We start from the raw sequence: 72,089 nt of genomic DNA, 5'->3' as shown, positions 1-72,089 counted from the left end.
TGCCATTTGCATCAGTGAAGTGTGATAGGGATAGAGGGAGTTGGTCAGAGAGAGTGGAGCTCTCTCCTCTGGGTCAGCACCCCAGGGAATGCTGGGAAGGATATGCATACCTTTGTTTCTCTCTCAAATACTTTTTTCTCTCTCTCAATTACTTCTCTGATTATCATCCTGCATCATGTTTTTATAGTTTGTGTTCACTCGTTAACCATTTTTCTTTATTTCTTGTTTTCTTTCTCTCTCAAAAGCACGTCTCTCTACTCCATCTCCTCCATGCTTTAAATGTCTCCCATGTCTCATGTCTTTACGCTGAACCATCATGAAGGCCTGAGAGTGGTGATGGAGCAAGGTGGAAGACAAAATATGTTTGTATCCCCCTTGTAAAATTAACTCTCCAGAACAGTAATAAGTACTAAGGGGCCAGATGTAGGAGGACATTTACCGACGAGTAACGGGCGATTTCGGCCGTTACCGACCGGTAAATGGGTATTTGTGATGTAGGTGGCCAATTTTACCGATTCGGTAAATTTACAGAATCGTTAAAATACAGAATCGGTATTTTTACCGATTCGGTAACTGCCAGATGTAGGTGGGACTCTTCTGAGTCCCAAAGGCCTTACAGATTCGGTATTTTACCACCCAATCCAATTGGGTGGTAAAATACCGAATCCAGGTGTGCATGCACATGTGTGCATGCACACCTATGCCATGTGACAGACAGACATGCCCTTAGGGCATGTCTGTGTGCCACATGGCACACATGCCTGTATTTGGGGTGCTAGATGGTGTCAAAGTGACACCCCCTGCACCCTTGCAGGATTCTGTATTTACCGAATCGGTAAATACCGATTCGGTAATGCCCATTGATTCCTATGGGCTTCAAGGCCCATAGGAATCAATGGGCATTACCGAATCAGTATTTATAGATTCGGTAAATACCGATTTTTACAGATTCGGTAATTCAATTACCGAATTTACCTAAATCTCCCTCCTTCAATTTTACCAATTCGTAAATACCGAAACTGTAAAATTCGGTATTTATGAGTCGGTAAAATATACTTACCTACATCTGGCCCTAAATGTGTGATTTTGAAATTAACATAGAATAAAGTGCATACACAAATTTACGTGGGATACTAATTTACATGGTTTTGCAAAAGCATAATATACTAATTTGTAGTATATTGTGTCATAAAGCGTACACATATGTTATAGTCTCAAAAAGAAATGCAAGAAAGTGCTTTTGTCTGTTTACTTGTGGCATAAATCATGAAGATTGGTAAGTTAAATTACGCATATATGTCGCTTAAAGCTAGGTAAATACTAACCGGGTTATTATTAGAAAGGGGGAGGTAAAGAGAAAGGGCTTCATTTAGTAAATTTACATCTATGTGTGTTTGTTTCCGTGATAGTTCCTAAATTGAGGCCTATGCAAGCAAATGAAAATGGAGGCTGATTGAAATTCTGAGATGGCGGCAGAAGTGCGCAGGCGCCAGAACGGAGATGCAAGCTGCCTGTGACTGAGCAGTATGGGTCATTTTGTGGGGCCTAAGCCAAAAGACAGCAAAACCAATAGTTTGACCGTGGGAAAGAAATGACAACTAACAATTTTTTTTTTTTTTAATTCAGAAAACTTTTATTGAAAGAATATGACATAAGCTTACAAAGTAAGACAAAGAAAATAACAAGCAAAAGTATACATCAAGATAATTAAAGGTATTAATATAAGCTACAAAAAGAAACATCAAAAATTGAGAATAAATATAAGAAAAATTGGCAACTAAATATAAATACTAAATATACATTGTAATTACAAGAAAAGCGAAAATAATATTAATATGTTTAACAAAATACAGGAATTTCGCTTTTCTTGTAATTACAATGTATATTTAGTATATCTTTTATTACCTTATATCATACCAGTTGCCAATTTTTTTTTTTTAACATTGGTACTTTCGTAAAAGTAATGACATTTTATTGTTAATATGGCAATACCCATGAGCAACACCCAGGAATTACACCTCCTGCCAGACTGAGCTCTGCAGGTGAGATAAAGGACCAAAAACAACCAGTGTTGCTGCCTTTTTCTTTCCTTCCAGATAATGTACTGCTACTTCCAATGCATGGTCCATCACTTGTATCCTCAACATCCCTCTGACAAGCTCGGTCTTTCCTCTTTGTCCAGCTACGTTCACTCGCCGGATGCAGGAGAGATTAACACTTGTGGTTGTTGGCCCGCTCTCGCTAGTTATGCACATTTCTTTTGTCCATTTGTTACCTGTAATTCCCCACATTTTCGAAAGTTCTCTAAAACGTTGTGGCTCACAATTGTAACTATTTAATAATACTTTGACACCGTAACAATCACCTTGTGTGTTTCTCATTATAACCCTGTGATCAGAATAGACACAAGTTCTTTTTCAGTGCATGGGACTGTTCTTGCTCACTTAATAGCCAGCTCACACAGGTTTGGTTTACATGATCAGTGGCTTGGTCTACTCCTATTGTGTATGGTTAGAATTTCGTGCATCGACCTCCTTGATCGCACCAGACACAAAAGTGTCTGGTGCGACTTTTGCCACACAGCTAGGATAACTAAACCGAGAAATTCCGGGCAGGGCAATCAAATTCTCCCATTCCTTAGGTAGACATACACCAGAGTGGAAGTGTTTCTGTGTGAGGCCCAGAGCAAAGCTCCCAGCTAGAAGAATTTATAGGAACTTAACATGCTGCTCGGACCCTTACTAACAGTGCTTCATTAATTATAATTAAATCAAATACACTTTCTCAGGCACGGGTACGTAGGACAGTGTGTCTACTAATTTCTTAACAACACCAATTGAAAAGATGCGGTAAAGTAGAACATTGGTTGCAGACGTTTATCAGGAGCTAATATGGCAAATAAACTGCACATTACAGTGATGAAATGAAGGATGCATAACTGCTAGATAGAAAATCTGAACAAACATATTTAAAAAGAGTATGCATGATTTACTTGTATTTTATTCTCCTACAATGATATTAAATAATGCAAGACCCAGCATCCTCTCTTCATTTGGTTTGCTAGGAGTATGATTATTGAATATTGCTTTTCCCCATCAAAAAGGTCACAATAGTTTTATATAGAGCTATTAGAGAACCTCAGCAACATCTTTTAAGTGAAACGTGTGAAAGGGAACTGGATTGAGAGTGTTTCTGTTTACCTGTTTTCCACCAAGGTTAGTATTCTGGGGGAAGCCCTGTTGCTTTAACATCCTATGATAGAAGAGGGAGCTGTGCCTCTCCATCTGTGGAGAAGGGATGAGCCCTAACCAGGAGGACAAGTTCCCAGGCATTGTAGACTGAAGCCTACATATGTGGAAGAAAAATCAATAGTTTAGTTTAGTTTAGTTTATGACATTTGTTTAGCGCTTGGTTGCACAGAGAACAGTGCGTCCCCGCGCTGACGAACCTACCTACAACTCTTCAGCTTAGCTCACAGAGGGTGAGCACAGGGACACGGGTGAACTATGCTGAGTTTATCATGGGGAAAAGATGGGTTTTCAGCCTCTGTCTGAACCTGGTTTCAGACGGCTCCATCCTCAGTTCGATAGGCAGGTTATTCCATTAGTTGCTAGCATGGTGTCTGAATGAACGTCCTCCCATCCTTGCTCTATGGATCCGAGGCACCACTAATAGCATGCGACCCATCGACCTCAAAGGACGTGAAGGGCGATAGACTGGAAGCAAGTCCTGCAGATATGGAGGTGCTTTTTTGTGAGCTATACGGTGGGTGATGCACATAGTTTTAAATTTAATTCTCTCCCTTATTGGGAGCCAATGAAGGGAGCGTAATGCATGTTTCCCAGAGGCTCTCCTAGGGAGGTTAAGGACCAGCCTCGCAGCTGCGTTCTGGACGCGTTGTAGCTGTGTAAGGCCCTTTTTACTAAGTCCACATAGAAGGGAGTTCCCATAATCTAACTGGGAGGTGACCAAGGCGTGTACCATAGTTTTTCTGGAGCTGGGGGGCAATAGGTCCAGGATTTTCCTTAGGACCTTCAGAAGTCCATAGCATTTTCCCACGACCTTACCCACATGATTGGTATAGGCTAGATTAGAGTCCAGAAGAAAGCCAAGGTTCTTAACTGTGTCCACTGGGACGGGGACAGGGCCCAGTTCAGTGGGCCACCAGGCAGAGGTCCAGATGGAAGGACATGGACCTACAATGAGAACTTCCGTCTTATTGCCATTAAGGCGGAGACAGTTCTGTTTCATCCAGCCGTCCAGTGCCACAAGGCAAGCCGAGAAATTCTCAGCATCCACAACTGGATCACGGGCCAGATTGATCACCAGTTGTGTATCGTCTGCATAGGAGACTATTGCCACACCATATGACTCCACCAGTTTGGCAAGGGGTTCCATGTACAGATTGAATAATGTAGGGCTCAGAATCGAGCCCTGTGGAACCCCTTGCCTGAGACATCTTACACTGGATTTGCATGGTGGGCAATGCACTTGAAATCTCCTGTTCTTAAGAAAGGATGCCAGCCACTCATGAGCAGGTCCGGTTATTCCCTTTTCCCTCAGTCGGTCCAGTAGTACGGGATGTGATACGGTATCAAACGCCGCACTTAAGTCCAATAGGACCAGTGCGGCCGTGTGACCTTCATCCGCCTTGCTCCGCAGCAATTCTGTTGATAGGAGGAGGGCGGTCTCAGTCGAGTGTTTAGCTCTGAAACCCGATTGAGACGTGTGCAGTAGCAAGTTTTCCTCCATAAAGTTTACCAGCTGTCGGTTAGCCAGTTTTTCAACTACCTTCGCACAGTAGGGTAGAAGGGAGATAGGTCTTAGGTTGTCTAATTGTGCTATGCTTATGTGGGCTTTCTTTTTTATTGGGACGACTTGGGCCAGTTTCCAGCTCTCCGGAACTAGACATTCATGGAATGAAAGCGAGGCCATATTGCCTATATGCTTCGCCACCTGGGGAAGATGACTTCGAAGAATTCTCGCTGGTACCGCATCTAGGGGAGAGCCCGAGTGAATGTCCGATAGGATATTAATAAACTCCTCAGTTTGGGGAACCACAAATTTCCTAAGTTCTTTTCTGACCTTATTACCGTCGTTAGGGTCGGGCAGATTGGTAGCATTTGAATTAGTCTGAAATGAAGCATAGATCTTTTCTACCTTCCCTATAAAAAAGTCTGCGATCTCGTTGCATGACTCGGTCGTGGGTGGGACTTCCCCTGAACTCGCGGGCTGGGCGGAGAGTTCCTTCAGGATCATAAAGAGCTCTTTCGATGTATTCTCTGCACAGCCTATCCTGTTGTTATAGTACTCTCTTTTAGATTTCCTGATCTGGCTGTGGTAGACTCTAAGTTCGCTCTTATAGACTTCGCGTAGTGAGGGGGCGTAATCCACTCTCCATCTACGCTCCAAGGTTTTACACTTGGTTTTTGCGGCGCGTAGCTCAGCGGTGAACCACGGAGCGGATTTCGTGCTCCGTGCCATGGGTTTGTGAGTCCACGGGGCTACATTGTCCAGCGCACCTTGAACCCATTCTTCATACATCTTGTACGCCTCCACCAAATTGTCGCTAAGCTTTGGGGGGTCCTGTTCTAGGGCTTGACTGAAGGCATCGTGACTGAATTTCCTCCAGTCCCTGCGTCTAATAGCGGGAGGTTTCTGTAATGGCCCCCTGTTGGGCAGTTTTCTGAGTTGAAATGGTATCAGATAATGATCTGACCATAGGATCTTGATCGGAGCAGATGCTTAGTTAAAGACTAAAACTTGTGTTCGAGGCATATGAGGTGCAGATCGTACACTTTTAAACATTTTTTTATTTCTTTCTTGCATTTGATTGGAAAACATCAAGATATAATCACAATCCCATTCAAAGACCCCCCTCCCTCCAATCTGACATTGCGGACGGCCTCTGCGTTCACAGTCTCATTGCATCTTCATGAAAAAGGGTATACACAGCCATTTAGCCAACAACCCGTAATAGGGCAGGTGGCTCTTCACCACATCTGTTAATGGCATTACTATTAAAAGACACTCTGCTAGGCTCACGACCACAATACGCAGGTATCTCTTTGAGTTCTATCCCAGCCACTCCCGTCTGTGTACCATCCCATACCCTATTTTTGTACCGACACATCGGTGCCTTCTTTGTTCGCCAAGTATGTGTGGTACAAGCCCCAGAAATGTTTAGGCCTACTAGTGGGGGGTTGCAGTTCGCGATAATTTTCAGATTGAGTACAGCAGTAGAGCATTTCATGCGACCAGTGTTTTAGTGTTGGCAGCAGGCCTCTCATCCAGCAACAAGCCAGCACTCGGTGGGCCACAAGCAGGCCCATGTCTACCAGACGTCTAACCGCCCTCTGCAGTTTTTTTGTGTTCCCTAACAGAACTACCAGGGGGTCAGGCGTAATCACGACCTCCGTCAGCTCGCTGATATCAGCAAATATCTTTTCCCAAAAGTCCCAAACACCGGGGCACTGCCAGACAAGATGTAAAAAGTCAGCCTCTGGGGCGGTACATCTCTCGCAGCGAGCAGAGTCCCGTAAACCATACCTGCATACTCGAGCGGGGGTGTAGTACACTCGATTCAAGAATTTGAAGTGGACCAGCCGATGTCGGCCATTGAGTGATACTTTCTTAGTGATAGTGCAGCAGTATTGCCACATGTCATCGTCCAGTATAGTGTCCAAGTCAGTCTGCCACGATAATCGCGCCTTAGTGTATGGGTATCGCGTGCTCGTCTGTGTCAGCTTGTATAGACTAGACAGCAGCTTCCTGGGCGAAGCAGTTTTAATTACATGTGTAAGCTCAGGGACCTCAGGGGGCGCCGCCATGTCCCCACCCAGTAAGTCGCCCAAAGCACTGCGCACCCTATGGAATTGGAATCGTGTCAGTAGTGGGGGCGTGTCGCAGGTTCCCAGTGCCTGCTCCCATGTCTTTGCCACTCCTTCAGCGAACAAATCACCCGCCGTATTTATGTTCAGTTTATGCAAGGCATCAACTACTCCCTTTTCCGTGAGCGGGGGCAACCATCTGGCCCAGTCGACTGGCATCACCGGTGAATACAGCAACGCACCGTTTTGCATCTGTAGGAGGCTGTGCCATGCATGATTAGTTGCTGATAAAGAGTCCAGTACGCCCATTCTGCGATCTAGCGGTCGGAAGATCGTGTGTTGGAGCGTGTCCGGGTTTACAAAGAGAGTCTCCATGCGTACATGTGGTATGTTTCGGTCTCCATGCAGCCAAGTGTGCAGATGTGACGCCTGGGCTACTCTGTAGTATGCCTCCAGGTCCGGGGCTCCAAGCTCCCCCATCGAGTACGGCATAGTGAGTGTCGTCCATCGGACACGAGGTTGTCCACCTGCCCAAGCTAGCGTTGTCATCTGTTGTTGCAGTCGTGCAAAGAACGATTTGGGGAGGACCATTGGGAAGTTCATGAACAAAAACAAAAATCTGGGGAGAACAACCATTTTCATTATTGATATGCGTCCCATTAAGGACAGAGTGAGTTTGCTCCAGTTAATCACGTTGTCTTCTAGCTTGCTAACTGCTGTGCCATAGTTGGCTCTAGAGAGTATTTCCACATCCGTGTGTAGCTGTATCCCCAGATAGCGGACCGTATCTGTGGTCCATTAGAGGGGGTATTCCATTGGCGCTGGCTGCGTGATCGACGTGAGTGGAAAAGCCAGCGACTTGGTCCAGTTGACCCTTAAGCCAGAGAGCGCCCCAAATTGGAATACCTCCCTGAGCACTGATGATAGGTTGTTATCAGGGTCGCGTATATACAGCAGGGTGTCATCTGCGTACATTGACACTATGATCCTGTAGCCCGGGAATCCTATGCCCTCGTTTCCGTGGTATTCTCGCAGGGTGCATGCCAGCTGTTCCGCCACCTTCGCACATAGGAGGGGCGAGAGGGGGCATCCCTGCCTAGCTCCTCTGCTGATGGGGAAGGAGTCCGTGACCAGGTCTCCCATGTGGAGCTGTGCCCTCGGCTCGTGGTACAGCGCCCCCAGCATTTGTAGGAATGGCTGCCCCAGGCACATACGCTGCAGTACTATACGCATGAAGGGCCACTCTACGGAGTCAAAGGCTTTCTCCATATCTAGGAATACAGCCAGTGCCTTTCTATCCGGTCTCACATGTTGCATCACACCCAGGACCGTGCGTATATTGTAGACTCAGTTCCTGCCGGGGATAAACCCTGCCTGGTCCGGGGCAACCAGAGCACCAGCAAGGAGCGCCAACCGGGTGGCTAGAACCTTGGCCAACAGTTTGGTATCCACATTCAGCAGTGACAGGGGTCTATATGAGCTGCACTCGTCATGTGGCTTTCCCGGCTTCAATATGGTAACCAAAAGTGCCTCCCTCCTAGAATGTGGCATGCTGCCCTCTACACATATGTCATCAAAAAGGGTCGACAGGTGTGGGAGCAGTTGGTCCTTAAAGGTTTTGTAAAAGCCCGCCGTAAGTCCGTCGGCTCCCGGAGCGCTGCCCGATTTCATGCTAGCAAGCGCCTCTAGAATCTCATCCTTTTCAATAGGATGCATGAGGAATTCCCTGTCAGAGTCTGTCAATGCGGGGATGTCTATGTGGCCTAGGTAGTCATTCATTTCCTCTTCCATATCACCGCTTTTAGAGGAGTACAGGTCCGAGTAGTATCCTTTAAAGACCTCGGCTATTTCTCTTTTGTTTATAGTCCGTTCTCCTGCGGCGGAATTCACTACTGTGACATGTTGGCACCTTCGTGCTCCCTTCATGAGGTTGGCCAGCACAGCGCTCGGCCGCTCCCCCTCACCATACATCCTAGCTGTGGAGTATTTGCTCATATGTCTGACCTCCCTGACTGCTTCGTCATGATACTCCGCTAGCAGGGACTTAATCTCTGCACTCACAGTGTCATCTGCAAAACTACACTGTCTGCGCTCCAACCTCTCTAGTTGTTCCTCAAGGTCTGCCAACCTCCGCCGAATGGTCTTAAGTACGCCCGAGTGCTTCGATATCGCAACTCCTCGGATATAGACCTTGAAGGATTCCCAGACCACCTGGAAGCTCTCAACCGAGCCTATGTTTTGTTCGAAAAACGTGTCTATGGCCTCAGCCAGCTCTCCCTTAAACACTGGGTCCAGTAGAGAATTAGGCGGGAACCTCCGTGTAAATGGCGGTATACATTTGCCTGGAATGCGTAATTCCAGCAGCACTGGTGAGTGATCCGATAGTGTTCTGGGCAAAACCCTGCAGTCTCTTATTCGGTCCAAGTGGGAGGAGGAAGCAAGCCAGTAGTCTATCCTAGTGTGGACATTGTGATATGCGGAGTAGTGCGTGTACCCTCCCTGGGGAGAATTTCGTGATCGCCATATATCCCCCAAACCCAGGCAAGTTATTGCACTCTGCAGCTCCAGTGCAGCGGCTGCGGGTCTGCGAGGAGGACCGGTTGATCTGTCCAGGGTCGGGTTCATAGTGAGGTTGAAGTCCCCCCCATAATAGCAAGTTCCTCTGGTCAAATCACTTGACCTTGGCAGCAAGGGTCTTGTAGAATTCTGGCGAATCAAAGTTGGGGCCATAGGTATTGACAACGGTAAAATCTACGGCAGGGCCGTAACATCTAGATATAGCAAATCTGCTATCGGCATCTGTCTCCAGTGTTTGCATCTGCAATTTGGACTTAGTGTTCACCCATGTCAAAACCCCTCTAGAGCTAGAAGTAAACCCCGCTGCTGAGATGTTGCCCTCCATCCCTCTGCATCTAAGCATGTGACTGTGTGTAGGGAGATGCATCTCCTGAAGCAGGGCTTCGTCGATGTGCTGGCGCTGCAAGTAGCTGAGGACCTTCCTGACTTTGCGGTGGTCATTCAGGCCACAAACGTTAGCTTTTAGTCTAGGCGTGTGCATAGTCCCCCCATCTGTGGTGGTGTCAGCCATTGCTCAACACGGTTGGGCATGAATGAAGCAAGTTTCTATCAGTGTAAGCCATGGTCATAGAGTTCAAAGTCAGATTGAGCAATTTCCCAAAAGTTACGTAACAAACTCCTCCCAAACATGACAGTACTGTCTGTCGTTGCGTTGAACCCAGCTCGTCATTCCTAGCAGAGCAAGGTTTTCCCCTCCCCTTAGCCTCCCCTACACCCGCCCTCCGCTGACCAGCCCCAACACGGCCACTCACTCCCCCCAGAACCCCTCCAGCCCCCTCCCACAGCAGACCAACCCCGACTTGGCCTAGCATGTCAGTGTCCCCCTCCCAATACTCCCCAAGTAAACTCAGAAAATCCCCAAAGGGGACCAACATTGCATACAGCGCAAGGGCCGAGGTTGCCTGGTGCATTAGTCTTAACTTCAACTGGTTCCTGCGCAATCATCGCCCCCTCCGCCAACGCCAGAGATGGCCATCCCAGTGCGAGCTGTCAGGGTATTGTGTGACTACAATAACATATCCTCAGGTTGGAAATCAACTGATTCGGCTGTCTGTGTTGTAGTGCTGTCGTCACACGGGTCTTACACATAAATGTGTCATTATGTCTGTGAAGTCTCACAACATGGCCAACATGGAATGTACGGGGAATCACTGATGCTCCATTCATCCATAGTTCCACCCATAAAAGTTGGTGGACATTAAGCATTTCTGCAAATATGAATGTTTGTTGTATATTCAGTGTAGTGTTGTAGCTGTAGTAATACAGGGCTATGAAAGCTTTAGGTTGCAGTTTTTGGCACATGAAGGGCAGCTAACATATATATGTACGTATGTGGTCATTGGGGTATACTGTCGAACTTGATGCTGGAAATCAGTGTTCGAGCTTTGGAGTCGCGTTTACATCCTGTTATTGTAGACAAATGACGTAATCTACGCTTGCCTGAAAATGTACTGTAAATACAGTGCTCATGTAAATCGCTGATATAGTTTTGGGTCGACTTCACGCTATATAATTATGCTAAAAAAAAAAACTTGAGTTTGGTGTCGGAGGTGCATAATTAATACCTCTATCACATATTCGTCCTTAAATATGGGTGTGAGTTGGATGTGATTTACGCAGTACATAGTCGACCTCCTTACATGAGTTTAATGTTGATGTTAATTTGTTAGTGGTAAGTGGAACTATTGCCACTTTTTTTAGGTAGCATTGCAGATTTGGCTTGTTGAAAATATGGGGAAGTGGTGTTTTTTTGGTTTTTTTTCTACAGGAACGCCTAGTTTGTATAATATTAACGTTCATTGTGGTTCTGGTTTGTGGCGATTTTGTTGACGGAAGTGGTGTTTTTTTGTTTTTTTTCTATAGGAACGCCTAGTTTGTATAATATTAACGTTAATTGTGGTTCTGGTTTGTGGTGATTTTGTTGACGGAAGGTATCAATGGAAGAGTGGTGATATTTGCAGTTTTTACCAGGTTGAGAATGGGATGAAAATTAAAAAAGACAGAAAAAACAGATATGCTTAGTGAACATTATAATTAGAAATTAGTATTTAAAAAACCTTTGAAATGCACTGAAAAAACCATAGGTTTCAGGTGTGTTATAGTTAGGAATTATAATTTAAAAAATCAATACCTAATATAGACTTTCACATAGCTAGTAACCAACTTGTACAGCAGTGTACACAACAAGTGACAAAGTGATACAGATATTCACACAGTTTAGTCACTATCCAATATATTTAGTGAGCCACTATAATTTAGTCAAGTAAGCAGTCAATCACACTGCTACTAAATCCTTCATCCAGATATTGATATATCTACTCATTCTCCAATGCAGATTGCTATACATATAATACATATTTAAATAACGAACCAAACCGCATTCACTGGATGATGTCATCAGTGATGTCATTTGAGATGTCATCAGTGATGTCACTGACCATGTAATGAATGATGTAATATGTGACATCAGTGGATTGCGTGTGCGCTAGTTGCAGTTAGTACAACTAAATTTAACAGAGGAATTTCAATGGTTTTGTATGAATGAAATGTCCAGCTAACTATAACACCCCTGAAACCTCTGGTTTTTCCAGTGGAAAAAAAAAAAAAAAAAAAATATATATATATATATATATATATATATATATATATATATATATATATATATATATATATATATATATATATATATATATATATATATATATATATATATATATATATATATATATATGTATATACAATATATATTTCTTATTATATACACTGAAAAAACAAAGATCACATTATAGTCAGGCTGATATTTCACTTCTAGAAAACCAGAGAAATTCAGCAGTTATAGTTAGCTGAGCTAATTGTAACTTATGCCTCTGCAATTCACTGCTTATGATCTCAATTACTTCACTTTTGACATGGTCAGTAACCACACTGATGATATCTCAAATGATATCACTGATGACATTAACCATAGTACAATTCATACTTCCACTCCCACACCCACACAACCAATCAAACAGCTACTCATATACCGATAGAACCACTCACACATCCACTCACAAACACATAGAACCAATTACACATACGCACATACTCATGCAACCACTCACACACCCAGTCACACACTCACCCTACCACTCACACACCCACATGCATACCCATACAACCACTGAGACAGCCACTCACTTACTCATACAACCACTCATACAACCACTTTCACACCTACTCACAACAACACAGTTACTCAAACACCCAATCACATACAACTACTTACTTACCCACTCACACACTACTATACAACTCATACATGTGTTTACTTATCCATAAAATCACTCACACACCCATACAGCCACTCACAAATTCATTCACACACCCATACAAGGACTAACACAACCGAGCACTCACCCAAAACACCACTCAGTCACCCATTCACAGATGTATACAGCTACTCACAAGCCCACTGACATACCTATACAGCCACTCACACACCTACTGACAGATTATTCCAGCCACTCACATACCCACTCACACATCCATGCAGCCACTATGACACCCACTCATATAGATAGTGGCTCAGACACTCATATGACCTATGTTAGAAATAGTATTACTTATTAGTAATAGATAATATATAAGAATTTAACATATTCAGAACCTCAATATATATGTTTAAGTGTCATAAACATGTATGAAACACAAATTCACTTGATGATGTCATCCCTGTAATCTTTGTTTATTTCAGTGAATGTCACTGTTTTTTAGTAAGCATTGTACTGCAATTTCCCTCTATAAGTGTAATTTAGTGGTACTATTTTTACCACTCCATAAATACATTTTATTTTCACAAAGTGCATGAGTGAGTGGTTGTATGGGTCTATGAATGAGTGTATTTATTTATTTATTTATTTAGTTATTTTTGACATTTAAAAAGCACACAAATGCCCTTGGGCATCTCAGCACTGCGGACAGCAGGAGGATCTATGGAAAGGTTACTGATTAAACAGCCAAGTCTTTAGCTTCTTCCTAAAAAGAAGCAAGGGCTGGCACTCTCTCATCTCCAAAGGGAAAGAGTTCCAGAGTTTGGCTGCTGTGACAACAAAGCGTCTGTCACCCCAGGATACAGTTTTTGTGCATGGTTCAATGAGCTGATGTGCCGCGGAGGAGCGAAGCAATGTATTTGGACGGTAGGAGGTCAGCTGATTTAAAAGAAACTGAGGGCCTATTTTGCGCAAGGCTTTATAGGCGATGCATTATGTCTTGAATTTTATGCGATTCTTGACTGAGAGCCAGTGATACAATTTAATTATATGGGAGATTGGTTTAAACCTATTTATTCTGGACAGCAATCTGGCAGCCGCGTTTTGAACGGTCTGTAATTTGCTCTGCTTTGCCCATTGGCGAATAGCGCATTGCAGTATTCTAGAGATGACATTACTAGTGTGCTGACCAGAGTTTTTCCAGCTTCTTCAGGGAGAAATGGAAGAATCTTCTTAATTAGATGAAGTTTATAAGACGCTGTCTATGCCGTCTGATTTGCATGGGGTGCAAATGTAAATCGGTCATCGAACCGAACGCCTAAGTTTCTTACCTTTTGAACTGGGTTGGGTGGAGATCCTAGTGAAGGTGGCCACCAACAACTGGATCAGGCAGGGAATAGTTTGCCAAATATGATGACCTCTGTTTTATCGTGTATGAGTAGTTTTGTGGATCTGTGAGTGGGCATGTGAGTGGTTGTGTGGAGGTGTGAGTGGTTGTGTGGGTGTGTGAGTGAGTGGATGAGTGGCTATGTGAGTGAATGTGTGGGTGTGTGAGTATATGAGTAGGTGTGAGTAGTTATGTGGGCCTGTGATTGGGTGTATGATTGGTTGTGTGAGTGATTGTGTTGGTATGTGATTGGGTGTGTGAGTGGTTTAGTAGGTCTGTGACTGGGTGTGTAAGTAGTTGTATGGGTGCATGAGTGGGTATATGTGTAGGTGGGTGAGTGGTTGTGTGGTTCTATGAGTGGGTGTGCGAGCATCTTTGTGGGTCTGTGAGTGGGTGTATGAGTTTCTGGGTCTGTGAATGGGTATGGGTATGTGACTGGTATTATGGGTATGTGAGTGGATGTGTGAGTGCCTTTGTAGGTCTGTGTGTGTGTGTGTGTGTGTGTGTGTGTGGCACTATGGGTCTGTGTTTGGGTGTATAAGTCTGTGAGTGTGTGTGTGTGAGTAGTGCTACAAGTCTCTGTGTAGGTATGTGAGTGCCTCTGTAGGTCTGTGGGTGGGTGTGTGAGTGGCATTTTAGGTATGTGGATGGGTGTGTGAGTGCCAGTGTGAGTTTGTGACTGGTGTGTGAGATCCTTTGTAGGTCTGTGAATGAGTATGTAGGTACCTAAGTGAGTCTGTGAGTAGGTATCTCAGTCCTTGTGCGGGTTCCTGAGTGGGTGTGCTATTTCCTGTGTGGGTCTATCACTTGGTGAGTCAATGTCTGCATGTGTCTGCAAGTGGGTGTGTTAGTGTTTGAGTGTCTGCGTGGGTCTGTGAGCGAGTGTGTGAGCAGGACATTGGGCCTGTGGGAGGGAGTATGAGTGCTTGTGTGGGTCTGTGCGAGGCTGTGTGAGTGGTTTCCTTGGTGTGTGAGTTTCTGTGTGACTCTGTAAGTAGATTTGTTAGTGCCTGCATAGCTCTGTGAGCAGGTATGTGAATGCCTGTCTGAGCCAGTAAGTGGGTGTGGTAATGAATGCATGGATTTATAAGTAGATATGTGAGTACCTGCATGGGTATATGAGTGCCTTCATGAGTACATGCATATATCAGTGAGTAAATGAGTGGGTCTGTGAGTGTCTGTGAGTGAGTGCTGAGTATCTGCATGGGTCTTTGAATTGGTGTGTGACTGCCTTTGTGGGAGTGTGAATGGGTGTGAAAGTGCCAGCATAGAACTGTGAGTGGGTATGTGAGTGGGTGTGAGTAGTTGTGTGGGCCTGAGATTGGGTGTGTGAGTGGTTGAGAGGATTCGTGAGAGATTGTGTTGGCATGTGATTGGGTGTGTGAGTGGTTCTGTGGGTCTGTGACTGGGTGTGTAAGTAGTTGTGTTGATGAGTGAGTGGGTATATAAGTAGGTGGGTAAATGGTTGTTTGGTTTCTATGAGTGGGTGTGTGGGCATCTGTGTGAGTCTGTCAGTGGATGTATGAGTGTATGGGTCTGTGAATGGGTATGGGTATGTGACTGGTGTTATGGGTCTGTGAGAAGATTTGTGAGTGTCTTTTTAGGTCTATGAGTGTGTGTGTGTGTGTGTGTGTGTGTGTCTGTGTGTGTGTGTGGCACTATGGATCTGTGTTTGGATGTGTGAGTCTGTGAGTGTGTTTGTGAGAAGAACTGCAAGTCTTTGAGTTCATAGGCGAGTGCCTGTGTGGGTCTGTGGGTGGGTGTGTGAGTGGCATTTTATGTATGTGAGAGGGTGTGTGAGGGCCTGTGTGGGTATGTGACTGGTGTGTGAGATCCTATGAGGGTCTATGAATGAGTGTGTAGGTGCCTGTGTGGGTCAGTGGATGGGTGGGTAAGTGCCTGAGTGAGTCTGTGAGTAGGTATCTGAGTGCCCCTGTGGGTCTCTGAGTGGGTGTTCTAGTTCCTGTGTGGGTCTGCCACTGGGTGAGTCAATGCCTATATGTGTCTGCAAGTGGGTGTGTCAGTGTATGTTTAGGTTTGTGAGTGGGCCTGTGAGTAGCAGTATACATATGTGAGGGGGTGTGAGTGTCTATGTGGGTCTGTGAGTGGCACTTTGGGCCTGTGAGAGGATGTGTGAGTGCTTGTGTGGGTCTGTGAGAGGCTGGGTGAGTGGTTTTATGGGTGTGTGAGTTTCTGTGTGGCTCTGTGAGTGGGTTTGTTAGTGCCAGCAAAGCTCTGTGAGCAGGTATGTGAATGCCTGTTTGAGCCAGTAAGTGGGTGTGTCAATGAATGCATGGATTTATAAGTAGATATCTGAGTACCTGCATGGTTATATGAGTGTCTTTATGAGTGCCTGCATAGATCTATGAGTTGAAGAGTGGATCTGTGAGTGTCTGTGAGTGAGTGTCCGAGTACCTGCATGGGTCTGTGAATTGGTGTGTGACTGCCTTTGTGGGACTGTGAGTGGGTGAGAAAGTGCCAGCATAGAACTGTGAGTGGGTGTGTGAGTGCATGTGTGGGTCTCTGAGTCGGTGTGAGAGTGCCTCTTTTGGTCTGTAAGTGGATGAATAAATGGATGCATGGGTCTGTGAGTGGGTGTGTGAGTACCCACACAGGTCTATGAGTGGGTCTGTGAGTACCTGTGTTGGTGTGTGAGTAGGTCTGTCAGTGCCTGCAAGAATGACTGAGTCAGTGTGTAAGTGCCTGTGTCGCTCTGTCAGTGGGTCTGTAATTGCCTGTGTGGTTCTGTCACTGGGTATGACAGTGCATGCATGGGTCTATTAGTGAGTATGTGAGTGGTTGTGTGGGTCTGTAAGTAGGCGTGTGAGTGCTATTTGTGAGTGGGTCTCTGAGGGCCAGTATATGTCTGTGAATGGGTGTGTGAGGATCTGCATGCCTCTGTGACTGGGTCTGTGAGTGCAGGTGTTGGCCTGTGAATATGTCTGTCAGTGCCTGCATGGGTCTGAGAGTGGGTGTGTGAGTGGTTGTGTGGGTGCCTGAGTGGGTCTATGAGTGTGTGTGTGTGTGGCTGTGTGGGTCTGGGAGTGGGTGGGTTTAAGAGTGCCTGTGTGGGTCTGTGAATGGATTTGTGATTGGCTGTGTGGTCTGTCAGTAGATATGTGGGTGCCTTCTGTGAATGGATGTTTGAGTGCCTGCATAGGTCTGTAAGTAGGTATATTAGTGGCTGCATATGTCTGTGAGTGGGTGTGTGGTTGCCTGCATGGATACGTGACTGGGTCTGTGAGTGCCTGCATGGGTCTGTGACTACCTGTGTGAGTCTGTGAGTCGCACTGAGTATCTACATGGGTATGTGACTAGATCGGTCCTCGAGACCCATGTTACCCAGACACTGAGCTCCTTCGTGGAGGACAGCGGCTATCTTGCCCCCTGTCAGTCTGGCTTCCGCCCCCGACACTCGACCAAGAAGGTGGTCATCTCGGTCATGGACCAGCTCAGGGAAGGACTAGATGCTAACACCTCCCAGGCCCTCGTCCTTCTCGACTTATCCACCGCCTTTGACACGGTCGATCACTCCATCTTATTATCCCGTGTCAGGGCGGCGGGTATGGGGGGTTCGACTCTGGCCTGGATCAGTTCCTTCCTCAATGGCCGCACTCAGGCTGTCCATCTAGCCGACTTCTCAGCTCCCCCGCGAGAAGTTCAGTGCGGTGTTCCTCAAGGATCTTCCCTTTCTCCCTTATTATTTAATCTGTACATTCTCCCCCTTGTGCTTGCTTTGCAACAGATGGAGGTCACAGTGTATAACTACGCCGATGACCTCCAGCTGATTTTTAACCTTTCCCCGTCCCAATCTGGTGTTCATTCCTTTCAGTCGGTCATGCTATTTATCCGGGATTGGATGAATCACAACCATCTGAAACTCAACCGGGAAAAAACTGAGTTAGTCTTGACCGGCGGTTGTGGTAGTCCCTGGTCCCCCATCTTTTGGCCCCCGTCTTTAGGTTCCCCCCCATCACCCTCTCCCCTCTGTTAAAACCCTTGGTATTACCATCAACCATCAACTCACCCTTCACTCCCAGATTAGTTCTGTTGTGTCTTCCTGTTTTTTTATGCTCCGAACCATACGGAAAATTTCCCGTTTCTTCTCTGTCCCTGCCCTTAAACTGATTCTGATGGCGACGGTTCTTTCTCGGCTAGATTACAGGAATATCGTGTATAACGGCGCTCCCGCCTATGCCCTCCAGCGCCTTCAGTCAATCCAGAACCAGGCGGCCCGATTGATTTTCGGGCTGCCTAAATTTCACCACTCCTCACCTTTATTGAAGTCCCTTCATTGGCTGCCGATTAAGGAGCGGGCTTTATTCAAATTAAGTTGTACCACCTTTCAAGCCCGAGCGGCAACGGCACCTGCCTATATTTCCTCGGCAATTCAAGCTTATCAGCCTACTAGGGAGCTGCGCTCCTCCTCCATGTGCCTTCTGACAGTTCCCCGCTTCAAGAAGAGCCGGATGGGGGGCCTGAAATTCTCTGTCTTGGCCCCTTCCTTTTAGAACTCCCTCCTGCTGGCCTTACGCTCAGCTGCCTCTTATATGGAGTTCCGAAAATCACTTAAAACCTTTCTCTTCCTGAAAGCTTTCCCAGCTTCATAATCCTCTTGCTCCCCTGTTTCTGGTTTTAGTGTTTATCAGCACCATGAAGCCGCACGGCATACGCGCGCTTTATACATTTTTTTTTAATTTAAATTAAATTAAATCTGTGAGGGCCTGCATGGGTCTCTGAGTGGGTGTGTTAATTTCTGCATAGCTCTATGAGTGGCTGTGTAAGTACCTATGTGGGTTTGTGAGTGCCTGCATGGGTCTGTGAATGGATGTGTGACTGCCTGTGCTGATCTGTAAATAGGTGTGAGAGTTCTTGTGTGGGTATCTGAGTGAGTTTGAATTGGCATTTTGTTTTTGAAAGTGCTTCAAGAATCGCAAATCCATCAAAGATTTACACGGGAAACTGTGCTGAGTCTCAAGGCAAATCTGCGGATTCCCAAAATGAAAAACAAACGATGTGACTCAATTTAGTACCCAAAATAGTTTCCTCTGATACTCATCTAACACTCCAATAAGGTCAGGGCACCTCTACCCTGGCCCCTTTAATCATGTTGCAGATACATTTCAAGACCCCGGACCATTCCCCGATACATAATATGGCAGATGCAGCCTCTCAGTCAGGTTGAGGTCATCCTATGACAACATTACTGGTGGCACATGACTTCGCAAATCCAGCACTGGGGACAAGTGAAGGGTCTACATCCCTAGATACACAATTTAGTTTTTTCTTTATTAACTTCTGAACTACTAAATGGAGTTACACCAAATCAAAACAGGGCGTTATTTGGACCGAGATATATCTCTCTGCTAAATTTGGTGTAATTCCATCTAGCAGTTCGAGCTGTATTTGTTTTTGAAATCCATATGAGAAATTGCATTGGAAAAAGGCATTATTTGATCCCCTTTTTCTCGGCCTCCCCTTGACGAATTAGTCCAAAGCTTTCCATGCAGAACTAGACAAACCAGGCCACTTTTAGTAAACGCGTGGTTGATCCATCCTGTGTGGTAAAGGCACTGCATGGATAACCCCGTTTTGTAAAGGATGTTTCCCCTCCATGTTATCGAACAAATATGATATTTCTGACGTGCTATTACAATCACGTTTTAGTTGGAACCACTTCCAACATTCAAGCTCTGTACACCATCTTCCAAATATCCTATGGCTCCCACCATTCCTGAGTGGTCTCTTGTCTATGCATCACTATTTGTTCCAATGGAATATCCATTCTATTTTTGTAACACGCTTATTTTATTCGCCCAGTACACTACAATAATACATATCCTTCCCTGCAATCTAATGCAGATAATGAACAGGTGAACCTGATGTTGCCCAAGGCATGATCTATTTTAGTAACTCACGCACAAGAAGGTACTGTCCAAGCTTTATCCGGCACTCCTCAGAAAAACATCTTCTCTTCATTTCTAGCAGAGCAATTTGTATAACAAAAGCTTTTTGTGAAATCTTTATGGTAATATTAGACACTTTTTTCTACAGCGGAGCTGTCAGTATTATGCAGATCTGCCCACCGTTGAGATAATTCAACATGTTCTCCTTGAGTCCTGGGTATTTTTTTGTCCTTTTAGTGCATAAAGAAGAACGATGACTTTGTATAAGATATTTCGAAATATATTGAATCAAGCACACATAATAAGGAAGGACGTGCGGAATGCAAATGTTATCACAGGCTACATTCTTTCAAGAATGTCAGCTTTCTTATCATTCTTGCAAGGAACACATTTTTATTCTGCTCCATTTGCATTTTGCCTGGGGTTTTATGGACGGTTTCCGTGGAACTTTTTTATGTATTTGTTGAATGATGTTGGTTCTTTTGCAGTGCCTGTTCCTAACTTCTTAATAATAATGAGGCCTGCAAACAGGTTTATACCTGAATTTGTTTGTTTCTATATAAAACACATTAATGAATAAATATATTCTCAATATGAAGTGTGCAGGATACGCCACATCTACTGCCTATTTCCCCTCATAGGTGGGTACTGGATGGGTTGAACCATGATGTTCACGCAGTAGTTCCATTACTCCTTTAATTTTCCACTTGTCACAGATGCCATGACCACGGACCATATTGTACAAGAGACGTGCAAACGTTTTATGACGCAAGCAAGGCGATACCACGCGTAAATCACAATTATCGTCGTTTTCTTTTTTTTTCCTAAATACATTTGCACAAGCAGTTATTTCGTTCGAACTGAGCATATTTCTGAGTTCTACTTAACTTTGAAATCGGAGGGACCGATTCCTCCTGAGATACTCGTAAAGCAACTTGTAACAAATTAAACTGGATGAAAACATTGTCAATTTAAATATGTAAACCCCAATGCAGAAGATTTACTAAACAACAGGAAATAAACACAGTGCAAGTTCAGGAATTATGGGAAGAGGCAAACTTTGCAAATGTGAGCACACTAGTATCTAGCAATGTTGTATTTGCACCTCAAGTAAACAAAGCAAATTGAACTTGCCTCCTAGTCCTTGCCCTTAACAGCACCTGTCCCACCTATTTCACTCAGGCAGTGTCATGAATCTTGGCGTATTTGCACTGCCTTTTTGTTCATTAATGTACAGACTTATGCGAATTTGACAGTACTTTATATCATACGCCGGCGACTGGTGTATGGACTGTACAATCCAAATGGAAAGATCTTCCAATGTAAAGCAGATATATGAAAATCAAGTGCGGTATAGCCGTAGAGGGCCTTCCACTACACGATAGTATAATCATTTTCATCTGAAGACAGAGCGTTACCATAATGTGCTGTGTTTGGGAAAATGAGCGTGGCAGGGATGACATGCATATGAGGACTTTGAGACGAATGTGAAGCTAAAGTTAACACCTTGGCTGCGGCGCGAATTCCGCCGCGGTGCTGGACATTCCATTCTTGGGCGTGAGTCCGACGGCCCCACGCTGGCGTGTGCACATGCCTACTGTGACTCAGGACAGCCGGGCCGTCATGAGCACCAAAGGGGTTAATGTGACCTTGTGATGAAGGTCTGTGGTCAACAGATACAGGGGTATATTTACAAGAAAGGGCGCTCCGCTCTTTTGCCGCAGAGGAGCGTCAAAGATTTAAATATGACGCTCCATGGAATTGGGAAGGGGTCGACATCAGATAAACAGACTCTGATGTCTGTGCCGAGCCAATATAACAATGCATGCTAACGTAGAAAAAGTGACGTTGGGCCAATTAGCGGTCAAAAATCTTTGTGCACCAAACAGGAAAAAAAACGTAAAACACAGCTCCAAGTGAAAATGAATTGTTACGTTTACCTGAAAGTAGCAATGGAACAGACAGGAGCTAGTGCAGGCCAGGACAATAACCCCAGCAACTCCCCTGTTAGCCTGGATGTCCAACCAGAGTCCCAGGGGAATAGGAAGGTCAAGTTCAGTGAGGAGGAGAAAAAGATCTTGATCAAGGAGGTGACAGAGCACCAACATCAGTTCTTTGTCAACTCCAAAGTACAACTTGGGAGGAAAAAGGCCATATGGCAAACCATAATGAACAAGGTGAACAGTGTTACCAAAGTCAAAAGGACAGTGACAGACTGTAAGAAGTGCTGGCACAATTATAAGCAGAAGACAAAGGCAAACCTGACAACCAATCTCAAGGCAGCATTGCGGACCAGAGGGGGCAGTTCAGCATCCAAGGAGGAGTTGGATCCCTTGGAGGCGCAGGTGTCCACTGTCATCTGGGAGGAATCAGTGGTTCGAGTTGTGGGACAGAAGAGTGCTAGCTATGATGAACTACAACAGCAACAGGGTAAGTCGCAACAAGGGGCAATGTGGGGAAGTATGTATTGTCAAGCAGTGCAAGCAGCTATGTGTAGGAAGCCATACCCCAGTGCTCTGCAGCACTTTCTGCAGGACAAAGGGTATGTATATGTATGTATATGTATGTATAGGCATTTATATAGCGCACTACTTACCCGGAGGGTCCCAAGGCGCTTCGACCGCTGCGAAACCCTTCCTGGCTTCCCTGAGAGAAGGTCCCTTAATGGGTATCTCCAGGGTGAGACCAGGCATCCCCGGCGGTCTGGTGGGGCCGTTAGTGAAGATGAGGCAAGCTAATGCCCAGAGTTGCCGAGTGTGATCGCTGATCAGAGTGGGCACCGAGGCGAGAGAATTATCGAGTCCGCTGACCCTGGTCCAGCAACCTGCCGCGCCGGGAATCGAACCCTGGTCCCGGGCCGTCCTCTGCTCTCGGGTCTGCTGGCTCATCTATGGTGAAACATGACGGCAGGCTCATGGGCATTTTGATAATATGTTGGCACTGGGGAGGCCGCAAGCTTTTTAGCCGTGCTGCCATACGTCTAAAGGACAGGACAGGAATGCACTGTATCTACAAGATACACTGCATTCCTGTACATTGTGCCAGTGCTGTCACACAAACAGCAGTCTTCCACCCAAGCAGGTACCCTTGCACCATGGTGCAGGGGTATCTCCATTGGTGCCAGCCAGCTGAATGTGTACCTGCATAGAGGATAGCACAGGGATGCATTGTGTATTTGTCACCACAGCGCAACCCTGCACTTTCCTAGTCACACGGCTTGGTGCAGCATGGTGAGCTGTGGTTCTGTGCTGTACCACATGTCTATAAATATGCCCCTCTGTCTCACCTCGGTCTATGCACATTAATCTAGCCTGCAAATCCATAGTATATAATTGGTATCTCAGAGGAGAAACAGCACATCGGAAGGGTTCGGAATAATTGGGCCATGGGTATTACCTAGACATCAGGACTTTTTAAGAATTCCATCCGTAGTTGCCTAGATTAAACTACATAGTATGCAGCTGTCCTGGCATGCAGGTTCAGAGCACACAGGTGTCATATGGCATGGTAGGGACCACACAAACTCCTCTCATCTACTAAATTTTACTAGGTTTGGGGTGAATACAAGTGATGTACACCAGATGACTATGGGCCATGTTTACAGTGAAATGCCACAATGCATCAATGCAAACAAATCAGCTGCGCTGAGCTGCATCATTACAGAAATGCAGGGATGGGCTGGATGTACAGAGTATGTGCCACCCCTGTGCACATCCCTGCACTGATGCAAAAGAACAGCTGTGTGCCAATGCAGGCACTCTTACACCATGGAACAAAGGTTTCTGTGTTGGCGTTTGGCTGTTTCTTACAGTGCCATCGCAATAATCTTGTAAATATGCTCCAACACTGAGTTACTGAAATGACGCTGTGCCGCACTGTTCAATTGCGCTGTGCCATTTCCTCGTATATATGCCACTGAATGTGACACTTATTGCACCTTGATTATCAACTGGAGTACTCATGTCAGCATCTAAGAGAGATGAGCAATAGCATTTCTTCATCTCATTGCAGATAATGAACATTCATCAGCCCGTCCCGGACTTCCGTGAGGATGGGGATGATAAGAACCTTCATACCATGGACCAGGACACCCTCCAAGAACTCCTGAAATCCACTGGGACACCATCTTTGGACCTGGGGAGGGTCAACAGCATCATGGGGTTCCATAAACCCCTGCCTAACACCCAACGGCACCTCCTGTCACCCCACCCAGACCCCTGGACTCTGAGGACCCATAGATTACCTTCAAATACACTGAGTTAGGAGTCCAGAAGTAGTTGGTAGAACATGTGCAGATGGGGATGAGACCGTGGTGATCACCTAGAGGGAGTCTCTGGGTGCCTCACTCCCAGGTGTATCACCTACTCTCCACTCCGTGGCCTCCAGCAGTCCTTGGCTGACATTGCTGGTGTCATGGGCAGAGGCATGAACAAATGCACTGCCAAAAAGGCACCAGTGACATGGTCAACCAGTTGGCGTCAATAAGGGTCATCTTGAAGTCCTTGGAGCAGAAGCAGGATTCCCACTTTGCTGCTATGGTTGCCTACCACTGCAACATTGCTGCTGTGTTGCAAAACCAACAGGTCCTCTTTGCTGGTGTGCTGTCTCATGTGTTAGCACAGATGAATGCTGCTGTAGGCACAGGATCCCCATCTTCTGCCTCTGATGTGTGTGTGCCTCAGTTGGCTGTCTCACCTACAACACTACTCACACAGGCAATACTACACACATCAGAGGAGGAAGACGTGGACGGCACATCTTTCCCCCCAAAAAGTTTCTGGTAGCAGTCATCTGTGCCACATACCCAGTTTCACCATTGCCCTGTGTTTATGAACATGCCAGGGAACATCTGCTGCCACTGCCCTCCTTTTGACTTTGCACTGGTCACCTTGACCTATCGTGGACTGTCACTGTGGCCTATCCTCCTGAATGTCATTGTGGTCATCCTCCTCACGGAAGCACTCCTCCCCTACACATGCCCCACAACAATTTCTCCATGCAGGCTCTGTCTGGACACCCATTGGCTCAAAACATTCTTTGGGGTTGTTGTCCAATGAACTTTACCTGTGAGCCACTTCAACATTTACACATGTAAATAAATGCACTTAGAGCTACCTGTGTGTTTTCTGTCTGTCAAGACTGGATCAGGTTTGACCAATGGCCATTCTATGAGGCAAATACAACAAGTACTTGTCAACAGGGACATGTGTATGGTGTGGAGTCAGTGACAATCCTAGGCAGTGGAAGTGTAACATATTTTGTAAACACTATTTGTGTGTTGATTAGCAAGTGCTTGGTCAAGGTTGCAAGCATGAAGTTCTACTGATGTTATGCTGTCAATGTTAATGATGAATTAAGTCACCCCACAAGTGCTGTTTCCACATATGGTAACTAGCAATCATAAAACATTGGGCTAACAAGTAAACGAGGAAAATGAGAGTGGGCAATCAATGTGTGAGTCCAAAATACTGCTAATTGGCAAAATGCTTCTGACCACAACATCCCTCCAAGGTATTTTGCATGACATAGCCAAACAGAGATATTGAGCCTGATTCACAAAGGTGAAAGTCTAACTTTACGAATTTTGGAATTTACAAACGGCATTTACACGTAGTATAGTTAGACGTCTGTCTCAGTTAAACAAAAGTCTAACTTTTCTACTTGTAAATGCCCTTTCTGAATAGCGAAAATTGTACAGATAGACTTTTGTCTCAGTTTACCTTTGTGAATTGGGTCCAACATATGTGAATACATGATTTGCACTGTCCACAATTACCATCATGATATGCTTTTTGGCTGCTCAACAATGTCTGATAGTTAGATGAGGTCAAGTCATGGCCAACCTGACTGATCTTGAAGTCTAAAAATAATTTCCTTTGGGTTTTTTTTTCTCTTATTGCATACCAACTATACAATCAACATGTAAACTTCACACACACATCACTTCCTTCAATACACAGTGGGTCAAACTAAACAGTTGCTAGAAAGATTATTTTCAATTAAGTTGTGTAAAAATTATTTCCCAAAGGAATGTATTAAATTGGTTGATATCAAAAGCAAATATATCATTAAAAAACCTTTTCATAACACATAAACACGTTAAAAACAAGCAGCATAAAATTATACAAAATCAATCAATGTAGCTGGAACAGCAATGCATACATTTTTCACCAATAATGAAAAATATATGACAAAACATTACACAAAAAAATTTCATAGGAACATATTAAATAAATGTAGGCCTAAGAGCAACGCAACCTGACAGATCCCCATCCATAGGTAAGACACCTACCCACACATGATGGCAAACACAACTAGCAAAGACATATGCTTGTAAATAAAATTAACTGAGCACACATGCTAACTCCCACACAGTTAATCATAACATAGGCATGTATGCAGCGAACAATGACATTTAATGTCAATAGAAAATAAAAAATATATATATAACTACCTACCCTACACTAACTAACTATTCTAACCTTAACCTGCACTATACTATCCTACATACTATCTAAAACTACTTTAACTTAACTTACTCTACACCTTTAGCACAACTTGATAAACATCAACCTCACCACTCCCTTAAGACATGTCTTTACACAAGGACAACAGAAACTACACCTAAACATCATCTACCTACACATTGAATTCCAAACAATCATATATTTGTATTCTCTTTTTTAAATGTTATATATTTTTTTATACATACAAAATCTTCAACTCCCACCCCAAAAGACAACAAAGTATCCCCAACTAATAAAAATCGAACTCACTACTAAAAAAAAACTAAAATCCCTATCCCCACACTATCACTATGACTACACTAACCCAAACAAAGCTATAAAAACATTAAGTACAAATTAAAATAATTTAAACAGGGGGAAGGGCAGAAAGGATCCCTGTGCCTATGGTCTCTTGGGTCTGGCCACTGCCTGCTTGATCTCTTGGAGCATGGTCAACGCCTGGACCATTTTGTCACTGTAATACTGTCACACATAACTTCAGGTCAGAGATGTCCTTTTTAATGTCCTTTTCAAATGAGCTAGGCTCTCCTGCGGCTTGAGGTGAGGGTCCATGTGGTGGCGGTGGCCAAATAGTGGAGGTGCAGGTTATAGGTGCTGGGAGATACCTGTATCGGATAGTCCTTTCCTGCTAGAGCTCACCTTGTTGCGCGTTGGCGGTCCCAGTGGAAAGCTTCACCACTTGCCCTTCTTCTTGTCCTTCTCATACGTCCACTTCATGGGGCTGTGTGACTTAGCAGCATATCGGAGTTGTTGGTAGCGCTCCTCGTGTTTGTTGTGTTGCCTCAGCTGCTCTGGGGTCATACTGTCAGTTGAATCAATGAGGAAATCTGTCAGTCAAAGGGTGACTAGGAACAGGTATCAAGGTGGTTGACACTACAGCCTAAAATCTTCTTGCTGCTTAGAGTGAGAATACACATGCCTATTATCTATCTTTTAAAATGTCCTAAGCCTTAATTACAAAGGCAGGCCAATTGTTCCACAATGCCATTGCAAAGCCAATTGGCATATTTAGGTATGACCATGCCAGTACTGAGTATACTTGGGAACAATGCTCTTTGGTACCCATGGAATTGTACACATTTCAACTTCACTGTACATCAGTGTGCTTTCTGCATCCTGGAAAGACCTTTATACAATAGTCCTTTGCCACTGTAAGATGTGCAATGTCTGCAAAGTTCATGTATTGTATCACAACGTAGTGTAACTGATGTGGCAAGGACCCATCTCAGGACACATTGCTACCTATACAGAAGATTTAGCAGGCATGACATGTAACAATGGACACATGATAAGTACCTCTCATCACACAGAGGGATATGAAACCTCTCATTTTTGAACTGTAGTAAGTCCATGGTGACCCATGCCGCCGCTCATTACATACTCCCAATATCACAGCATGTGCAACTGAAATGCATTCCATATTCTTCACAACTACATCCATGTTCAGACGTGTATCCTCTCCCGTATGTATTTGCATAGTCTGACACTGGGATTGTGGCTCTTCTGTCAAGCCACTATCTTGTAGTCCATCCCAGATTGGCAAAGTGTTCTTCTTGACAGTAGTCAGAGGCTCATAGACATGCAACACATAGCATCAACTTTTCCAGACCTATTTATCTCCTTCTAAAAGTTCACTTATGATAGGGATGCACTTAGTATCTGGCAAGTCACACAGCATCTGCCATCCTTCTCAATCCTTACACTACACAATTAGCATTGGTGAAGGCACTCACCAGTGAAGTTTAGGTCCTTGAAGTTCTCCAATTCACCGCACATGTATGATTGGGGTCCAGCTACAAAACGTAACATGTAAATCACTTCAGTAAACTTATCAGCAACTGAAGCATAGTAAATATGCATTGCTATTGGCCAAGCGATGAAATGACACAGTTGACATGTCTGAATGTTACATATTGGTAAGGCTGGGTGAAGTGAACACAAATATGAAGACCCAAAACATGCACCTGTTGGCCAGTTTGAAGAACCAGGCCATGAACCTCCTCACTACCAAATTTAACTATGGTAGCTGACTTTGATGATGCTCTGCACCCACATAATTCACATACTATACTCAACAAAGTATTGCAATACCCAGGTCATCTTTAATGCTGACACCAGGAAATGAGTAAGCTCGTGCATCTCACTTCAGGTGTACTTGTTCCCTAAGTTAGATGAGTTCTGTACCTGTTAGTATTGCTGAGTGCATGATATAGTTCACATATAATCCATGCATCCCTAAGTTTAAAAATGCATAACTGAACTATAACATGTGTGCTATAGGTTGAGATGGGTCTTGTGCAGGCTAGCATACCCTTGGATATAGTACCATGTGAGTGGGCTCTGATCTGACATACATTGAGCCTCCCATACTAGAGGCATGCACTATGTGAGTCTCATATGTAAGGACAGCTTCAGTGGCATGGCCTGAAAAACTCCTCCAGGAGGCCATGCAAAGGCAGCATGTGGGATTTGCTATGCATTCAGAGGTATGTTGTCAGTCAAGCCAGTACAAACCACAGCATAGCGTCAATGGACATCAATGAACCATTCCTTTCACCTAAGAAATGCTGCTCAAGACCAATATTATGTGTATTGCCACATTCAGAGGTTAGCTAAGCCGTGTTAGCCATGGCAGGCTTCAATAATGCTTAACAACTCAGGGGAGGTATGCCAAGAAGGATCATTGGTACATCACTATTGGCCTCAATTACAAGGTTCTTGTGTGGCCTCTGCATGACTTTTGATAATGTAAGAAGTGACATGGCAGCTGTTACGGGGCTTGTAAATAAGCCCCTTTTTGTATAACGGATATTCTATAATGGCCCATTACAGCTGTACCTGACAAATGTCAGTTGTGAAATTATCAACTCTTGAGCAGATCTGCACTACCTGGTTTGTCACCATATGATTTGTCAGGATGGGCTCTGGGCATGTACATCAGATTAATGTTTCCATGGACACAGTTGTATCACCTACAGGTACACAAATACATGTGTGGCCCCCCGCACAGTGACACAGATAGCAAAGGTGCACAGATCGTGCCAGCACTATAGCCACAGCATTTTCATCTTTTCCATGGGGGAATGGCAAAATGAGCCAAAAGTCATGTGAGCATACTTCTTGATATCACAAAGCATCAATGGGTACATGAGTCACATAAGATAGTAGACAAATCAGGGCTACGTACCAGTTGCTCCAGCAACATAATCCAAGAGGTCTGACTCCCTGCTGGCCACATTGGCCAAGCAATGATTTAGTTGGTGGATGTCATGGTCCACTCTATACATCCCCTGCATCTGTTGGCATATGGACTCCCACCATTGTTTTTTAACCTTCATGGGGTAGGCAGGTATGACACAACCCCTGCTGGCTAGCATGGCTGGGAGGCAATGTTTCACCAGCCACAAGAAGCTCCAGATTCCTGCACATTCATGGGGTGACAATGACTCTTCTCTGGCATGATGCCTCTCAAAATCATAACACTAAAATACAACCAAAAGCACAACCAGAACCCCCAGCAAAAGACACACACCCAACAGCACACAGGACAATATACAACAATATACAACAATTGCACACAAAACGTATGGCAGATACGACACAACAGTTCCTACAACACCAAAACCACTCTACAGCACAAGCAAAGCTCCAAAGCTCAGGCAGAAAAACTGTGACTTAAAGAGAAAATGGAAGTAACTTCACAATTCCTGGTTTACAGCATGCAGGACTTATTACATCATGTCCCTTTATCCATTACTTCACTTCCAGGGCAGATGCATCACATTATCAGCCAATGCACCCATACCAGTCAATCCGTCAATTTCACACAACGCCTAACAAGGGACAAAGCGGTTTTTAGTACACATCTGGCATATTTACAAACAAATGTCGAAACACAGGGCTGCGCTAAAATTAGCAGCTACAGGCTCCAACTTTTTTAAAATTCAAGGATGCATGGTATTCACAATATTGCGCAGCCCTTTGTTTCCCCTGGCATCCTGCGGCAATGTTGCAAGAGTGCCTGCCCAGGGGTGATTCTTTATCTGCAGGAAACAACACCTTACTTCACATAAAGATTCATTCATGGGGATTTATTCTTTCTATGTGTGCTGCAGAATACAGCACACATGGAAAAAGTAAAAAATGAGGATTAATCAATGATTTCTCCTCATATCGCCTTTCTAATGCCTGCTAATCCATGGTGTCAACATGGTTCTGTTATTGGGACTGCTTTAGTCTTGCAAATCTGGGGCAGTGTCAAAAAGTAATGGGTGTTGTGGTGGAACGGCCACAGCAACACCCATTGCTAGCCCTTTTTGCCCGAGATGACGGCAGCGGAAAGGGTATATTTACAAGGCAGCTTTGAGCCATATTAAGTGGCTTACCACCACCTTGTAAATATGGAAAATGGTGCTATAACCGGAGGGTTAAAAAAAGTGATGCTCTGGTGGCGATTGTGGCTTGTACATAAACCCCATTGGCTGGGAAGCGTCATTTTTGGCTGACGGTGGGGGGCTGAAAAATGTCACTCGTAATGGGGTAGTGTCATTTTGTTTTGATGCAAAAGGTCAAATAAGTGTTTTTTTGTGTAGTCGGATGTGCAGTGGAAGTAATAAAGTACAGGGAGTGCAGGGTTGGGTGTGAATACTGGAGTTAGCCTCTTTACAGGCGTTACATTTGTTTAATACTTGTTTCAGTGAGCATATGAGTGGATTCATTCTGTTCAGGGAACATACTATGCATAGTGACCAAACACTGTAGTAGCACAAGGGCGCATCTTACCAGAGGTGTCCTGTGCGTTAAATTATTCTTGGCACCCATCAACATTGTATTAGCTTCTTCCAGGGGTACAAGAGACTAACTATTGCCATGGGCTCTATGCACCTACATCTACGACTGCTCAATCGAATGCCATATAGTGCTATGTCCCACAGTGGAAGCATCAGTCTTTGGAGAAATTTAGGAGAGTGCAAAGATTGGCTGCACCTACCTGGAAGGGAATGTATGTATGGGGCCATTTGATTGTTTGAGTATTTGTATTTCAAATTCAAGGGCCATACCTCAAAGGAAAGTAACAGTGTCAATATTTAAGGCCAACATGATCCTCATTTAGGGTGATTGTGCTATGGTAGATTACCATGCATGCCTTGGCATGACTGCCTACATATTGCTGATAGTAAGGCTGTATAAATCCCAAAATAACTGCACTCTGCAACAGGGCAGTATTGCTTGTGCACAGAAGTGGGTGTTCACATGCAACACTGTTCCACTGGCAAAGTATGGTATGTAGCATTTGCATGTATGATATGAGATCAACTATTGGATTTGACATGTGGATACAGTTGTTCATTTAGCATATGTAGACTGTAGTTTTGGGACTGTGCTCCCTTGTACATACTATGTGGAACACTTCAAAGTCATCATACTATGAGTGGCCTCTACTATCTTCCACATGTACGAGGCCATACATATGGCTAGAAGCAGGAGACACAAACACACAGTCATTGCAAACTAACTATGTTGCCATGCCATGTTAACTGTGGCTGACAATGGAGGACTATCTGCTACAGGTAGTTGGTATGAACACCAGATGATGTTCAATGCTGTTTGTTACACATAGCTACAGACTTTATCTGTGTGATAGTTGATAGCAGCTCAAATGTGAATGTTAAAATGTTTACTGTGACTATGTAATCAAAATGCATAAACAGTGTTAGTGTTTATACATTTATTTACAAATAGTTCAACAATGTCATATCTGTCATTATGGTGTGATCTCATGTGCAGCACTCATGCTTCTGAGAAAAAATCATGATGCGGTCCCTCTGCTGTGTTGTGGAAACTGATGTTCCAGTCTGATGAGACTCATCATTTTCCTCCCCCTCATCGTCTGGTAGCTCCTGCTGCCCATTGTCATCAGTCCATGGCACATTTGTCCTCACACATATGTTGCGCAATGTACAGCAAACAAATATAATTTTCCACACCACAGGTGGCGAGTATAGCAGTTGGCCTCCAGAAAAGTCAAAGCTCCTGATTTTAAAACTCCAAATATCCCCTAAATGATGGCCTAGGTGCTGGTTAAGGCCTTATTGTATCTCAGCTTTGGGCTTCCATTTGTTGGTTTATCTGAGGAACCATTACCCACAGCATCAGAGTGTATCCTTGGTCTGCTGCAAAGACAGGAGGTATACAATTAGTTTAGATTTATGACAAGGGATGGCCCTACATTCATGTCCATTCTGTAAAGTGTTATGATTGACTCATGCACCTTGCTTACTGTCGGAGACGTGCTATGACATTGTGTGGCATACATGCATGTATGGTTTGGAAATTACTGACACTTTGCTACACATACAGGTGTACTATCCTCTATAATTCACTTACTATTTATCATACTGGTGAGTGACAATGTCATGCAGGTGACGATTTTTCACCAGTAATGAGAGTCAATTTGCCAGTGAAGAGATATATATCTCACATTCATCTATTGTGTCTATTATTGGCTACTATTGACATTCCTGAACTGATACCTGTCTGATTTGACAACAAGTAGCTGGAGCAGTTGATTTGGGGGTACTTAAGTCAAACATATTTGGCATTGTGAGTTGGAGTCAATGTTGTTCAATGTGTATTGCCATGTGAAGGATAGAGTATAGTGAGTGGATATAAATGTGAGGCATGATAGTTTACACATGGGAGCAGTGCACATTGTCCACTATAGTAACAGTACACAAGGGATTTTAGATATGTGTTAATCATGTGCTGTACAAAGCAAATAGTACACTCACTACACTACAGTGCCACACTGCTTGTAGACAGTGTAAGACATATTTTCCACATGATTCAATTTCCAGGGTTCTGTGGCTGTGCAGGCAGAACCTGTGCAGCATTGCTCCATGACAGGCAGATAATTCACAAGATGATTGTGTTGTTGGCTATCATAGTAGGTGCAATTTGTAACAATGGGCGGAGAACTCCGGATGACCGTGCATGCACAATTTTGACCAAGAATGTGATGAGGAGGAAGAGGGCAGCCCGGGGACGCCACAGCTAAGATAGGGTGTTTATATTTACTTTAAAATAATTTTTTTAGGTTTTTACTAATTGTTAATAGGGCAGGTGGGAGGCGGGTGGGAGGCAGGTAGCGTATCCGAGCTACGCGGAGTTTCACTGAGTTTGTTTTCAAATCCATGGCGCTGCACGTAGCTGCACTCCACCCACTCCACCCAGACTTAGTAATTTGTGCATGAGACTTTACTGGAGGAGCAGGTGTCCACTGTCATCTGGGAGGAATCAGTGGTTCGAGTTGTGGGACAGGAGAGTGCTAGCTATGACGAACTACAACAGCAACAGGGTAAGTCGCAACAAGGGGCAATGTGGGGAAGTATGTAATGTCAAGCAGTGCAAGCAGCTATATGTAGGCATCCATACCCCAGTGCTATGCAGCACTTTCTGCAGGACAAAGGGTAGGATGCTGGCTCATCTATGGTGAAACATGACATCAACGGCAGGCTCATGGGCATTTTGATATTATGTTGGCACTGGGGAGGCCGCAAGCTTTTTAGCTGTGCTGCCATACGTCTAAAGGAAAGGGCAGGAATTCACTGTATCTACAAGATACACTGCATTCCTGTACATTGTGCCAGTGCTGTCACACAAAGAGCAGACTTCCGCCAAAGCAGGTACCCTTGCACCATGGTGCAGGGGTATCTCCATTGGTGCCAGCCAGCTGAATGTGTACCTGCATAGAGGATAGCACAGGGATGCATTGTGTATTTGTCACCACAGTGTAACCCTGCACTTTCCTAGTCACACAGCTTGGTGCAGCATGGTGAGCTGTGGTTCTGTGCTGTACCACATGTCTATAAATATGCCCCTCTGTCTCACCTCGGTCTATGCACATTAATCTAGCCTGCAAACCCATAGCATATAATTGGTATCTCAGAGGAGAAACAGCACATTGGAAGGGTGGGGAATATGTGGGCCATGGGTATTACCTAGACATCAGGACTTTTTAAGAATTACATGCGTAGTTGCCTAGATTAAACTACATAGTATGCAGCTGTCCTGGCATGCAGGTTCGGAGCACACAGGTGTCAGATGGCATGGTAGGGACCACACGAACTCCTCTCATCTACTAAATTTTACTAGGGTTGGGGTGAATACAAGTGATGTACACCAGATGACTATGGGCCATGTTTACAGTGAAATGCCACACCGCATCAATGCAAACAAATCAGCTGCGCTGAGCTGCGACATTACAGAAATGCAGGGATGGGCTGGATGTACAGAGTATGTGCCACCCCTGTGCACACCCCTGCACTGATGCAAAAGAACAGCTCTGTGCCAATGCAGGCACTTTACACCATGGAGCAAAGGTGTCTGTGTTGGTGTTTGGCTGTTTCTTACAGTGCCATCGCAATAATCTTGTAAATATGCTCCAACACCGAGTTACTGAAATGACTCTGTCTGGCACTGTTCAGTTTGGCACTACGCTGTGCCATTTCCTCGTATATATGCCACTGAAAGTGAAACTTATTGCACCTTGATTATCAACTGGAGTACTCATGTCAGCATCTACGAGAGATGAGCAATAGCATTTCTTCATCTCATTGCAGATAATGAACATTCATCAGCCTGTCCCGGACTTCCGTGAGGATGGGGATGATGAGGACCTTCATACCATGGACCAGGACACCCTCCAAGAACTCCTGAAATCCACTGGGACACCATCTTTGGACCTGAGGAGGGTCAACAGCATCATGGGGTCCCATAAACACCTGCCTAACACCCAACGGCACCTCCTGTCACCCCACCCAGTCCCCTGGACTCTGAGGACCCATAGATTACCTTCAAATACACTGAGATAGGAGTCCAGAAGTAGTTGAAAGAACATGTGCAGATGGGGATGGAGACCGTGGTGATCACCCTAGAAGGAGTCTGTGGGTGCCTCACTCACAGGTGTGGCACCTACTCTCCACTCCGTGGCCTCCAGCAGTCCCTGGCTGACATTGCTGGTGTCATGAGGCAGAGGCATGAACAAATACACTGCCAAAAAGGCACCAGTGACATGGTCAACCAGTTGGCGTCAATAAGGGTCATCTTGAAGTCCTTGGAGCAGAAGCAGGATTCCCACTTTGCTGCTATGGTTGCCTACCACTGCAACATTGCTGCTGTGTTGCAAAACCAACAGATCCTCCTTGCTGGTGTGCTGTCTCATGTGTTGGCACAGATGAATGCTGCTGTAGGCACAGGATCCACATCTTCTGCCTCTGATGTGTGTGTGCCTCCGTTGGCTGTCTCACCTACAACACTACTCACACAGGCAATACTACACACATCAGTGGAGGAAGACGTGGACGGCACATCTTTCCCCCCAAAAAGTTTCTGGTGGCAGTCATCTGTGCCACATACCCAGTTTCACCATTGCCCTGTGTTTATGAACATGCCAGGGAACATCTGCTGCCACTGCCCTCATTTTGACTTTGCACTGGTCACCTTGACCTATTGTGGACTGTCAATGTGGCCTATCCTCCTGAATGACATTAGGTCATCATCCTCACGGAAGCACTCCTCCCCTACACATGCCCCACAACAATTTCTCCATGCAGGCTCTGTCTGGACACCCATTGGCTCAAAACATTCTTTGGGGTTGTTGTCCAATGAACTTTACCTGTGAGCCACTTCAACATTTACACATGTAAATAAATGCACTTAGAGCTACCTGTGTGTTTTCTGTCTGTCAAGACTGGATCAGGTTGACCATTGGCCATTCTATGAGGCAAATACAACAAGTACTTGGCAACAGGGACATGTGTATGGTGTGGAGTCAGTGACAATCCTCGGCAGTGGAAGTGTAACATATTTTGTAAACATTATTTGTGTGATGATCAGCAAGTGCTTGGTCAAGGTTGCAAGCATGAAGTTCTACTGATGTTATGGTGTCAATGTTAATGATGAAGTAAGTCACCCCACAAGTGCTGTGTCCACCCATGGTAACTAGCAATCATAAAACATTGGGCTAACAAGTAAACGTGACTCCAAAATACTGCTAATTTGCAAAATGCTTCTGACCACGCCATCTCTCCAAGGTATTTTGCATGACATAGCCACTCAGAGATATTGAGCCTAATTCACAAAGGTGAAAGTCTAACTTCACGAATTTTGGAATTCACAAACGGCATTTACACGTAGTATAGTTAGACTTCTGTCTCAGTTAAACAAAAGTCTAACTTTTCTACTTGTAAATGCCCTTTGTGAATAGCGAAAATTGTACAGATAGACTTTTGTCTCAGTTTACCTTTGTGAATTGGGTCCAACATATGTGAATACATGATTTGCACTGTCTACAATTTCCATCATGATAACCTTTTTGGCTGCTCAACAATGTCTGCTAGTTAGATGAGGTCAAGTCATGGCCAACCTGACAGATCTTGAAGTCTAGAAATAATGTCCTTTGGTTTTTTTTCTCTTATTGCATACCAACTATACAATCAACATGTAAACTTCACACACACATCACTTCCATTCCATACACAGTGGGTCAAACTAAACAGTTGCCAGAAAGATTATTTTCAATTAAGTTATTTAAAAATTAGTTCCCAAAGGAAAGTATTAAATTGGTTGATATCAAAAGCAATTATATCATTAAAAAACCTTTTCATAACACATAAACACATTAAAAACAAGCAGCATAAAATTATACAAAATCAATCAATGTAGCTGGAACAACAATTCATACATTTTTCATCAATAACGAAAAATATATGACAGAACATTACACAAAATAATTTCATAGGAACATATTAAATAAATGTAGGCCTAAGAGCAACGCAACCTGACAGATCCCCATCCATAGGTAAAACACCTGCCCACACATGATGGCAAACACTACTAGCAAAGACATATGCTTGTAAATAAAATTAACTGAGCACACATGCTAACTCCCACACAGTTAATCATAGCATAGGCCTGTATGCAGCGAACAATGACATTTAATGTCAATAGAAAATAAAAAATATATATATAACTACCTACCCTACACTAACTAACTATTCTAACCTTAACCTGCACTATCCTATCCTACATACTATCTAAAACTACTTTAACTTAACCTAGCTTACTCTACACCTTTAGCACAACTTGATAAACATCAACCTCACCACTCCCTTAAGACTTGTCTTTACACAAGGACAACAGAAACTACACCTAAACATCATCTACCTACACATTGAATTCCAAGCAATCATATATTTGTATTCTCTTTTTTAAATGTTATATATTTTGTTATGCATACAAAATCTTCAACTCCCACCCCAAAAGACAACAAAGTATCCCCAACTAATAAAAATCTAACTCAATACTAAAAAAAACTAAAAGCCCTATCCCCACACTATCACTATGACTACACTAACCCAAACAAAGCTATAAAAACATTAAGTACAAATTAAATTAATTTAAATAGGAGGAAGGGCAGAAAGGGTCCCTGTGCCTATGGTCTCTTGGGTCTGGCCACTCCCTGCTTGATCTCTTGGAGCATGGTCTACGTCTGGACCATTTTGTCACTGTAATACTGTCACACATAACTTCAGATCAGAGATGTCCTTTTTAATGTCCTTTTCAAATGAGCTAGGCTCTCCTGCGGCTTGAGGTGTGGGTTCAGGTGGTGGCGGTGGCCAAATGGTGGAGGTGCTGGTTATAGGTGCTGGGAGGTACCTGTATCGGATAGTCCTTTCCTGCTAGAGCTCACCTTGTTGAGCGTTGGCGGTCCCAGTGGAAAGCTTCACTACTTGCCCTTCTTCTTGTCCTTCTCATACGTCCACTTCATGGGGCTGTGTGCCTTAGCAGCATATCGGAGTTGTTGGTAGCACTCCTGGTGTTTGTTGTGTTGCCTCAGCTGCTCTGGGGTCATACTGTCAGTTGAATCAATGAGGATATCAGTCAGTCAAAGGGTGACTAGGAACAGGTATCAAGACCATGAAACATCATTATTTACACAAAATCTAAGGTGGTTGACACTACAGCCTAAAATCTTCTTGCTGCTTAGAGAGAGAATACACATGCCTATTATCTATCTTTTAAAATGTCCTAAGCCTTAATTACAAAGGCAGGCCAATTGTTCCACAATGTCATTGCAAAGCCAATTGGCATATTTAGGTATGACCATGCCAGTACTGAGTATACATTTTGAACAATGCTCTTTGGTATCCATGGAATTGTACACATTTCAACTTCACTGTACATCAGTGTGCTTTCTGCATCCTGGAAAGACCTTTATACCATAGGCCTTTGCCACCGTAAGATGCGCAATGTCTGCAAAGTTCATGTATTGTATCACAACATAGTGTAACTGATGTGGCAAGGACCCATATCAGGACACATTGCTACCTATACAGAAGATTTAGCAGGCATGACATGTAACAATGGACGCATGATAAGTACCTCTCATCACACAGAGGGATTTGAATCCTCTCATATTTGAACTGTAGTAATTCCATGGTGACCCATGCCGCCGCTCATTACATGCTCCTAATATCACAGCATATGCAACTGAAATGCATTCCACATTCTTCACAACCGCATCCATGCTCAGACGTGTATCCTCTCCCGTATGTATTTGCATAGTCTGACACTGGGATTGTGGCTCTTCTGTCAAGCCACTAACATGTAGTCCATCCCAGATTGGCAAAGTGTTCTTCTTGACAGTAGTCAGAGGCTCATAGAGATGCAACACATAGCATCAACTTTTCCAGACCTATTTATCTCCTTCCAAAAGTTCACTTATGATAGGGATGCACTTAGAATCTGGCAAGTCACACAGCATCTGCCATCACTCTCAATCCTTACACTACACAATTAGCATTGATGAAGGTACTCACCAGTGATGTTTAGGTCCTTGAAGTTCTCCAATTCACCGCACATGTATGATTGGGGTCCAGCTACAAAACGCAACATGTAAATCACTTCAGTAAACTTATCAGCAACGGAAGCATAGAAAATATGCATGGCAATTGGCCAAGTGATGAAATGACACAGTTGACATGTCTGAATGTTACATATTGGTAAGACTGGGTGAAGTGGACACAAATATGAAGACCCAAAACATGCACCTGTTGGCCAGTTTGAAGAACCAGGCCATGCACCTCCTCACTACCAAATTTAACTATGGTAGCTGACTTTGATGATGCTCTGCACCCACATAATTCACATACTATACTCAACTAAGTATTGCAATACCTAGGTCATCTTTAATGCTGACACCAGGAAATGAGTAAGCTTGTGCATCTCACTTCATGTGTACTTGTTCCCTAAGTTAGGTGAGTTCTGTACCTGTCAGTACTGCTGAGTGCATGATATAGTTCACATATAATCCATGCATCCCTAAGTTTAAAAATGCATAACTGAACTATAACATGTGTGCTATAGGTTGAGATGGGTCTCGTGCAGGCTAGCATACCCTTGCATATAGTACCATGTGAGTGGGCTCTGATCTGACATACATTGAGCCTCCCATACTAGAGGCATGCACTATGTGAGTCTCATATGTAAGGACAGCTTCAGTGGCATGGCCTCAAAAACTCCTCCAGGAGGCCATGCAAAGGCAGCATGTGGGATTTGCTATGCATTCAGAGATATGTTGCCAGTCAAGCCAGTACAAACCACAGCATAGCGTCAATGGACATCAAGGTACCATTCCTTTCACCTAGGAAATGCTGTTCAAGATCATTATTATGTGTATTGCCACATTCAGAGGTTAGCTAAGCCGTGTTAACCATGGCAGGCTTCATTAATGCTTGACAACTCAGGGGAGGAATGCCAAGAAGGATCATTGGCACATCACTATTGGCCTCAATTACAAGGTTCTTGTGTGGCCTCTGCATGACTTTTGATAATGTAAGAAGTGACATGGCAGCTGTTATGGGGCGTGTAAATAAGCCCATTTTTGTTTTGTATAACGGATATTCTATAATGGCCCATTACAGCTGTACCTGACAAATGTCAGTTGTGAAATTAACAACTCTTGAGCAGATCTGCACTACCTGGTTTGTCATCATATGATTTGTCAGGATGGGCTCTGGGCATGTACATTAGATCAATGTTTCCATGGACACAGTTGTATCACCTACAGGTATACAAATACATGTGTGGCCCCCCGCACAGTGACACAGATAGCAAAGGCGCACAGATCGTGCCAGCACTATGGCCACAGCATTTTCATCTTTTCCATGGGGGAATGTCAAAATGAGCCAAAAGTCATGTGAGCATACTTCTTAATATCACGAAGCATCAATGGGTACATGAATCACATAAGATAGCAGACAAATCAGGGGTAGGTACCAGTTGCTCCACCAACATAATCTAAGAGGTCTGACTCCCTGCTGACCACATTGGCCAAGCAATGATTTAGTTGGTGGATGTCACGGTCCACTCTGTACATCCCCTGCATCTGTTGGCCTATGGACTCCCACCATTGTTTTTTAACCTTCATGGGGTAGGCAGGTATGACACAACCCCTGCTGGCTAGCATGGCCGGGAGGCAATGTTTCACCAGCCACAGGAAGCTCCAAATTCCTGCTCATTCACGGGGTGACAATGACTCTTCTCTGGCATGATGCCTCTCAAAATCATAACACTAAAACACAACCAAAAGCACAACCAGAACCCCCAGCAAAAGACACACACCCAACAGCACACAGGACAATATACAACAATATACAACATTTGCACACAAAAAGTATGGCAGATACGACACACCCGTTCCAACAACACCAAAACCACTCAACAGCACAAGCAAAGCCCTATCACTCCAAAGCTCAGGCAGAAAAACTGTGACTTAAAGAGAAAATGGAAGTAACTTCACAATTCCTGGTTTACAGCATGCAGGACTTATTACATAAATTCCCTTTATCCATTACTTCACTTCCAGGGCAGATGCATCACATTATCAGCCAATGCACCCATACCAGTCAATCCGTCAATTTCACACAACACCTAACAAGGGACAATACGGTTTTTAGTACAGATCTGGCATATTTACAAAAAAATGTTGAAGCACAGGGCTGCGCTAAAATTAGCAGCTCCAGGCTCCAACTTTTTAAAATTCAAGGATGCATGGTATTCACAATACTGCGCAGCCCTGTGTATCCCCTGGCATCCTGCAGCAATGTTGCAAGAGTGCCTGCCCAGGGGTGATTCTTTATCTGCAGGAAACAACACCTTACTTCACATAAAGATTCATTCATGGGGATTTATTCTTTCTATGTGTGCTGCAGAATACAGCACACATGTAAAAAGTAAAAAATGAGGATTAATCAATGATTTCTCCTCATATCGCCTTTCTAATGCCTGCTAATACTTGGTGTCAAAATGGCTCTGTTACTGGGACTGCTTTAGTCTTGTAAATCTGGGGCAGTGTCAAAAAGTAATGGGTGTTGTGGTGGAACGGCCACAGCAACACCCATTGCAAGCCCTTTTTGCCCGAGATGACGGTTGCGGAAAGGGTGTATTTACAAGGCTGCGTTGAGCCATATTAAGTGGCTTACCACCACCTTGTAAATATGGTAAATGGTGCTATACCCGGAGGGTTAAAAAAAAGTGATGCTCTGGTGGCGATTGTGGCTTGTACATAAACCCCATTGGCTGGGAAGCGTCATTTTTGGCTGACGGTGGGGGGGGGGGTTGAAAAATGTCACTCGTAATGGGGTAGTGTCATTTTGTTTATATGCAATAGGTCAAATATGTGTTTTTTTGTGTAGTCGGATGTGCAATGGAAGTAATAAAGTCCAGGGAGTGCAGGGTTGGGTGTGAATACTGGAGTTAGCCTGTTTACAGGCATTACATTTGTTTAATACTTGTTTAAGTGAGCATATGAGTGGATTCATTCTGTTCAGGGAACATACTATGCATAGTGACCAAACACTGTAGTAGCACAAGGGCGCATCTTACCAGAGGTGTCCTGTGCGTTAAATTATTCTTGGCACCCATCAACATTGTATTAGCTTCTTCCAGGGATACAAGAGACTAACTATTGCCATGGGCTCAATGCACCCACATCTATGACTGCTCAATGTATCAATCAATCAATCAATCATACCATTTGTATAGCGCGCTACTCACCCGGAAGGGTCTCAAGGCACTTAGGGGAGGGATCCGCTACTACTCGAACAGCCAGGTCTTGAGTTGTTTCCTGAAGGCGAGATGGTCCTGTGTCAGCCGGAGGTGGATGGGGAGGGAGTTTCATGTCTTGGCTGCCAGGTAGGAGAAGGATCTTCCTCCGAGGTGGCTCTTCAGATGGTGGAACGGCGGCGAGGGTGAGGCTTGTAGAACGTAGCAGACGGGTGGGCGTGTAGAAGGTCAGGCGGTCGTTGAGGTACTTGGGGCCCAGGTCGTGGAGAGACTTGTGTGCATGGGTGAGGAGCCTGAACGTGATTCCTTTGCTGACGGGGAGCCAGTGCAGGTCCCCCAGGTGGCCAGAGATGTGGCTGCGTCGGGGGATGTCCAGGATGAGTCGGGCGGAGGCGTTCTGTATGCGCTGGAGTCTTTTCTGTAGTTTGGCTGTGGTTCCCGCGTAGAGGGTGTTCCCGTAGTCCAGTCGGCTGGTGACGAGGGCCTGGGTGACCGTCTTCCTGGTTTCGGTCGGGATCCATCGGAAGATCTTTTAGAGCATACGCAGGGTGTTGAAACACGATGAGGAGACGGCGTTAACTTGTCTGGTCATCGAGAGGGAGGAGTCCAGGATGAAGCCCAGGTTGTGTGCGTGGTCGGTTGACTTGGGACCGGTGCCCAGGGCGGGGGGCCACCAGGAGTCGTCCCAGTTGGAGGGCGATGGTCCCAGGATGAGGACTTCCGTCTTGTCTGAGTTCAGTTTCAGGCAGCTGTTGTTCATCCATTCAGCGACGCTTTTCATCCCTTCGTGCAGGCTCGTTCTGGCGGCGGCGGGTCTCTGGTGAGGGAGAGGATCAGTTGGGTGTCGTCGGCGTAGTAGATGATGTTGAGGTTGTGCTGGCATGCGATGGTTGCAAGAGGTCTCATGTAGACGTTGAAGAGGGTGGGGCTGAGGGATGATCCTTGTGGTACGCCGCAGATGACTTCGGTGGCCTCAAATCGGAACGGGGGGAGGTGGACTCTCTGTGTTCTTCCGGTGAGGAACGAGATGATCCACTCCAGAGCCTTCTCTTGGATCCCAATGTTGCTGAGGCGTTGGACTAGAGTGCGGTGGCAGACGGTGTCGAACGCTGCAGAGAGGTCCAGGAGGATGAGGCCCGCTGTTTCCCCGTTGTCAAGCAGGGTTCTGATGTCATCGGTGGCTGCAATGAGGGCGGTCTCGGTGCTGTGGTTGGCTCGGAAACCGGACTGCGAGGGGTCGAGGGATCGGTTCGTCTCGAGGAAGGCTGCAAGCTGTCTGTTGACGGTCTTCTCAATGACTTTGGCAGGAAAAGAGAGGAGCGAGATGGGGCAGAAGTTCTTGTGGTCGGTGGGGTCCGCTGTTGGTTTCTTCAGTAGGGCGTTGAGCTCGGCATGCTTCCAGCTCTCCGGGAAGGTGGCGGTGTTGAAGGAGGTGTTGATGACGTCCCGGAGTTGGGGTGCGATGATGGAGTCGGCCTTGTTGAAGATGTGGTGGGGGCAGGGGTCGGTTGGAGATCCGGAGTGGATGGTGTTCATCGTGCGAGCTGTGTCTTCGGTGGGTACCGTGGTCCAGGTGCAGAGGGTGGCGGTGGGGGGCGTTGGTTCCGCGGTTGGGTGCGTGGGTGGTGCGTCAAAGCTGTTGTGGATGTCGGCGATCTTGCGGTGGAAGAACGAAGCGAGAGAGTCGCAGAGATCCTGTGAAGGAGTGATATCATTGTTGCCAGTGCTAGGGTTGGAGAACTCCTTGAAAATGCTGAAGAGCTCCTTGCCGTCGTGGGCGTTTTTGTCCAGTCGTTCTTTCAGTGATTTCTTCTTGGTGGTGCGGATGAGCTGGTGGTGCTTGCGGGTAGCATCTTTGAGGGCAGTCATGTTGTCTGTGGTCTGGTCGAGGAGCCAGGTTTTCTCGAGGGTGCGGCAGTTCTTCTTGGAGTCCTTGAGTTCTTTGGTGAACCAGGAGGCCTTCTTGCTTCTGGGTCTGCTAGGAGGGTTCTTCAGTGGTGCAAGGTCGTCGGCGCAGGCGGTCAGCCACTGCGTGAAGTTGCGGGCTGCTACGTTGGGGTCTGTTGCGCTGGCGGGTGGGTTCTGGCTGAGGCAGGTGGTGAGCCGGTCGGCGGTGATCTTGCTCCAGCTCCTGTGAGGAACCTGTTGCGGGTGGCGGTGGGTCGTCGTTCTTCTGAAGCTGAAGTGGACGCAGCTGTGGTCGGTCCAGTGATGTCCAGTGGAGTGGCTGAAGGTGATGTGCTTGCTGGGTGAGAAGACGGGGTCAAGCGTGTGGCCGGCGTAGTGGGTGGGGGTGCTGACCAGTTGCTTGAGTCCGAGGTTGGCGAGGTTCTCCAGCAGGGCGGCGGTGTTGCGGTCCTTGTTGTTCTCGAGGTGGAAGTTGAGGTCACCTAGGAGGATGTAGTCAGCGGAGCGGAGGGCGTGCGGGCTGACGAAGTCTGTGATGTCGTCGCTGAATTGTGTACGTGGTCCAGGGGGCCTGTAGACGAGGGTGCCTCTGAGGGTCGTCTTTGGGTCGGTGTGTATCTGGAAGTGGAGATACTCGGTGGCGGTGAAGGTGTCGTTGGATTCGGTTGTGATGCGGATGGTGTTCTTGTGTACGACGGCGATGCCTCCTCCAGTCTGGTTGACGCGGTCTCTCCGGATGATCTTGTATCCGTCTGGGATGGCGATGGCGATGTCGGGCGCTGAGGAGGCGTTCATCCAGGTTTCCGTGAGGAAGGCGACGTCTGGTGAGGTTGTGTCGAGCAGGTTCCACAGTTCGATGGCGTGTCTGTGGATGGAGCGTGTGTTGAGCAGGATGCGCTTGAGGTGGCTGTTGTTGGTGCAGGTCCGGAAGCAGGTGAACTTGCAGGCTTGACAGGTGAAGGGTCCGTGGGTGCGTCTCGGGGTCGCTCGGTGGCAGGCTCTTGGTCGGTCGGGTTTGAGTGCGATGAGGGTGGCGGCGTCGTAGGTCCGTCGGGGGCCAGGTGTCCTGGCGCTGGGCGTGGGCCAGTCGCGGACGGGTGCGGACGGGCTTGCCTGTGGCGCGCCTTCGGCGCACAATCGGCGTGCCCGCTGCGCACCAATGCTGCGCGTGCGTGTAGGCGGCATAAGAAGGGAGCCGGGAGGGAGGGTCCGCCGGGTGGCGGGAGCGGGGGGGCCAATCGGCTGGCGGGGGGCGGGGCCGCGGGGAGGCAGCGGCGGAAAAAGGCGAGTGGCGAGTGGCGGCAAAAACAGCAGGAAACCAGCAAAACTGGACCAGGAGGAGCGTGGGGGCGACCAGGCCTGGCAGGACACAGTGGTTAATGTAATGCCATATAGTGCTATGTCCCACAGTGGAAGCATCAGTCTTTGGAGAAATTTGGGGGAGTGTGAAGAGTGGCTGCAGCTACCTGGAAGGGCATGTATGTATGGGGCCATTTGATTGTTTGAGTGTTTGTATTTCAAATCCAAGGGCCATACCTCAAAGGAAAGTAACAGTGTCAATATTTATGGCCAACGTGATCCTCATTTATGGTGATTGTGCTATGGCAGATTACCATGCATGCCTTGGCGTGACTGCCTACATATTGCTGATAGTAAGGCTGTATAAATCCTAAAATAACTGCACTCTGCAACAGGGCAGTATTTGTTGTGCACAGGAGTGGGTGTTCACATGCAACACTGTTCCACTGGCAAAGTATGGTATGTAGCATTTGCATGTATGATATGAGATCAACTAAAGGATTTGACATGTGGATACAGTTGTTCATGTAGCTTATGTAGACTGTAGTTTTGGGACTGTGCTCCATTGTACATACTATGTGGAACACTTCAAAGTCATCATACTATGAGTGGCCTCTACTATCTTCCACATGAATGAGGCCATACACATGGCTAGAAGCAGGAGACACAAACACACAGTCATTTCAAACTAGCTATGTAGCCATGCCATGTTAACTGTGGCTGACAATGGAGGACTATCTGCTACAGGTAGTTGGCATGCACACCAGATGATGTTCAATGCTGTTTGTTACACATAGCTACAGACTTTATCTGTGTGATAGTTGATAGCAGCGCAAATGTGAATGTTAAAATGTTTATTGTGACTATGTAATCAAAATGCATAAACAGTGTTAGTGTTTATACATTTATTTACAAATAGTTCAACAATGTCATATCTTTCATTATCGTGTGATCTCATGTTCAGCACTCATGCTTCTGAGAAAAAATCATGATGCAGTCCCTCTGCTGTGTTATGGAAACTGATGTTCCAGTCTGATGAGACTCATCATTTTCCTCCCCCTCATCGTCTGGTAGCTCCTGCTGCCCATTGTCATCAGCCCCTGGCACATTTGTCCTCACACATATGTTGTGCAATGTACAGCACACAAATATAATTTTCCACACCACAGGTGGCGAGTATAGCAGTTGGCCTCCAGAAAAGTCAAAGCTACTGATTTTAAAACTCCAAATATCCCCTAAATGATGAACTAGGAGCTGGTTAGAGCCTTATTGTATCTCAGCTTTGGGCTTCCATTTGTTGGTTTATCTGAGGAACCATTACCCACAGCATCAGAGTGTATCCTTGGTCTGCTGCAAAGACAGAAGGTATACAATTAGTTTAGATTTATGACAAGGGATGGCCCTACATTCATGTCCATTCTGTAAAGTGTTATGATTTACTCATGCACCTTGCTTACTGTCGGAGACATGCTATGACATTGTGTGGCATACATGCATGTATGGTTTGGAAATTACTGACACTTTGCTACACATACAGGTGTACTATCCTCTATAATTCACTTACTATTTATCATACTGGTGAGTGACAATGTCATGCAGGTGACGATTTTTCACCAGTAATGAGAGTCAATTTGCCAGTGAAGAGTCATATATCTCACATTCATCTATTGTGTGTATTATTGGCACCTATTGCCATTCCTGAACTGATACCTGTCTGAATTGTCAACAAGTAGCTGGAGCAGTTGATGTGGGGGTACTTAAGTCACAAAAATCTGGCATTGTGAGTTGGAGTCAATGTTGTTCAATGTGTATTGCCATGTGATGGATAGTGAGTGGATATAAATGTGAGGCATGATAGTTTACACATGGAAGCAGTGCACAGTGTCCACTATGGTAAAAGTACACAAGGGATTCTAGATATGTGTTAATCATGTGCTGTACAAAGCAAATAGTACACTCACTACACTACAGTGCCACACTGCTTGTAGACAGTGTAAGACATATTTTCCACATGATTCAATTTCCAGGGTTCTGTGGCTGTGCAGGCAGAACCTGTGCAGCATTGCTCCATGACAGGCAGATAAATCCCAAGATGATTGTGTTGTTGGCTGTCATAGTAGGTGCAATTTGTAACAATGGGCGGAGAAATCCGGATGACCGTGCATGCACAATTTTGACCAAGAATGTGATGAGGAGTAAGAGGGCAGCCCGGGGACGCCACAGCTAAGATAAGGTGCTTATACTTACTTTAAAATAATTTTTTTAGGTTTTTACTAATTGTTACTAGGGCAGGTGGGAGGCAGGCGGTGTATCCAAGCTACGCGGAGTTTCACTGAGTTTGTTTTCAAATCCATGGCGCTGCACGTAGCCGCACTCCACCCACTCCACCCAGACTTAGTAATTTGTGCATGAGACTTTACACTGTAGCATAGTCTTAGGCCTTGGAAAACTGATTGTGGTTTGTGCACTACAAAAGAGTCTTCACATAGAATTTGATGTGTGTATATGATGACTGACGCGATGTTGAATGGTAGAAATGATCTTGTGATGTTCTTATATTGCAATATTTCTCAGTTTCCCAGGACTGGGATGCATCTCATGCCTCATGACCATGGGATTTACATGTGGTACACAGACTTGCAACACAGATTGCCTTGATTCCACAGGGTGTTTGGACGCAGAATGTTACATGGTGTTGCATTAGTGAGGCTGTTTGCAATTATTGAGTGCACTCACAGGGCCTCATATAGCAGCTATTGCCAATGGTTAACATTAGATTTTATTTGTCTGTGCTGACTTGACTTCCAAAGTAAAGGGGTCGAAGGTGCCATATAACCACTAGTGCCATCACCCCTTTGCACCATGATTCACATGTTTCAGCTTAGTATCCTCATATGACGTCATGCTTTGAGTGACACATTCCAGAACCAAAAAGCCACACTCTATGCAATTCCCTCCTTCTATGTGTCATGAAGAAGGCAGAACACATAGTATTTGGACAAGTAAAAAAGACATGCAATCATGTATCCTCATTTCACATCACCTTGGGACAGTCCCAGGGTCCCTGGACATAGGATATGTGGAAATTTGTAAGAGCGTTATTGGTGTTGCATGGCAAAAACCACCACCAGGCCACGGTACCCATCCTTAATGTAGGGTGGATGAATGCTGTACTTTGCTGCAGCTTGACTTACTGCATATGTATGAGGCCGTGCAAGGTCATGCAGACAGACTTTGCATTGCAACATTTATTTGATTTGGGGAGATGTTCCAGCAGAGCATCATGAAAAGTGATACTCCATCAGCAAGGTGCACTTCTCTATGTGGCAAACACAGCGGTGTAGGTGGTCTTAACATGTATGACTTGTATGATTGTGTTGTGAATATGCCTACCAACTACTCATGCACTGACTCATTCAAACCAAGAGTAATATATCAACATATTCACTGATAATTGATTGTGATGAGGTCTGTCATGTGCTTGAGAAGTATTTATCAACTACTAGGCCATTCTCATAGGTCCATTCTGGAGCGCTCAATGATGGAATGCCAGAAGATGAAGGAGTCATTGGCACTGCTAGGGTACATTTCTAAGTAATTTATGAAGAGGCCTGATGGCCCTTGTTTGCCTGAATGCTCCTGTAATAGGTGTGCTCCCTGTTGTGGTACATGTGTGATGTTGCCACTCTAGGCACACGTTGTAGATGGATGTAGTCCATTGTCCACAACACATGTGGAAATCCTGCAATAGCATAAAAGCATTACTTGTTCTCATGTTGGTGCTGCATAGTGTTGGGGAAGTAGAGGTACTGTGGTGCGAGGCTTATGATGGCATCCAGGATGGAGGGGAGGAACCTTGAGAAGGATAACTGGGATACTCTTGCCACTCTGGGTTGGAAAGTTCCAGACGCCACCATGTGGAGTACAGCCTGCCTGCGGAGGTATTTTGGTGCAGCGCTGCAATCTTTCGTGAAGCCGAGGTGCAATCTGTTGCAGGAAGTGTAATGGGTAAAGACCACTTCCACCCTGGAGTCAATGAGGGTTATCCTCTGTTGCCATTTTCACTCCCTTCTCCTGCGCTGCCTCAGTGGTGGTGGTGGACATTGCCTTGGTGCTCCCAGCTGCAATAGTAGTAGACCCATGGCATAGTTCAACTTGACAAAGTGCTCTTATGTACTGCATTCATACCAGTATGCAGGCATCATTTTTAGACTTGCTTTTCCTTGGTGATAAAAAACTGCCGCTAATGGGACTCTGCACATATTTTTCAAAAGTAGCACCATTTATGAAAATCCTTGTACATGTGGCAGAATCAGTTTCTATGATGGTTTTCCGGAGGGAATGCTTATTTTGAATATCATTACCGAAAACTGCCACTGCCAGATCTTGTGTTAAAAAAACAGGCGCTAGCATTGAAAAGTGACACTAAGGGGTTCTAGCGTTCCTTTATAAATATGGCGCAAAATACAAACTGCAGCATCAGAAAAGTGATGCCACGTTGGAATTAGATCCTTATAAATATGCCCCACACTATGTTAACAGTGTGGGTTCAGAATGGTTGAGAAAAAAACTTGCAAACACAACATTTATATATTAAAACTGATAGTTTGTATCTGCGACTCTAAGGTTTAAGTAAAAGCCTGACAGTAACTAACCTGTTAGAAGTGTAAATAAATAGTGGCTATATTAAGATGTGTAGACCTTCTATGTTTCAGTGCATGGTTTTAATGAGCTGATGTTCAGTGTGCCTTACACCTCCGCAGCCTTACATCAACCTTTCTCTAGGGAAATGCATTGTTTTGCTGTATGCATCTTTTCCACCAGCTGTATTTCCCCGCAATGGTTTTGTTTACATCTCACTTATTTATTTGCGTTCTCTACTCGTTTGGCTATATTTGTCAAAGCCTCGTCAGTAACAATGAAAATCAAGGCAAACAGCTTAATTTCTTGGTTACTTTTAAAATTGTCCAATTGAAAAATGCATAAACAATGTGTATATCTAATGTATTTTTTTAAATAATCATCCTCAGAACTTTTCCCTCCATTTGAACCAAGAGGCATATTTACTAATCTTTCAGGCAACACAGAGCAGCAAGCAAAGTTGATATGCAGCGTTGTTTGAAATGGACCGCGCAGTAATACTCTATATTTACAAAGATAGGGAGCATTTCTGCTTTATCCTTGCACTGGCGCACTGTGTGCTGCCTAGTGCCAACACAGGCACCTTGAAACATAGAGAATACCATAGGATACCTTCCTGCACAAAAACAATCCAAAGAGGAACTTTTCTTTCTATGTGTGATGCAGAATTCTTCTCACATAGAAACGGGAATGAAGGAGGTGCGATAAAGACATTTACATTGGCTTTACTGGGGAAGGCGTAGACTTTTGATGCATTCTCAGATTTACCAGCGTTAGTAAATTTGGAAATGCATCAAAACCCATGTTGGAACACCTCCCAGCTTGAGGTGTAAGTTAATGCAGCACAAGCTGTTGCATTACATTAATTTCTTTACAAAGCCACTCATGGTGACACAAATAGCCCTTTTTATGGCTTTGAAAATGATTCTAAAAGCGTTGCATTGTCCTTGACTCACCTTGCGTGACACAAGGACAATGCAAAGGGTTGATGAATCTCGGACCAGGTGTTCTTCCTGGCCATAACATTAGGTGCTATATGCTCTGGGAGGAATCCATTGTCTTTATACATAAATGCTATTTCTGGCTGTGTCGATGTTGCAAACATACCCTTGATTGCAGTCTTTAGCAGTTAGATTAGATTTAAGCAGAGTCACCAAAAATCTTAAAGTCAATGTAATCAAACTTCACCATTTATAGTCCATTAAACCAATCAAAGAAAATCCTGATACATTAAGTCCCAGATTTATCAAAGCTTTGAATAGCCCTTGTGCCACGCAAAGCAATGCTGTATGATGCAAAACAGAGAATGAGATTTATCAAACCACGCAGGGCCACTTTGTGTGGCCCTACATGGCTTGGTAAATCTGGAGTACTTTGCCCTGGGCAGGCGTTCCATTGGTGGAGCATGGATGCTCAAACACATCCACCCATGAATTTTGGCGCATTCCCAGATTTATCAAGAGATGTAAACCTAGGAATGTGTCAAACTGCTAAGCTGTCCCAGGGGAGGTGCAATGAGAAGAAATGTGCTTGTTTCTCCTTGTTAACCCTTTCTGTGCTCATGACGGAACCGTTCCGTCATGACCATGCCCGTTTTCATTAGGGCCTAGCATTGGCGGTAAAACGGGGCAGCACGGATGAGGTTAATTCAACTTTCTACATGGGCTGCATTCTGCAGCACACATAGAAAGAGGAAAAAGCCTCAAATGAATGTTTTTGTGCAAGAAGATGCCCCTTCCTGCACAAAAACAATCCTCCCTGGGTCCATTGCACCATGGCGCAAGAGTGCCTGTGTTGACATTAGGCAGCACGTACTGCACCAATGCATGGAGAGTCCAAGAATGTGCTATATAATATTTAATATGGCACATTCCTGCCTTTTCCCTTCAACTCAGCAGAGCACTAAATCTATACATAAGTTTGTGTTCAATCAAGAAACAACAATACCATCCATGGCACATTTGTCTTTCTCAATTATTCAATCAAATATTTATATGCATGACAAAACACCTGTGAGGGTCTTAAAGCACAGGAGAAGTTGGCTGCTGTGTGGTGGAATGGCCATTCAAACATCCAGGATTTGAATTGCTTCCTGAATTGCTGGAGCAATGGTGCGGTTCTGAGGTGCCGGGGAAGGGAAAATTGCGCTGTTGGTTTGAAAGATCTGTGGAGTGTCTGTGAGGGAGAGGGAGGTGGAATGAAGGTGTCTGATTGGTTTGTGAAAGGTCAGGATTTTGTTGATGTATGCAGGAACTTTGTTGTGCAGGGGGTTGTAGTCATGGGTCAGCATCTTGTACTGGTATCTCTTCTAAATTGAGAGCCAGGACAGTTTCTTGAGATGGGGTGTGATGTTTATCCTTCTGGAGAGGTCGATGATGAGTCTTACCACTTAGTTTTGTATTTTCTGAAGTCTTTTCATAAGGTCTGCAGTGATTTCTACGTAGAGCCTTTCTCCGTAGTCCAGTCTGCTGGTGATGAGGGCCTGTGTGACGGTTTTTCTTGTGTTGACTGGGAGCCACTTGAAAATCTTCTGAAGCATGCTAAGGGTGTGCAAGCAGGTAGAAGAGACTTCATTGATTTGTTTCTTCATGTATTGCCTGCTATCTAAGATGATGCTGAGTTTGTGCATGCAGTCTGTTTTGGGCGGTTGGTGGGGCAAGTTTCAAGTGCCACCATGTGTCATTGCATGGGTTGTGTTTTTTTCAAAGAGGAGGACGCCCATCTTGTCCGTACAGAGTTTGAGACAGTTGTCCTTCATCCAGTCCGTAACATTCATCATGGATCTGTAGAAGTTAGCTTTGATAGTGAAGGGGTTTTCAGGCAGTGAGATGATGAGCTGGGTGTTGTTGCTATAGGAGATGATGTTGATTCCCTGTGATCTGATGGTGCCTGCCTTGGGGGTCATGTAGATGTAGACCAGGGTGGAGCTGAGGCACAATCCTTTGAGAACTCCATAAATGGTCTTCTTTGGTTCTAAGATGAACGGTGGAAGGAGCAGCCTCTTCGTTCTGCTGGTAAGGTATAAGGTGATCCATATCATAATGCGCCTCCCTCCATCCCTATGTGGTGAAGTCTGTTGATTGGGATGTGATGAGATACATATTGAAAACCGCAGACAAGTCCAGGAGGATGAGTGCTGCCATTTCTCTGTGGTACAGAAGGGATCTGATGTGAAAGGTGGCTGCAATTAGGACTGACTTGTTGCTGTGGTTAGTTCAAAATCCAAACTGGGACGGGTCCAGGAGGTTGTGGTCCTCTAGGTGTTGGGTGAGTCTTTGGGTTATTGCTTTCTTGAGGAAAATAGCTAGATAAGGTAGCAGAGAGATGGGCCGGTAGTTCTTTGATTTGGCCCTCTCTTCCTTCTTTCTGCATCCCTCTTGCTTCTTTATGTACCTATCTTGCTTCTTCCTGCACTTCTCTTGCCTCCTTATACACCTGTTGCTTCTTTCTTCACTTCTTTTGCATTTTTCTGTACTCAAATGGGAAGTGCAAGCTGTAAAGTTTAAAGGTCTGCGTGCTAGCACGACTGAGGTGTATGTCTACTTGTACATGTAGTCTCACATGTGTTAGGCATCTGAAGATGGTAGCTTAAAAAGTGGGTAGCTTCTCCTCTGGTGGTCAAATCTTCTCAGTTCTTCTCTGTCATTCGATTGCGCAGGCAGACATGTATAAAGGAGTATATAGAGCCCCTCAAATATACCTTTGAATACCCATGTGTCCTGTATTATGAGCAGAAAGAAATACATACACCTTACAGAATATGCTGTTTAAAACACTGGTATTTAAGTATTTATGTAAGATGTCACTGGGTAAAAGCACAGACACACGCATGCATACCTTCACAAACTTGGTCAGACTTTTAACAGTTATATGTCTAGGATTGCTGTTTTACATTTGGTAGGCCAAACATTTTGAGCAGTCGATGAATAGTGAAACTTCAAGCAAAAAGTGAGGTTTAAGACATCTTGGGAGAATTATTAGTGAGTAGGCTACTTTGTATGAGTCTGTGGAAAGGTACAGCCAAAGTAGGCCTCTTTCTGCACCTCTGTTGGTTCTTTCTGCACTTCTCTTGCTTGTTTCCGCACTTTTTTTCCTCTTTCTAGATTTCTGTTGCCTCTTTCTGCACTTCTCTTGCTTGTTTCTGCACCTTTCTTACTCTTTCTGCACATGTCCTACCTATCTAGACATAGTTAGAAATTAGCATTTAAAAACCCTTAGAAATTCACTGAAAAAACACATGTTTCAGGGACGTATTAGTTAGGCTGACATTTCACTCATACAAAACTAGAGAAATTCAGCCGTTATAGTTAGCTTATCTAACTATAACTCGTGCCTCCACAATGTACTGCTGATAACGTCACATATTACATCACTTATGACATGGTGGTCAGTGACATCTCTGATGATATCATCCACCTAATATCTGATGCACCTCCTCACACCCTAATATAACCTTTCATACACTCACTCTAAAATACAGACAACCAATACCAGTTAATACATATCCACTCACTGATTCATAGGTCTACACACACATCCACTCACTCACCCATACACTTATATGTGCAGTCACTCATCAATACAGCCACTCATATATAACCTGATACACCCATACAGACACTCACACACTGCCACTCAGACATCAAGTTAAAATGATAATAAAAACAATGAAAAAAATCAATTAAACTGCCATTTATTCACCTATATAGCTATACACATACTACCTCACTTATTCATATGGATACTAACACATACTTACTTTCTTCTACAATCACTGACACAAGCACACACTCATCCATACAGCCATTCTCACAATCACTCACTCTCACATATAGTCACATATATACTCTAACACTCACATATAATGTCTTTCAAATATGTAGTTACTCACACATATACCAACAAGACATCCATTCACTCACCAACACAGCCCTACGCACACTCACTCACCCATAAAGCCCCTCGCAGATATGCCCATAAACCCATACACCCACTGAATCACCCACTCACAAATCCAGGCAGGGAATCACCCCCCCCCACCCACACAGATACTCAAGCACCCATACAGGTACTTAGAAAACCAATCATTAACCCATATAGACCCTCATGTAGCCACTCACCAATCCATGCAGCTACTTGCACACCAACTGACAGACTGATACAGACATTTACACAGATTAGTCATTCACCCATTCATTCACTAAGACACGTTTAATCACTCACTAATACAGTCAGTCACACATTCATTAAATCATCCATTCAGACACTCATACACCCACTCATTCTTCAATGCACCTTGGCGTATATATATGTGACGTTTTCCCACAAACAATTACCCCGCATACCATCACTCCGCAATTGTTATACCGCAAGTACAATAACCCCGCAAATTATCACAACGCAAACTTTTACAATGACTATGCCTTTACCACGCATGCAATTACAACGCAAAGGCATGCATGTTAAAGGTATACTCATTGTAAAAGTTTTAAAGATAAGTGAGAGTACACTACCCTACCCAATCCTACACCCTAATGTAGAACTCCTGCACAACCCACCCTCGACACCCAGCCCTTTCCCTACATTTACACTACCCAGCACTACCCCCAAAACTACCATAAACCACTTTACTTCCCTACACAAACACTACAACACTTCCTTAATACACTACCCCTGCACGACCCTACACTACACAAATACCACATCACTACCTTACACTATACAAACACTACCCTAAACCCTAAACCCTAAAACACTACCCTACACTGCACAAACACTACAGCACTACCCTGGACCCTAAACCCTAAAACATGACCCTACACTACACAAACACCACAACACTACCCTAAACCCTAACACACTACCCCAGCATGACCCTACACTACACAAACACCACAACACTACCCAAAACCGTACCACACTACCTCCAACACAACCCTACACTACACAATCACTACAACAATTTCCCTATCCCTAAAACACTACCCTGCACAACTCTCCGACACTACCTTAAACCCGAAAATACTACCCTACACTACACAAACACCACAACTACCCTAAACCTTAAAACACTACCATACACTACATTTTGGAATTGTTTGCTCTTGCTTCAGCTCAGACGCCTGGGTCTCCCGTGTTGCACCTGAGTATTTGGTGCCTAGCCAAAATGGAATCTGCCTTTATTATAACAGATCTGTGCAGATACAGTATGTTGGAGTTGAGGGGGTTCTGTGAGGAGAGAGACATAGCAGTGAGTGGTTGGGGCACCCAGCTAGACCTCCAGGCAACCCTACTCTGGTGGCAACAGAAAATATGGGTATTGGAGGACCAGGAGAGGGAGGGTTCCCAGAACGCATACCAAGAGGTAGTGGGGGGGGGGGGCGCTAGAGGGCGCCAGGCAAGATGGCCGCACTTATGTGAGGCTCTGCCAGACCGAAATAACATCCTTCCAACATCCTACACATCCTGCCTCTATAGCCTTTCAGCTTGATGGCTAAACGTACCTTAGGCGATACGGCATAGATTGAGGCCGTTTCCGACCATCGAGCTCTTCGCCTGCGCTACTTCCCGGCGGTTGATAGTCTCCCCGGGGCCTGGCCTCGTGGCGTGCAGACCTGAACGCGAAGACTGGCGGCTGCAAAGGGGGTACTGTGAGGACAACCGGAGGTGTCCGGAGAAGCAGGCGTGGAGATTCTGTGCAGGAACAGCGACGTTCGGCCATCCCTGGAGCGGGCGCCCGACCCTGCTGGAGGCGGTGAGTGGGGTAGTGGCATAGGACAGTCCGAGGCTGCGGAGGTGGCGCTTGGCCGTTCTGAGCTCCGCGAGCTGCGGCCGGCGGGGGTGAGGGCGGAGTGTGAATCCCAGGCGGCTGCGGAGTGACATCGGCCTGGTGAAGGCGACGAGGGCTGCTGCCTGCGCTCGGAGGCTTTTCTGGGCTCCCTGGTGGAGTGAGAAAGGGAGATTGGTCTTCCGATATAGAGGGACCTGGGCCTGACTCTGGTGCTGCTGATTTACCGGCGGTGGTGTCTGGTGGCGCCTGGATCTTCCTCCTCTCGGGTGCCGGTTGCAGTTACGACTCTTGATTTTAAACACTGGTTGGTCCTACGGGCAAGGCTGAGCCGCCATTAGATTGAGCATTGCTGTTGGTAATATTGGTTGTTACAGCCCGGATACAGTATGGGTAGGCCTGAGAGGAATCAGCCCAAGATAAACTTCGAAGCCGAAAAAAATGCGATGTCCTCCTCACAGGCACCCCAAGACAATGACTCAAATGGGGCTACTGGCGGAACTACGAATTTAGAAGCCACACTAGTAGCAATGCAAAAAACACTGCAATCCATTGAAGGCACTATGGAAGCAGTTAATCACAGACTCGATCACATGGCTACCCAATGTGAGCTACCACTTAGAGAGCTTTCTAAGGTTGTCTAAGACCACTAAGATCACTATAAGCGTTGGCTGGATCAGTGCAAGCTGTCCACGTACATACGTGTACATCATGTTCTGAGCCAGCCTCTCACATAGTCCCTTCTATAGAAGCCAAATCTCATTGTATTCTGCCACTTCTCTTCCACCAGTGCTGTGTACATGGTAAGGGATAACATTATTGCCAAATTAGTAACCATCAAAATATTTCAGTGCTACAGATAAATCAAACCAAGCAGGGTGGCTGGCATATTGGCTGTCACACCAGGTTCACCTTACACTCTGCAGCAGCAAACATAATATATTAGGGTGGCCCCAAGAAAACCTCAAGAAAAACTAACATTGAGCAGCCAGATGTGGCAATGCTCATGTCCCTTCCCAGTCCGTGTACCAGGTAACCTACGGACTCATAAATGTAGGTGTCCCAATGCATCCTCACCAAGAAACCTAAACAGATATGTCCTGACAACAATGACTTTGCCTTTTTGTGTCTGATTGAGGTTATAGGCCTAAACCTCTTCCCCACTAAACAAGGCAATACCTCTACATGTCTCACTTGCTGGTGCTACTATTCTAACTCAGTGAATGTTTTTCTTACCCAAGTCCTGCTAAACTACATGTCCATCAGTTCTCACATGCACAACTTCAACTCAAATGTACTGCATACTCTTGGATTAAGCTATTTTTTGTTTCTTGCTGTGATTAATTAGGTTCTTGATTGGGGGTGGGAAACCCTTCTCAAGCAACAAACACAATCCTCATTAGACTGAATGAAAAATAGTCACAAAATCTCTATGGTGCAAAATCAGTCAGGCTTAACCTAGAGGCATTGTGTAAAGTATTTATGCAGCACTCGAACAGTAATAAAGTGACATAACACAAGAAAAATCCCACACTAGACCTGGTGATATGCAATTTCAAAGCCCAATGTAAAAGTAGCAGCTAGCGCCAAATGGTGTCATCTGGATGAACCAGAACAGGACAAAGTCACAAGTTCAAGCTGACCACGATGGATACAGGAATGAGTTTAGCCCGCTGGTCAATGTGCCTTAATGTAGTTGGACTGAGATGTGAGGTCATGCATCACGCTGAGTCGAATTGCATCAGTTCAGATGGTGTCGCCGATCAGGAACTGCAAGGTACTGTGTCAAGTTTCATCCTGCTGCATCAGTCCCAATCAGGCCGCCAATCATGAGCTGCCAAGTGCTGCTATGCGAGGTCTTGAGAGGTCCTGCGAGGTCCTGCATCAAGATTCGTTGTGCTGTGCCAGTTCTGCTGAGACCGCCAATCAGGAGCCGCAAGGTGCTGCCATGCAATGTCCTGCATAAAGATGAATCATGCTGATTCTGTTCTGATGAGGCCACCAATCTTGATGGCCCTTACCCACCACATATTCCAGTGTGCGATGCTACAATTCCCATCCTGGGCAATTAACCTCGGTACCCCGACTAACAGGTCCTGTCATCCAATCCGCCACCAATAACCCTTGACGCCAAGAATCTCTCTATCACCAAGAGACCCTTGAGCCCCTCTGCAATCGCGCAGCCTTACTTGCAATGGCTCCCGCAAGCCGCGGTGCTCCGACCCTCCTATTAACTTTAAGGTATACTAAGAGCCCTGTACACCGCCCAGACAAGCCCTCCCTGGCGACGCTACAATTCCGATCCTGGGCAATTAACCTCGGGACCCCGACTAACAGGTCCTGTCATCAAATCCAACAAGTGGGGTTTTGTGGCACTCTGGGGTTAATCTATTATTCCAGGTAGTCCTGTTGTCGCGAATTTTCGTTTAACTGTTTGGGTGCTGGTGGGTTTGCTCCCTCCGACTTGTGGGGAGTTGTCGAATAAGCTAGTGTTGTGTACTGTCAAGCTTCACAGTGAACCCAACCGCACTCCTTTGGGAGATGTAATAATCTTCAGAAAATGTTGAATCAAGGTAAATAAAAATGTACAAGAAGTATAACCAAGAAAAAATAAATTTTCACTCTGGTTTATTCATGTGTCGTAAATTTCTCTCTGAATTGCGCTGTGACATCACAGCTTCATATTTAGAGTCTCATAATGAATCCATTGGTTTCACGATATATGAACAATCCACTAAATAATCAAAAGTATCTTCCAAGCACCCAATGCATTTCGTGCGAACCGCACTTCATCAGGGGAAATACATTTTAATATATGAAAAAATGAAAGTAAGACATGTCAAGGATAGGGAAGCAGACCTACATGGATGTTAGTAGAATGATAAGAAATGTTACAGGACATGAGTAGCAAGATTGTATTATTGAAAAATAAATGGGCAAAGTATGGGCTTGTGTTCGCTCTAACTAGGAACTTGGTGAATAGATGGCAGGAAATCGTGGAGCGTGTCATAGTAGAGTGCTAAGTAAAAACGTGCTTGCCTGAGTGTTGTGAACGTTACAGTGGGGTAATAAATCTATGTCTAATACGTGGTGCTCCGAGTACAATGTTCTCAATGAAGTTCTAGGGATAGTGTTACAAAGTGAAATTAACACCAAGTGACGTGAGGTAAAAGGTGAACAACTATCCGAAGTCTTAAAGCGGGACCGCGTTACGCTTACTGGTGTTGGTCGAGACGTGGTACGCGCTGTAGCTCTACACGGCTGCATTCAGTCGGAAAACGCTGCGCATGCGCTTACTGCGTGGGTTATCGAAGTTCACTACCGCAACCAGGAAGTACGATTACGGGTCATAAAAATGCTTGTAGAGTGTTGTGTTGTGTTGAAACATGGTTAAATTATATATGCATCGGGCATATAGATCAGTGATCGAAACAAAAATAAAAGCCACATTTTAAATGCAAAACGTGGTGAACTTTGTGATGTTGGTTATGATGAATCGAGTGTAAGGTTGGCGGCCATGTTGTAGGAGTGTACGTGTTAACACAGTAACATGGTATGTAGAAATGTGGTCGGGAATAGATGTGTAACGGGCTGTTGAAACGGAGAATGAAATGAAAGTTAAAAGCAAATAAAACGTGATGGACCTTAGAACGCAGATAGAGGTGGATAAGGTGTATGGTAGGCGGCCATATAGTAGGGGTGCAATGTGTGAGCAAAAAGTTGGGTTGAAAGGAGAATCTCGGGAAGATGAAATAAAGTAAAAAATGCAAAGTGGGTAAAGAAACATTATGGGTATGAATATGTACATATAACACTAATACATTGAATCAACCAATAAAAAGTATCTCAGGAAATGTTCTATACATGTCTGGATGCTCAATTAAAGCAGATTATAGGAAACAACTGTATTCTAGTCGTTCATTTAACCCCGTCGGGTTGCATGAGTTCAATTTCTTGATCCAAAACATTTCACGTTGGAGCAGTCTTTCGTACTTTTGTGTTCTGTCATACGAGTTTTCATTTTTCTCTCTGTTTTTCCTACGTATGGAAAACCACACGGGCATTTTAACACGTACACCACATTTTTAGAGTTGCAGGTGGCTTTGGTGAATAGTTTGATGGTTCTTTCGGTGGTGGGATGATTGACGGTATTGCCTCGAATGATGTTATTGCAGTGTCCGCAATTCATACACGGAATAGTGCCAGTGTACAAGGTATTCCATTCCAGTGGTTTAGATTCAAGTAGATCTTTAAGGTTTCTTGATCTTTGGTAGGCAAACAAAGGCTTCGTAAAGATTCCTTTGAAGTCAGGTTCATTTTCAATCATTTGCCTTTTTTTGAGGATGATTTTTTTTTATCAGTTCACTTGTAGTTGAAAATTTAGATACAAATACTTGTCTGTTTTGATTAATGTCTTTGGAGTGTCTGCATCTACGAACACGACCGGGCGCAATGGCTCGTATCAGCAATACGAGCCATTGCTCGGACGCTTCAATTCCGATCCTGGGCAATTGACCTCGGGACCCCGACTAACAGGTCTTGTCATCAAATCTGCCACCAATAACCCTTGATGCCAGGATCTCTCTATCACCAAGAGACCCTTGAGCCCCTCTGCAATCGTGCAGCCTTACTTGCATTGGCGACGCGCAATCCGCGGCGCTCCGACCCTCCCATCAACTTTCAGGTATACTAGGAGCCCTGTACACCGCCCAGACAAGCCCTCCCTGGCTCTCTGCCCCGGTCCTCTTCTGACCCTTGCAATCTTAAGAGTTATGGTAACAATCAGGCAATGCATCTTTAGTCCTGATGATGATCCTTTATTTTATATAGGATCGAAACGCCGTCAACAGTATAATGTAGTTTGACGCTAGTTTTCCATTGTGTTACCCAACTGTGTTTACTACATGTGGTCAGCTTGGTTAAACTCTAACTTTTTACCAGTGCCCCTTCGTTTTAAAATTGCCTGTCAATTACCCTTTGTGTATATTGTTTTTTTGAATGTATCTTTCTGGTTTTTCCTCCTTGTGTTATATGTGCTGGATACAGGATTGTATCCCACTGTATTATTGTCACCTTATTTTGTTTGATTATTAACATTGATTAAATTATTGTCCGGCTGGACAAGTTTCTTTATAGAACACATTGTTGTCTATAAATCATTAATTGCCCCGTATGTATTTCGCTAAGTTAAGGACCTTTGTTACCGGTCATACCTTTTGCCTTCTCTGCCACTCGTTTTTCCTTGATTTTGTGCCCCTTTTTCATTTTGTTACCTTTGTTGTCCCTCACCGCCCTCGCCGCTGCGTCCCCTGCAGCCCCGCCCCCCTGACGGCCCACTGCCCATTGGCTCCCTACCTCCCGCCTCCCAGCTGCTCCTCCCTCCCACCTCCCCATATATGCTGCCTGCTGCTTAAGCCCATCTGTGCCTGTTCGCGTCTGGGCCGCGCCCAGCTCCAGAACCCTTGGACCCCGCACTCGCCACGACGACTGCCGCCACTACGACACTAGAATTCTGCACGCTCTCAACTCCGGACGGAGCCACACCTGCTTCAAGACTGCCCCAAAATGCACACATGGCCCCTTCACCTGCCGGAACTGCAGCTACACCAGCCTCAGAGACGACGAACCACAAGCCAAGAAAGACCCCAACCACCTCTGATGCATACTACTGAACGCCTGCTCCGCACACAAGAATGCCGTCGAGGTCTGGGACCTGCTCGACACAACATCCCCGGACGTCGCCTTCCTGACAGAGACCTGGTTGAACAACTCCCCAGCACCCAACATCGCCATAGCCATCCCAGACGGCTACAAGATCACCCACAGAGACCGCACCAACGGAGTCGGAGGAAGAATCGCCTTCATCCACAAGAACAACACCAGGGTCTCAACTAGCACTGATGGCACGCTCAACACATGCATTTCCATATCCACACAGACCCTAACTCCACCCTCAGAGGTACCCTCATCAACCGACCCCCCAGTTCAGCTACTCCATCGCGATTTGATCAGCACGCACAACCTGACCTCCACTGACTACATCCTGCTCGGAGACCTGAACTTTCACCATGAGAACAACAACAACAAAAACTCCACAACCCTAATCGATAACCTCACCAACCTCAGACTGAACCAACTCGTCACAACGCCCACCCACTCCTCCAGCCACATGCTCGACCCCGTCTTCTCCTCAAGCCTGCACGTCTCTGTCAGCCACACCACCAAACTCCTCTGGACTGACCACCGCGGCATCCACTTTGCCTTCCAGAAGCCCACCGCACCCAACAGATCCCCCGCCGCTGCTGGAGCAAAATCACCGAAGACCAACTACAAGCAAACCTCGCTCTCAGCCCACCGACTAAACCCTCCAACACCGACGACGCTGCCAAAAGCCTCAGATGCTGGATAGAGGACTGCGCCAACACCCTCGCCCCGCTGAAATATCCCCCCCCACAGAGACACCAGCAAGAGGGCCAGCTGGTTCACCCCAGAACTCCTAGCCTCCAAGCAAGGCTGCCAGAAACTAAAGAAGAAATGGCACAGTGAACAAATTTTCGCACACAAGGATGCCATCCGGAACCACCAACACCTCATCAGGGCGGCCACGAGTACCTCCTTCAAAGACCGCCTCCACAACAACGCACACAATAGCATTGAACTCTTCAACATCGTTGTTAGACCTGGCATCATTGGCGTGAGTCTCCCTTCCATTTTTTACGGATTGCCTCCTCAGTTTTTATATGTTTTGCTAGATTAATGCTTTGGGCACTGTGCCACTGCAAATCAGTGCCACAGTGCAAGTGCTCCCTATATTAAATTAATGTACTAATTGGTTATTTAAATTATCTGTCAGCCCCTAGTACAGTGCACCATGTGTGCACAGGGCTTGTAATCAAGTGCTGCTGGTGGGCTTGCAGCACTGGTTGTGCCACCCACAAAAGCAGCGTGTAAAGTGTGTCTCAGGCCTGCCATCGTAAGGCCTGTGTAGTCTAGCACTGCTTGGCGACTTGACCAAGTGCACCCACTTGCCAGTCCCTAAACCTTCCCTATGCTTTATATTAGACAGCCCTATGGTAGGCCCAAGGGCAGGGTGCATTGTAAGTATGAGGTAGGACATGCTCTGATGTGTGTATCATGTTCTAATAGTGAATTACAGCCATTTTCGTTTTTCACTATTGAAGGCTACCTGTTCTCCATAGGCCAGAATGAGCAGCTAGATTATTACATGCTTATAATCCTAACTGACTCAGGGAACACAGTAGAAATTAGAATTTAGTATGCCTGAACTCAGAATATTAAAATACATCTTTTAGCAAAGTTTGTTTTAATATTCTGTGATTGCAAATAACACTTTTAGAAAGCAGGTATTTGCTTGCCTAACCATTTGAGACTGCCTCTGTTGGGTTGTGTATTCCTTGTCTGGGTTTGTGAGTGACAGGGCTGGGGGATTCCAGGAGACAGGCTGGGGCAGCCAAATGGTGAATAGAGAGATCTGCATCTAGATGGGAGGGAGGAGTTGCACTTGGGACCTGAATAGGGCTGGTCCTGTCCTCTACAATGCTGGCTCCACCTCCTGTGGCTGGTCTGATGTCTCTGCCCTGTACTGTGAAAGGAGAGGGGGAAATCATGTCAACAGAGTGCTCCAGAGCTGTATCTTCCCTCCCCTGTGCTGCCTCCACCTCCAGTGGGGCGGCTGATGTATCTGCCCTGCACAGTGAAAGGAAGAAGAGAGTCATGTAAACAAAGTGCTCAGGAACTTGTTTGGACTAGGCAGAGGCCTCTCTGCCTTCAGAGAACAAAGGATTTTGGGTTATAAATATTGGGACCCTGATACCAAGAAATTAGATCACTTCTGGACAAGAAACCTTTCTGCCAAGGAGAAGAACCAAGGAAGCTGCAGGAATTGTACTGTCCCTCTGCCAGTGTGCTGTTTACTGGATTAGCCTGCAGTGGTTGCTTCATTGCCAAGGGAAAGGAGAAGGAACTTTGTAAGGACTTTCATCTACAGAATATTCTCCAAGGGCTTGAACTGTGCTTGCCTCCTGCTGATGTCTCAGGGACAAAAGACCTCACCTCCCGCTCCCTCCTGAATTTCCTTGCTGGGAATTCTGACTCCAGTCACTTTCGTGCCGCTGGGAGCTGGAAGCACGACGCATCAAGAAGAAGCATGTCGGCGCCGCAGCTGAAATCATCACAACGCCGGAGAAGCGGGCTTTTTTTCGCATCTTCCTGGAAGCGTGTGTTCATCGAAGCTGCCTGGTGTCGCATCACCGAAGAAGTGTGACGCCATCGAGGGAGTTGCCATTACATCACCGGAGAAGCGTGTCGCAGGGCCTGTCGTGGCTTCAAAGTACAGATCGTTGCAAGGCTGCCAGGGCGTCAACGCATTGCTGCATCAAGGGCGCCATCTTCTTGCATCGCAACCGGATCATCGCAGGCCGAGCATTTACGCATCACCTACGCACCTGTAAGGTTCACGGCGAGTCCCCTGCCCTGCTCAAGCAATGAGGAAGGACACAACTGTTCCCCCGGGTCACGGAACCGATGCATCTCCCCTTTTGCGAGCCTTTTGTTCACTTTGCGTTACGCATCCAGGTACTTTGTTGAAAACTTTGTCGCATTTACCCACAACTTGAACTAAGAGACTTTAATCATCTTTTAAGTAATCTTAAGTGTAGTATTGTGGATTTTTGTCATTTGTGGTCTTGTGTTTAAGTCTATATAAGGAATACTTATTTTTATAAAACATGTGTTGTGTCCATCTGTACTATTATCTCTGTATTACTGTGTATATTCACAAATGCTTAACACACTGCCTCTGAGATATGCCTGCCTGCTCGTGCCAAGCTACCAAGGGGGTGAGCAGGGGTTATGAAGGAGTGTAATCCCCTTATCCTGACTTAGAAGTAAGGGTCACTATTTGGACAAAGGTGAATACCATTGCCAACTAGAGACCCCCAGATCCAACAATCGTGAATGAACTCTCTACCCCCTGCTCCAACACCAATGACATTACGCCGTCGCAAGCCCTGTGCGACTCCCTCGCCACTTTCTTCCACCGCAAGATAGCAGACATCAATGACAGGTTTGTCACCCAGACAGCCCCGAAAGACAGCAACCCAACAGACCCTCCGTACACCATCGACCACGACCCCCTGCTAGCCTGGGCCAGCGTGTGCATTGATGACACCATCAAGACCATGCGCACAATCCCCTCCGGCTCTCAGTCAGACCCATTCCCGCACCGTGTCTTCAACAGAGCAAGCAGTTCCATCGCACCCCACCTGCGCAACGTCATCAATCTCTCCCTCGAGACTGTGACCTTCCCAGAGATCTGGAAACACGCCGAGATCAACGGCCTACTCAAAAAGCCTAAGGCAGACCCAAGAGACCTCAAAAACTTCAGGCCCATCTCTCTGCTCCCCTTCCCGGCCATGGTTATCGAGAAAAGCGTCAACAGACAGCTAACCCGATACCTTGAAGAAAACAGAATCCTTGACCCTTCCCAGTCAGGGTTCCGCAGCAACCACAGCACCAAGACTGCCCTCATCGCCGCCACCGATGACATCAGGACCCCGCTGGACAACGGCGAGACCGCAGCTCTCATCCTCCTAGACCTCTCTGCCACCTTTGACCTCGTCCACCACCGTACATTACGCGCAGGCCTCCACTCCACAGGGATCTGAGACAAAGCTCTGGATTGGACCACCTCCTTCCTCTCTGGCAGAACACAGAGTATCCACCTCCCCAGATCCATTCCAAAGCCTCTGAGATCATCTGCGGCGTACCCCGGGGATCCTCCCTCAGCCTGACGCTGTTCAACATTTTCATGGCCCTGCTCGCACACGTAGCCCGACAGCACAACCTCAGCATAATCTCCTACGCCGACAACACTCAGCTGATCTTCTCCCTCACCAAGGACCCCATCACCGCCAAAGCCCAAATCCACGAAGGAATTAAGGCCGTTGTCGACTGGATGAAGACCAGCCATCTGAAGCTGAACTCGGACAAGGCGGAGGTCCTCATCCTCGGCTCCAACCCTTCAGGCTCGGACAACTCCTGGTGGCCAACGGCACTGGGGGCAGCCCTGACACCCACCGACCACGAACGCAACCTGGGAATCATCCTTGACTCAACGCTCTCAATGACCAAGCAAGTCAATGCCGTCTCCTCCTCCTGCTTCAACACCCTCTGCATGCTCCGCAAGATCTACAGATGGATCCCGACAGATACAAGAAAGACAGGCACCCAGGTCCTCGTCAGCAGCAGACTCAACTACGGAAACGGCCTCTATGTGGGAGCCCCGACCAAGCTCATCAAACGACTACAATGCATCCAAAACGCCTCGGCACGACTGTTTCTCGACATACCACACCACGGCTACATCACCCCCACCTGAGAAACCTGCACTAGCTCCCCGTCAACAAGAGGATATCCTTGAAGCTCCTCACCCACGCACACAAGGCACTCCACAAGACCGGCCCAGCCTACCTCAACTGACGGCTCTCCTTCACCCCCAACCGCCAGCTACGCTCTGCCGACCTCTCACTCGCCACCGTCTTCTGCATCCAAAGAACAACCACCGGTGGGAGATCCTTCTCCCACCTCGCCGCCAAGACATGGAACACCCTCACTGAGCCTGCGACAGGCCCAAGTCCTGCTGACCTTCAGGAGGATACTCAAGGCCTGGCTGTTTGATAAGTAGCGCTCCCCCCAGCGCCTTGAGACACTTGCAGGTATGTAGTGCACTTTACAAATGATTGATTGATTGATTGATTGTGCAAACAAAACAACATGTCTACGTGCTCTTCATTTACCTGGCATTAGATGACACATAATCCTAGCCAGTGAGTAATTTTTGTCAGCATTATTCTTAGAGAACTAATATTTGGATTGTACTCTTCCGCAGCCTACAGACAAAGGCTAGGAGAGTATCTCAGTTCCTCTTGAGAACCAGTTGATTAACATAACTCGCTTAATATGAATGTACTGTGTTGGATGCATCTGGGTGACCCAGAAGTGTCTCTGTACTCATCTGTTACATTTCTTATTTCATAGAGAAACGCAAGTTCTCAAAAAGGCGACCATACTCTGCAATCAGATACCCTTGATAGTGCTGGGCTGGACCAGGCTGTGTGAAGTAGCAATGTTCTCTCTACTTTTTCTTGTCTCATTTCCCTTCCCTGTTAGACAGCTGCTGGGACTCCCTTAGTGAGTTCAGTAGTGCCGAGAGGTGTTCTAGGAGGAGAGAGGACAGTTCATCGCTTCTGCAGACAAACTGAACTTCAGGTGAGTGGCTGCACCACAGTATTACATCAAAAGAGTTTACAGGCTACGCATAGGCCTCAGTAGTAGCAGACCTTTAACTCAAACAGCTAAATAATAAGATCACCACTCTGTTCAATGTTTTACTATATTTAAGTCCAACAAAGTGGCATCCACATCACCTTATCTAGGCCTCAACATCCACAAAGGAAAAAACATGATCTTGAAGACTAACTCGCCCACCACAACTGCAGGCACTCTTGCAGGCAATACATTGGAAGAGGTTGAGTCCTTCACCTACCTGTGCAGTGTCAATTACAAACAGGGTAGCACAGATGCCAACGTCAAGGCAAGAATTGACAAAGCAAGGGCTGCCTTCATACAACAAAATGAGATCTGGAGCTCCAACAATCTAATGCTACAAATCAAGGAGAGGTTTGTTAACACCAATGTAGAATTGGTCCTTCTGTATGGAGCTTTAACTTGGAGGACAACGGTAATCACCACCAAAAAGTCCAGATCTTCATCAACACTTGTCTGAGGAAAATTCTCCAATTCCATTGGCCAAACACCATCAGCAACAACGACCTATGGCAGCAGACTTTACAACTCCGTGCTCAAGAAGAAATCATGAAAAGACACTGGGGCTGGAGAGGCCATATCCTCCGTGAGCCCACATTAAACACCAAGAGACAAGCCTTCACATGGAACCCTAAAGTGGAAAGGAAAAGTGGACAGCCAAGAACCACCTGGCATCGAGGCCTTGAGGCTGACTCAAGGTGATGGGTTACACCTAAAGTTAGTTTGGAAGATAAGCACAGGGCACAGGCAGCTGGAAAGTCAGGGTTGAGGGCCTATACTCCAGGAAGGGTAGTAGGCATAAGTAAGTAAGTATTTAAGCCTTTTAAGGATCTAAAAATCCTGACAATGTTTTATATACTTTCTATAAGAACTTTGACAACTTGATTGTTAGATGCAGAAATGTTCTTCCTGTATTCCTTTACTATTTTAGGACATTGTAAGGTGTTGAGCTAAGTCTGAAGGGGAGAGGAGTTGGCCTAACGGCTAAGGTGTCGACCTAAAATCTGGGGAACAGAGGTCAAGTCTCTGGAATGACGCTGAACATCCTGTGATTCTGGCAAATCACTTAATCTCCCTGTGCCTAACAAAAATGAATGTGTGTACTCCTGTATTGCAACAGGTGCTATGAAAAGCGCTCTGATACCCATTACCGGGTCAAGTTTGTGCTATATAAAACTCTGTAAAAAAAAAGGGTTGCATGCACAGCATGTGCTGAATATCCATATACTTAAAACCCCGGGCCACACTAATAACTGCAGAAACACGCTCCTTGCTAAGACCCTCCAACAAATTCACAAGAAAATAATTTTGACTGTGTGTAGTTTTTGTCAGTGCATAGACCTGTGCAGAAGATCCTGATCATAAAATCATCTTATTGACATTGTTGGGAATTCGTTTGCAGAACAACTGCAACCTGTTTTGATGGCCATAAACACACTTGCAGTGACTGAGAAAGAGGTTTCAGTGCTATGAACTTGATAATTTCACCCTTACGAAACAGTCTTGGTTTACATGCCTGCCTTCATTAATGTTCATATGTCTCATGGGCCATGTGGATGATACTCAGTAAAGGAAGGTAGATATGACTACTAATCATAACAAAGATACTAGATGCATGGCATTTGTAAGTGATTTTGCCACCCACATGTTAGGGATTCAATGATGTAAACAATATCAATAAGTACTCCTTTCTTATGGTTAAAAATGTTGTGCAATATATTATATGGCCCATAATTTCTGATTTAATATATGTGAACAATATTCAGTTATAACAGTATCTTTCATAGGTAATATTGTTTGCCATTCTTGGACTCTCAAATGCATTGTTCAACATGCATTTGTTTGATAATGGTCAAAGTAGGCTAAAAGTCTCAGTGTATTCATTGGTGGTATGCAAAGTAGGTTAATAAATGTTATAGTTTTGATATTCACAATTATAATGTATAGCATTTCTAATGCAATGCTTGAATTGTGCTTTGTTCTTGGTGTTAATTTTAGTATGCCTAGCTTGTTCTATTTAGTGGCTTGGGTTGTCTTTTGTATCAGGGCCGGCTCTAGGCATGTGCAGGCTGTGCACCTGCACAGGGCCACCAAACCCCAGGGGCCACCACGCCAATATATATCCTTAATATATTAATCCTCTGAGGATGGATACATATTTGCGTGGTGGACCCTGACAGGGATTTGGCGGCCTCCGGCTCTGTTCCACTACTAAACACCCTGACCCCCTCCCCTCTTTACTGGCCTGCGCGCTCCGCCCCGCCCGGACTACCTCTTCCGGGTCCCCTACCTACGCTCCTTGCCAAGGGCCACCATGAGCCTATTTAGTTATTCACCAAACATCATTCACATTTGAGCTGGAATTTCTTCAGTCAGAGATCTCAAGTTGCAGATGTAGGTACTAATCAGCTTGCATTTGTTAAAACTTGCAATTCACTCAAATGTACTCATGATACACGTGCTAATCATACGTGGGAGGTATTAAGATATGATGTAATTTCTTATGATGTCACTTTCTGTGAGGTCATGAGCTGAGGTTAAACTTCCTGTTATGTAAAGCACGTTGTCAATCAGCGTGATGTCACTTGCATCCTATCTAACTTGGGGTTCATTACGATGGCCTAATGATCGCCACCGCGAAAGTTACACCATTGTAATGAGAATTACCCACCACCATATTAGGATGGCGGTGGGTATCGGGGTGGACACAAAGTCTGTCCACTACTTTTCCACCTGTGGTAATCGTCACAATTGCCTGCCGGGAGGAGCTGGACCACTAATATGGTGGCAGTGCCTAGCAGGCCGGGCCGCCATATTAGGATGTGAGTGGTGTGGAAGCCTTTCCATGTTGGCGATGCAACTATGGAAAGACTGGGAGATTGGCTTTGGGGGCCCGTTGCGGGCCCCCTCTGTGGGGAGGTGGGGGGTGCACAGGGATGATACCCATGGTACCCCCCTGCAGTTCCCTGCATCAAGTGGCAGGCACTGCCTGGTGCCTGCGACATGGTGCAGGGAAATGCTGTGCATGCTCTTTTACCATTGCGGACGGTGCTGCAGCCAGCAGCACCACCCGCAATGGTAAAAGGCCAGGATGCTCTTGCCAGTATGGCAGGTGCATCCTATTTGCACTAGTCAGATGACCGCACAACTGATGGGCAGTCCCATCACGTCATCATAATGAGCCCATTAGTTAGTCCCCCCACTCAGGGGCATATTTCCTAGAAAATGTTAGAGCGTGGGTCTGTGCCAAATCTAACAGTGCGGCGCTCCGACATTTTCAAAATGCAGGCATGTGCTATATTTACTACAATATGGTGCACCCCTGTGTTTTCCCTGGCTCTGGCACTAAAAGTACCTGCCTAGCACCCATGCAGGCACACTAGCACAATAATGGCTGTTTGTTTATTACTTATATGTATGCTACCGTTTGCAGCACGCATAGAAGTAGCAAATCGTCAGTATTTAATGATTCTTTATGTGCAGGAAGGCACATCTTCCTGCA

Source organism: Lissotriton vulgaris, chromosome 4_1, assembly GCF_964263255.1.
Source record: "Lissotriton vulgaris chromosome 4_1, aLisVul1.2, whole genome shotgun sequence".
In the NCBI taxonomy this organism is placed as follows: Eukaryota; Metazoa; Chordata; class Amphibia; order Caudata; family Salamandridae; genus Lissotriton; species Lissotriton vulgaris.
The sequence above is the reverse complement of the archived record's forward strand: the minus strand, read 5'-3'. Positions refer to the sequence as shown.